This window comes from Antechinus flavipes, chromosome 4 (genome assembly GCF_016432865.1).
Source record: "Antechinus flavipes isolate AdamAnt ecotype Samford, QLD, Australia chromosome 4, AdamAnt_v2, whole genome shotgun sequence".
Taxonomy (NCBI): Eukaryota; Metazoa; Chordata; class Mammalia; order Dasyuromorphia; family Dasyuridae; genus Antechinus; species Antechinus flavipes.
Genome location: NC_067401.1, coordinates 186,828,956 through 186,900,683, shown reverse-complemented (window position 1 = coordinate 186,900,683; position 71,728 = coordinate 186,828,956). Strand labels below are relative to the sequence as shown.

The 71,728-nt window shown below is 37.9% G+C and overlaps 2 protein-coding genes across 12 annotated transcripts; one reads left to right on the top strand and one right to left on the bottom strand.

Moving 5' to 3' along the window:
• The first annotated feature begins 22,339 nt into the window (after positions 1-22,339).
• SRRT (serrate, RNA effector molecule) lies at positions 22,340-56,234 on the top strand. Of its 8 annotated transcripts, none has more exons than XM_051995967.1 (20): positions 22,340-22,644; positions 24,075-24,204; positions 36,373-36,501; positions 37,310-37,456; positions 37,719-37,907; positions 39,669-39,838; positions 51,691-51,869; positions 51,982-52,080; positions 52,207-52,324; positions 52,466-52,632; positions 52,899-52,960; positions 53,065-53,143; positions 53,342-53,530; positions 53,899-54,072; positions 54,176-54,329; positions 54,473-54,666; positions 55,248-55,404; positions 55,626-55,712; positions 55,809-55,941; positions 56,040-56,234. In XM_051995967.1, exons 2-20 carry the CDS (start codon positions 24,083-24,085, stop codon positions 56,113-56,115), a joined length of 2,625 nt encoding a protein of 874 aa, XP_051851927.1. In that variant the 5' UTR covers positions 22,340-22,644; positions 24,075-24,082; the 3' UTR covers positions 56,116-56,234. The 8 variants fall into 8 exon arrangements, with proteins under 8 accessions (XP_051851927.1, XP_051851925.1, XP_051851921.1 ...); XM_051995965.1 differs by having other exon boundaries at positions 55,590-55,712; XM_051995961.1 differs by having other exon boundaries at positions 37,635-37,907; positions 55,590-55,712.
• A 1,063-nt stretch (positions 56,235-57,297) lies between these two features.
• Positions 57,298-63,027, bottom strand: ACHE (acetylcholinesterase (Cartwright blood group)). 4 transcript variants are annotated; one of them, XM_051995968.1, is made up of 5 exons: positions 62,877-63,022; positions 59,928-60,991; positions 59,118-59,602; positions 58,375-58,544; positions 57,298-57,645 (listed from the first exon to the last, which is right to left on the bottom strand). In XM_051995968.1, exons 1-5 carry the CDS (start codon positions 62,971-62,973, stop codon positions 57,389-57,391), a joined length of 2,073 nt encoding a protein of 690 aa, XP_051851928.1. In that variant the 5' UTR covers positions 62,974-63,022; the 3' UTR covers positions 57,298-57,388. The 4 variants fall into 4 exon arrangements, with proteins under 4 accessions (XP_051851928.1, XP_051851930.1, XP_051851929.1 ...); XM_051995970.1 differs by lacking the exon at positions 62,877-63,022 and adding an exon at positions 62,594-62,814; XM_051995969.1 differs by lacking the exon at positions 62,877-63,022 and adding an exon at positions 62,660-62,814.
• Positions 63,028-71,728: the final 8,701 nt, after the last annotated feature.

Sequence of the window (71,728 nt, the reverse complement as noted above, 5' to 3'; positions counted from 1 at the left end):
GTCTGACTTTATTTGTGTGGAGACTTTTTTATAATTTTGCTCATATAATTCCTGACTTTCCTTTGGTAGATAGCTTCCCAAATATTTTATGGTATCAACAGTTATTCTGAATGGAATTTCTCTTTGTATCTCTTGCTGTTGGGTTTTGTTGGTGATGTATAAAAATACTGAGGATTTATGGGGATTTATTTTGTAGCCAGCTACTTTGCTAAAATTATGAATTATTTCTAATAGCTTTTTAGTAGAATCTCTGGGGTTCTCTAGGTATACCATCATATCATCTGCAAAGAGTGATAGTTTGGTTTCTTCATTGCCTATTCTAATTCCTTTAATATCTTTCTCAACTCTTATTGCCGAGGCTAGTGTTTCTAATATGATATTAAATAATAATGGTGATAGAGGGCAACCTTGCTTCACTCCAGATCTTACTGGGAAAGTTCCAGTTTTTCCCCATTGCATATGATGCTTACTGATGGTTTTAAATATATGCTCCTGACTATTTTAAGGAAAAGTCCATTTATTCCTATGCTCTCAAGTGTTTTTATTAGGAATGGATGGCCCAACTCTAATTTTTAAAGAATTATTTTCTTCAGTTAGTTTTTCTATTTCCTTTTCCATCTGACCAATTCTACTTTTTAATGAGTTGTTTCTTTCTGTGTATTTTGTACCTTCTTTTTTTTCCATTTGACTAGTTGTACTTTTTAAGGAATTGTTTTCTTTTGTGGCTTTTTGTACTTCTTCCCTTTGGGCAATTCTACTTTTTAAATAGTTGTTTTCTTTTCTTTAAGCTGATTATCTTGCATTGTTCTAGGCCAGAACTCTGAATTTGAAACAAAGGATTCTTAAAGGTACAAAATAAGTGGAATTGATGAGACAATGGTTATCTAGTTTAGCATGGTTGAGTATGATTGATTTAATCTTACAATAAATAATGGTTTACTAGTGATATAATGATTGGTTTATACTCATTATAGAGCATATAAGCTGGGACTCAGCTAGATTCATTCAGATTCAGGGAGAAGCAGAGAAGACAAGAGAACCGGAGGCAGGAGCTTAAGCTCTCAGAGAGATTCAGAGAGAGTTAGAGAAGACAAATGGACTGGAGGCTGAAGCACAAGCCCTTGGACTCAAGACAGATTCATCCCATCTCACACCACCATGGTGGCAGGACTCTCCTCCTTAGTTTCTCCACTGAAACCAAGACTCCAGAAAGCCTCTAAGAAAGCTGTCCTCCCTAGGCAAGGAGATAATAAAGGGCTTGGACTTTAACCCCTGGCTACTCTTGTGGTGATTACTGAACTGAAATGAAGGCTGCTCCCAGAGACCCCAAGAAAACCGAGCCAGAGAACCTTTTCCCAGTTTTTCATCTACTTCTCTTGTTTGACTTAAAAATTTTTTTCGCTTTTTCAGGAGGAATTTTGAGGCTTGAAACCAATTCATAGTACTCTTTGAGGCTTATTTGCATATAAGCATTTAGACAATATTGTCCTCATCTGAATTTGTTTTCATCTTCCCTGTTACCATAAGTAGCTTTCTAGTATCAGGACTATTTTTTGTTTTGTTTTGTTTTTCTAATTTTCCAGCCTATTTCATATTTTTCTAAGTTGAGCTCTGCTCCTGAGGTCCAGATTTCTTGTGTTGAGGGCCAGGAGCTTGGTCACTAGCTTTCTGGGGTGAGGCCTATGGGGCTTGCAGCTTTCCCACTGTGCTGGGGTGGCCCAGCCTGGTGGGGCCCATTGTGCTGGGGTTTCCTAGGCTGGAGTTTGCTTGCTGACTTGGATCTGGAGGATTTAAGGCTGGCCCATTGAGCAAGGATCATGGGGTCTAGATCGCTGCTCTGTACTGTGCCTAGGAACTTCCTATGGGTTTTCCCTTATGCTGCCTATGCTGGGGTACACTCCTTTTTAACCCAAGTGAGACAGCTTTTCTGAAGTTCTTCTAAGTTATCTTAGCTTAGAAAATTCTTTTTGTGGGTTCTGTTGCCCCAGAATTTGTTTACAGTTTGAATTAACATTGTTTCAAGGGAAATGGGGAAGAGCAATTATCTGTTTTTTTCCCCTTCATCTTGACAGCCCCCAGATGATATATTTTCAGATTCTTACAAAACTGTTTAAGAATTTCATGATCAAAAGATACTTCTCAGGAAAATTGCAGTTGGGAATCATGTCTAGTATACAAATTCTATTTGGTCATAATCTAATAGACACTATCATATAATTATTGTACAGAAAAATTTATCTAAGTTCCTTTCAGAAAAGACAGACAGGAGGTCTTGGAAGTAATTCTTCCTATAACTACATAATTATCTCAGAAAGTGAAGACACCAAGTAGGTAGTGCTACTGAGTTGCTTCCAAAAAATCCAAGCGTATGTAACCAACAAAAGCAGAAAAAACAGGTTTTGTGACTGAGGCCACAGGAAAGAACCAAGGGGAATTTAGTAGAATTTTGATTCCACAAATGTAATTACCAATATTTCATTATTTCTTGGAGTCCTTGGCAAAGTACTATCATCTCACTTCTGACACCAAAATTTCAAGGAGATGATCCACAGGATTCTATTGATGACTGAGGAACTGCCATAGCAGAGAATCATATTGGAAAAAAGTTCTTTAGAAAACTCCCATAAAGGAGTAAAGTTTACAAGATAACAGTTATTGATATGCAGAATAGAAAACTACTGTTAACAAAAACATGTACCTCAATAATTGTCAGTTAGATAAGAATACAGATGTGTGATGGCCTCCTACTACATTTATGGTATGCTTCAGGTCCTTGGTTTAATTTGGTTGTATTTGTTCAGTCAATGATGGAACATTTAGCTTTATTGTTACTGGCTTGTAATGGTCATATTCAAAATATAACTGGAATTAATGTTACCTCCTGTCATTTTCCAATCTCTATTAGCTTCAAGTTCAGCTACTGAAATCTGTTCTCATTTCCCTAGCACAACATTATCCCTGCCTCTGATGCTTCTATGTTTAACTGAGCTGGCATTAGCTGTCCTTGGTTTGACTCCTTTACTAGACTTTCCCCCTTCTGGCCAACTTTTTGCATAGCTCTGGATTGAATGGAGAAGCTTACCTTTGCTTCTTTTTTGGGTTTCTTTATAAATGGTCTTTTCTGAGACTATTTTCACTTAAATGTGAAAGTTTATGTGAGAAAACTAGATTTTTCTAGGGCCTTTCATGTTTCTATATCAACAAAAAGCCTTTAATGTTTTTTGATTGATTGAAAAGGCTTAGCTTGTTGAAGAAGAACAGAAGAAGAAAAAGGAGAAGAAGGAGAAGAAAGAAGAGGAAAAGAGATAGAAAGAAAGAGAGGAAGGAAGAAAGGAAGGAAGAATTGAACTTGTAGATTAATAGTATCCAGAAGATATGGCCATTAAACTTTTAGGTAGCCACACTGCAGTGGTCAATTTTTAGAATCTTTTGTGTTTAAGAGTTTTGCAAGAAACAGGGAGGAAACAGTACTAATTGTATAGAATTACTCACTGATCATGAGAAATTAAAAAAAAAGAATACCATAATATATGATACACCAACTAGCAAATGAAAATTACTTCTACCACAGAATAACATATGTTTCTAAGATGAACATACTCCTTTATGGAAAAAATATGAACCTTGACCAGAAAGATAGACTTTCAAGCATATTTTAAAGAAAACTAGAAATAAACAGTCTTTGAACTTCATACTCAGCAAATAAGGTCTAAATAGAACAAAAAAGCAACATAAAGTATCATGTTTACAAGCTACAAGAAGGAGACAAAATTATTGTTCCTTAGAAGTCCTATTTTGTCTGAACAAGGAAGGAACAAGGAAAAACACTTAAAGGTCAGTCTCTTGGAGAAAGATTAGATAGAAGTTTTTCAGAAAAGGAGAGGAGGAATGATTCATTAATCTTAAAATTATGATGATACATTAAAAAATGCTATTTTCTGGGTTGCACTAGGAAGGGGCATTATATTATGTCCATATTTGATGTCAGAAATTAGTACGGGATTGTTTTAAGCAAAATTAATCAATATGATTTCATTGAGGAAAAAAAAAAAACATAAGCACAATAACCTTACATATTAATGGGCTAAATACACTTGTAAAAATTGAGTTGCAAAATGGAACAGTACCCAACAACATGCACCATATAAGGAACACACTTCAATAATAAATACACATAAAAAAATAAAATGAGGGACCAGAATAAAATATATTGTGTTTCAGATAAATCCATAAAAGCAAGAATTGCAAACAAAAGATCATTTGTTTTTGGATAAGGCAACCATAAAAATAAATTCTGACAAGAAAGACAAATGATAAAAAAAAAAACATATTATGCTTAAAGGCCTTAAAAATAATGAACATTAGATATATATCTACCTAATGACATAATATTTAAGTACTTTAAAGAAAAGCTAATTGAAATGTTTGAAAGGATTGTAGGCAACTTTAATGTAATTTTTTTTCTATTGTAACAAATTCAACAGAAAGTTAAGATTATGTATTGGAATTGAAAGTAGGAAAAACTTGATTTGATATATTTGTGGTAACTATACAATGGTAATATTAAAGAACAAACTTTTTTTTTTAGCATCAAGGGATCATAGATTTAAAACTAAAACGATTATGTAGTTCATCCCTAAAATGTTATAGACTGGAAAACTGAGTTCTGGAAAGGTTTGAGTTATATGCCCATAAGATTCAAATTCAGATCTCTTCTCCCCCATCAAATGCTGCATCACAGGATTTTTTTTTTTTTTTTTTTTTTTGCCCTTAATACATTCTGGCATTCTATCAATTTCTACAAAATATGAAAAAGCAAATATTAAAATACAATCTTATAATTTTTAATACTTTGAAGAGCTATCATTTCATTTATGTGGTTATGTTCTTTACTGGCTCATAATGTAGATTTTCTGTGATCTCAAGATGTTTTAAAGATAGGCTACACAATAAATTGATAAATCATTTTACATTTAAAGATTCTGATAAAGGCCTCATTTCTAAAATATATAAAGAACTGACTCAAATTTATAAGAATTCAAGCCATTCTCCAATTGATAAATGGTCAAAAGATATGGACAGACAATTTTCAGATGAAGAAATTAAAATCATTTCTATTCATATGAGAAGATGCTCTATTGATCAGAGAAATGCAAATTAAGACAACTCTGTCTGTCAGAGTTGACAACTCTGAGATACCACTATATACCTCTCAGATTGGCTAAGATGACAGGAAAAGATAATGCCCAATGTTGGAGGGGATGTGGGAAAACTGGGACACTAGTTCATTGTTGGTGGAACTGTGAACAGATCCAACCATTCTGGAGAGCAATTTGGAACTATGCTCAAAGAGTTATCAAACTGTGCATACCTATTGATCCATAAGTGTTTCTATTGGGCTTATGTCCCAAAGAGAATTTAAAGAAAGGAAAAGGACCCACATGTGCAAAAATGTTCTGGCAGCCCTTTTCGTAGGGGCAAGAACCTGGAAAGTTGAGTGGATGCCCATCAATTGGAGAATGGCTGAATAAGTTATGATATATGAATGTTATGGAATGTTATTGTTCGATAAGAAATGATCAGGAGGATGATTTTAGAGAGACTTACATGAACTGATGCCAAGTGAAATGAGCAGAATCAAGAGATCATTGTTCACAGCAACATCAATATTATACGACGATCAGTTCTGATGAAGGTGACTCTTTCCAGCAATGAGATGACTGATGCCAGTTCCAATGGTCTTGTGATAAAGAGAGCTATCTACACCCAGAGAGAGGACTGTGGGAACTGAATGTGGATCACAACATAACATTCTCATTCTTTTTGTTGTTGTTCTCTTGCATTTTGTTTTCTTACTCATTTTCTTTCTTTTTTTGATCTGATTTTTCTTGTGCAGCAAGAGAATTGTATAAATGTCTACACATATTGGATCTAACATATTTTAACATGTTTAACACATATTGGATTTCTTGCCATCTAGGGGTGGGGATAGGGTGAAGGAAGAGAAAATATGAAACACAAGATTATGCAAGGGTCAATGTTGTTAAATTATACATGTATATGTTTTGAAAATAAAGAGTTTAATAAATTTAAAAAAAAAAAGGCTACATGAGTTGCTATGACTGAACAAATCCATTATCCTATGGCACACCTGGTGAAGAACATCCCTTAGGTATATTAACTGCATTGTTATCTATGTATGTAACTTTTATTTGTTGGGAGGGTAGGACTACATTTAATGTCAGTCAATAAACTGGAGGCTATAAGTTAAGTATCTATTATGTGTCTGGCACTTTATCAAGGAAATGAGAAATAATTGACACTGGAACTTGAAGGAAGCTAGGGGAGTCAAGAGGCAGTTTTGAGGAAGGCACAGGGACAGCCAATGAAAATGCAAAGATGGCAGAGTAGTAGCAAGTAGCAAGGGGTGGTCTCCCCTTGACAAACTTCCTCCAAAGAGATCTAAAAAAATATGCCAGAACAAATTCTAATGGGGAAATGAAGAAAAAGGCAGTAAGTGATTTGTCCACACAAATTCAGCTACGGAGACGGACAGTAGGTCTGTAAATATGAGGGAATGGAGTTGGACCAGGATCATGTAATGTATAAACACTCCAGTGCCCAGGGAGAAGCTGTACATGAGGCCAAAAAAGGTATCCTGAGAAAACAACAGGCCCTAAAAGGGCATAGCAATAGGGATAGATGCAAACTGGCAGCTTTGTTGCTCCCTATTTAGTTCTGGATCACAAATTTAGGGGAGGCTGAGAAGCAGATCTATGAATAAGGGTGATGTTCTCTGATACAAAGGTTTTGGGCAGTATACTTTTTTAAAAAGCCATTTCAGAAATAAGTAGAAACAGTGTAGTTTGGACCCCCGGATCTGAACAGGGTCTAATTTCCAGTATCTATTCTAGCTTGCAAGAATCCCAGTCCAAAGGAAGTATACTCTGTCATTCTGAAATAACAAAACTTTCCACCTGACTGATAGGGACTGAATCCTGTGGCAATTTGAACTTGCTCAGATGTAGACTAAGGTCAGGAACTTGCAGAGACCAGACCAGAAGACAGCAATTATACTTTTCCCTAGATTAGATCACTTTAGGAGCACTGAAAGTTTACAATCCCCAATCTGTCCTTGAGATCCTAGAATAATGCAACACAATACCATAAGAAAGAAGTAACAGGACCAGTCTAGACTCTCCTTCCAGAAGTGTCACAAGAGTCCAGTTCTAATATCAAGACTGAAGTTAGGAAACAGGCTAAAAGAATAAGCAAGCAGATAAAAAGAAGCCCACTATAAAAACCTGTTGATAAAAAGACCAGAATCATGTTGAAACTATGAATTTAAACACAAGAGTGAAAAGAAATATAAGAAGATAGACATGGATGAAAAAATGACAAAGAACTAAATAAGAATAAACTGTTTACATGTTCCCTGGATTCGTAATATCATCAGGGTTCATAGAGGAAATACAATTAGACAAAGTCTGTAAGTGGTTCTGTTTTGTCTTAATTTAAAGAAAAGAATGAAATTATTTTTATTAAGATAATATTAAGAAAATAATGGAAAAAGAAGGATGGAGGAATACTAGGGGCATACTGGGGGCAGGGAAATGGGAAAGGGAAGAAAGGTTAAGCAAAATTATCTTATATATTCAGGGTATACAGGTGAATAGGTATACAGGAAAAAGTAGCTAGAGGGAACTGCTGATACTTGAACTTCACTTTCATCTAAACTGGTCAAAAGAAGGAAAAGTACACAGTGTTGGGTTTAGAAAATTTTTTTGCTTAACAAAAATAAAGGGGAAAATAATGGAGGAAGAATTAAAGAAAAGATAGATTAAGTTCTAAGGATCCACAAAACTATTTATAGCTCAAAAAAGCTCAAATTTATATGCCTCAAAAAAGGCAGCAAAGAATGAGAATTTGAGGAGGTGCCAATAATTAGGGAATGAGTGAACACATTATGGTATATAAATGTGATGAAGTAATATTATGCTGAACTCTTATCAACATAATGACCAGCTATAATTTTAGAGGATTAATGATGAAATATGTTTTCTACCTCCTAAAAGAGAGGTAAAAACTCAGAATTCAGAATGCCAGGGAAAATTTTCAAAATTTTCAAAAAAATTTTGAACATGGCTAATGTTGACATTTGTTTTGATTGAATGTATATTTATAATAGGTTTGAGGGTTGTTGTTTTTTTTTTTTTTTTTTGTATTCTTAATTTGAGGGAAGAGGGGTCAGATTGAGAGTGTAAGAAAGCAGTTTTTTTTTTTTTTTAAAGAAGATACTAAGCAGTGGGAATACAAAAAAGAAGCAAAAGACAGTCCCTGAACTCAAGGAGTTTATAATCCCATGATGGAGACACCATGCAAACAATTATATACAAAGCAAGCCATATAAAAGATATGTAGGAAATAATTAACAGAGGGAAGGCACTGTAAGAGGGATTAGGGAAGGTATCCTTTACAATCTGGGATTTTAGTTGAATCTTAAAGGAATTCAGTGAGGTAAGTAGCATGATCAAAAAAGGGAGAACATTCCAGGAATGGTTCTCCAAAGAGAAAGCCTGGAGCTAACAGATGGAATGTATTGTTCATGGAAGAGCCAGGAGAGCAATGTCACTGTATTGAAGAGTACATGTTGGGGAATAAGGTTTAATAATGGCTAGAAAGGTAGAAGAGGTTTTGAAGAGCTTTGAACGCCAAAAAGAGAATTTTGTATTTGTTCCTAGAGGCAACAGGAAGCCACTAGAATTTATTCAGTAGGGGGGTGATATGATCAAATCAACACTTTAAAAAAATGACTTTAGTGGCAGAATGGAGGTAGATTTAGTGGAGAGAGAGTTGAGGTAGACAGACCTATTAGCAGGCCATTTCAATAATTGAGGTGACAGAGGAGAGAAGGGGATGAGAGGCGTTGCAAGGGTGAAATTGATAAGCTTTGGCGATAACTTTGATATGGGGCTGGAGTGGGGTGGAAGTGGAAGTGTTGAGAAATTGTAAGGAATTCAGCATGGCTCTTAAATTGTGAACTTGAGGGATTGTGATTATAGTAATGTCCTCTACAATAATGTTAGGTTAGCAGAGTGGCAATGAAGGGGAAAGATAATGAGTTCTTTTTTGGATTTAAGATTGTAAAATCAGTTTGAAGTATCTGGGAGGCAGCTGAAGATGCAAGATTGGAGAGGAACAGAAAATAAATGCCTGGAATCAAGAGATGGAGAGTCTCCTTCAAGAAACAGCAGTAACATCTTTAACTCCTTTTCAATTCATAGTTATAGTGGAAGAGAAATGCTTTTTTCCAGTGAGATTAATGGAAGGAGAGACAGAAATTCTGGAGGAACTAGAAGTTAGTTGATGATGCAGAGAGATCCCACCATAGATAATGCAAGAGCACTAGGAATAGTGATATGCCCCAGTGGAATCAAGTACAGCAAACCTCTTGGAGGTTAGAAAGCCCAGTACATTTAGATGAGGGATATTCCATAGATTCAATAGTGTTTGTGGTATTATGCCACAGTCTCTTTGAATTGTTCCACCTCAGTTTCCCTGCATTAGTTTCCCTGAATTATAATATCTCAATTTCCCTGAGTTAGTATGCTATGTCCTTCCCCCCCATCCCCGCCCCTCTCCGCGTGCTTTCTGTTCATTAGGGCTGAAATAATTAGGGCTATAGAGATCTAGCCACCCTGGCATTCCAAAAGATAAGACTCCAGATGTCCTATCTCAGACACCTAATTGACATCTTCTACCTCTATCTCTCCAGACTTCCTAACTCTAGTTTGACTACCTCCTTAATTCCCAATTTGTAAGAATTTATAGTTCTCACCTCCAATCTGTCAGCATTGAATTTATGGTCCATCTCTGAAAATTCCCACTCTCTGCCTTCTGCCTTTGTTTCTCTTCTCACTGAAATCCTATAAAAATCCTTAGTCTCACATTCAATACAGGATGCTTTGAGATGAGAGTCCAATCCAATCAATCAATTAAACTCTCCAATAAATAAAATATTAAAAACTCTCTAATCTCTATCTTGCCTCAGTTTCTCTGGCAATACAGTTGTGAGGCTAGGATGAGAGAATACATTGTTCTAGAGCGTTAAGAGAAGGTTCCTAGTTCTTGAATCCTATATAAATTCTCAACCAGATCTTATTAGATCCTAGTTTTCCTCAGAAATCTCAGTTTGTGTTTATAAGAGAACACCTCCTCTGTTTTCTCATTTTCCTAATATAAGTTTTTTTTTTAAATTACTATAGCTTTTTATTTACAAGATATATGCAGGGAAAATTTTTCAGCATTGACCCTTGCAAAACCTTTTGTTCCAACTTTTCCTCTCCTTTCCCCCACCCCCTCCCCTAGATGGCAGGTAGAGCTATACATGTTAAATATGTTAAAGTATATTTTAAATACAATATATGTTTACATATCCATACAGTTATTTTGCTGCACAAGAAAAATCGGACTTAGAAATAAGGTAAAAATAACCTGAGAAGGAAATCAAAAATGCAAGCGGACAAAAACAGAGGGAGTGGAAATGCTATGTTGTGGTTCATATTTATTTCCCATAGTTCTTTTGCTGGGTGTAGCTGGTTCTCTTCATTATTGAACAAATGGAATTGATTTGGTTCATCTCATTGTTGAAGAGAAACACCTAACATAAGTTTTTTTTTACCAGTTTAAGCAACTTAACTCTTTGATTTCTGCATGTAATTGAGATTACCATTATCATACCTGCCCTCTAACACGCTCTTCAACATCTTTATCAATTCAGATGAACAACATAAAGAATTGGCCTATCCTGCTGAATTTCTATTTTTTTGGACAGAGGACAGTTATGACCAGGTGATTATTTCTTTGCTCTTTTATCTTCAAAACGGGGTATTGGGCTAAAATTTTGTCTGTTTAATATTAAACATCAAATATTTGAAGGCTAATGGCATAGTTCTGTCCAACTATGGTGCTAGAGAAGTTTTTGAGAATCCCTTGGATACTAAGGAAATCAAATCAGTCAATATTAAAAGAAATTATTTCAGACTATTCACTGGAAGGTCATATATTGAAACTGAAGCTTAAATATTTTGGCTACATAATGAAAACACAGGACTCATTGGAAACAACTCTGATTTTGAGAAAAATTGAAGGAAAAGGGGATAGCAAAGGGTGAGATGGATAGATGATGTCATGGAAACAAACGTGAACTTGCACAGACTTCAAGAATTAGTGGAGGATAGATGAGCCTAGTGTGCTATAGTTCATGGGGTCATGACTCAATGACTCAATGACAATAATAACAACAGCAGCAGTAGTAACAAAAGCACAGTTTGGGGGTTCATGATAAAAGTACTTTCTGTGGGAAAAAATAGTTATCTTTCTCATCTGAAGCAAGAGTTAACTTGATTTTGATTTATTTAGCTTTTCCTTCCACCAGTGCTCATTACCCACCCAGGGTTTGGGAGAATCATCTCAGTGCTGTTATTTTGTGTACATGGACTCATTATTTGTCATTTGTAAGCTAATCCTTTAAGTACCTAACATTTGGTGAGGAAGAACTAAGCTGGCGAGTATGGTACCCTTAAGAGTGATCAGGGAATTATTTTTCTTTCTGAATCAAATTCATATCCTTGGAATAGTTATATAATTCTATTCCAGTACCCATCTTGGAAATAGGACATTCATAATAGTCCTGGATCCTGTTTGCTCTGTCCCCAAAAGAGAATTTGCATGACCCGTGACCCTTTTCTTATTCCTTGTAAAAGTATGTTAGACCTCAGATCATATCTATCTGATGAGGTCAGGGAACCAAATGATGAGGTGCAAATGTTGAGGTATGAGAATTGAGGTGGGAGATCCCCCCTGGTTATGTTGTGATCATTTCACATTCAGTTCCCACAGTCCTCCCTCTGGGTGTAGATGGCTCTCTTCATCTCAAGATCATTGGAACTGGCATCAGTCATCTCATTGTTGGAAAGAGTCATGTTCATCAGAATTGACCGTCTTATAATATTGCTGTTGCTGTGTATAATGATCTTCTGGTTCTGCTCATTTTACTTAGCATCAGTTCATGTAAATCTCTTTAGAGCTCTCTGAAATCATCCTGTTAGTCATTTCTTATAGAATAATAATATTCCATAAAGTTCATATACCATAACTTATTCAGCCATTCTCCAACTGATAGGCATCCACTCAATTTCGAGTTTCTTGCCACTATGAAAAGAGCTGCCACAAACAGTTTTGCACATGTGGACCCCTTTCTTTCCTTTAAGATCTCTTTGGGATATAGGTCTAATAAGAAACACTGCTGGGTCAAAGGGTATGCATAGTTTGAATGGTTAGATCCATTCACAGTTCTACCAAAAAATGTATCAGTGTCCCAGTTTTCCCACATCTCCTCCAACATTCATTATTATCTTTTCCAATCTGAGAGGTGTGTAGTGGTACCTAAAAATTGTCTTAATTTGCATTTCTCTGAACAATAATGATTTAGAGCATCTTTTCATATGACTAGAAATGGTTTTAATTTCTTCATCTGAAAATTGCCTGTTCATATCCTTTGATCATTTATTAATTGGAGAATGGCTTGAATTCTTATAATTCAGGTCAGTTCTCTATATAGTTTAGAAATGAGGCCTTTATCAGAACCCTTCAATGTAAAAATTTTCCCCAGTTTATTGCTTCTCTTCTAATTTTGTTTGCATTGGGTTTGTTTGTATGAAACTTCTTTAACTTAATATACTCAAAATTACCCATTTTGCATTCCATAATGTACTGTAGTTCTTCTTTGGCCACAAATTCCTTCCTTTTCCATAAATCTGAGAGATAGACTATATCTTTTGTTCTTATCATTTGCTTATAGTATTACTCTTTTTGTCTAAATCATGAACCCATTTCAATCTTATCTTGGTATATATAAAGTGTTAGATATGGGTCAATGCCTAGTTTCTGCCATACTTTTTGCCAAATAGCGAGTTCTTATGCTGAAAGCTGAGGTCTTTGGGTTTGTCAAACACTAGATTATACTATATTCATGGACTATTTTGTCCTGTGAACCTAACCTATTCCACTAATCAACTACTCTGTTTCTTAGCCAGTACCAAATGATTTTGATGACTGATCTTTATAATATAGTTTAAGAACTCATATAGCTAGGCCACCTTCATTTGCATTTTGTTTTTTAATTCACTTGAAATTCTTGACTTTTTATTCTTCCAGATGAATTGTGTTATTATTTTTTCTAGCTCTGTGAAGTAATTTATTGGGAGTTTTGGTTTGATTGCTCTGGTTTGATTGGCACTGAATAAACAGATTAATTTAGGTAGTGTTGTCATTTTTATTATATTAGCTTAGCTTATTCATGAGCATTTGCTATTTTTCCAAGAGATTGGATCTGACTTTTTTGGTGTAATATCCTAGGGCTAACTTGCTGAAATCTCTTTGTTAATATTTTATTTAAGATTTTTGCATCAATATTCATTAGGGAAATTGGTCATAATTTTCTTTCTCTGTTTTGACCCTACCTGGTTTAGGTATCAGCACCATGTCTGTGTCACAAAAAGAATTTAGTAGGATTCTTTCTTTCCCTATTTTTCTTTCTTTTTTTTTTTTTTAATAACTTTTTATTGATAGAACTCATGCCAGGGTAATTTTTTACAACATTATCCCTTGCATTCACTTCTGTTCCGATTTTCCCCCTTCCTCCCTCCACCCCCTCCCCAAGATGGCAAGCAATCCTTTACATGGTGAATAGGTTACAGTATATCCTGGATACAATATACGTGTGCAGAACCGAACAACTTTCTTGTTGCACAGGGAGAATTGAATTCAGAAGGTATAAATAATCCGTCTTTCCCTATTTTTCCAAAGAGTTTGCATAATATTAGAATTAATTGCTCTTTAAACATTTGGTAGAATTCACATGTAAATCCATCTGGTTTTGGAGATTTTTTTCTTAGGGAGTTGATTAATAGCTTATTCAATTTCCTTTTCTAAAATGGGAATATTTAATTTGTTTCCTCCACTGTTAATCTGGGCAATCTATATTTTTGTAACTATTCATCTATTTCACTTAGATAATCATATTTATTGGCATACAGTTGGGCAAAATAGTTCCTAATTATTGTTCTAATTTTCTCTTCATTAATGGAAAGTTCATCTTTTTCATTTTTGATATTAGCAATTTGACTTTCTTCTTTCCTTTTTCTGATCAAATTAACTAAATGTTTATTTAGTTTTTTTTCCCATAAAACCAGATCTTGGTTTTGTTTATTAGATCAATAGGTTTTTTTTTTTTACTTGTTTTATTAACCTCCCCTTTTATTTTCAGAATTTCAAATTTGGCATTTACTTTTTTTTTTAATTTGTTCTTTTTCCAGCTTTTTTAGTTGCATGCCCAATTCATTGATCTTCTTTTTCTCTATTTTATGCAAGTAAGCATCTAGAGATATAAATTTTGGTATGTTGTCTCATTCTTGTCATTCTCTTGGATAAAATTATCAATTGTGACTATGATTTGTTGTTTCACTCACTCATTCTTTAGGATCAGTTTGTTTAATTTCCAATTAATTTTTGGTCTATTTTTCCCTGGCTCTTTATTACATGTGATTCTTATTGCATAATACTCTGAAAAGGGTGCATTTACTATTTTTGCCTTTCTGCATTTGATTGTGAGGTTTTTATGCCCTAATATATGCTCAATTTTTGAATGGTTCCATGAAACATTGAGAAAAAAGTATACTCCTTTCTAATTCCATTCAATTTTCTCCAAAGAGCTATCATACTTAACTAATCTAAAATTCTATTTACCTTCTTAATTTATTTCTTATTTATTTTGTGGTTTAATTTATCTAGGTTTGAGAGAGCAAAATTGAGATCTAGTATAATTTTGCTGTCTATTTCTTCTTGTAGCTCTCTTAACTTCTCCTCTAGGAATTTGGATGCTATACATCCAGGTATATATGTTTAGTAGTGATATTACTTTATTATCTATGGTACCCTTTAGCAAGATACAGTTTCCTTCCTTATCTCTTTTAATTGGATCTATTTTTGCTTTTGCTGGATGTGAGATCAGGATCGCTACCCCTGCTTTTTTTTTTTTTTTTAAACTTTACCTGAAGCATAATAGATTCTGCTCCAGCCTTTTACCTTTACTCCATATGTATCACTCTCCTTTAAATATATTTCTTATAAACAACATATTGTAGGATTCTGGCTTTTAATCCAGGGCACTATCCACTTTTATTTTATGGGTGAATTTATCCCATTCAAATTCACAGTTAAAATGACTAATTCTGTATTTCCCGCCATCTTATTTACCTTGTTATGCTTTTCTCTTTCCTTTTCCCTCCTCCCCGTATTTTGCTTCTGACTACCATTTCCCTCAAACAGCCCTCTTCCTTTACAGCCCTTCCCCCTTTCTTATACTTTTCCCCTAATACTTCTGTTTTCTCTTCTATTAACCTCTCCCTTTCCTTTCCCCTTTCCCTCCCACTTCCCTTTAGGGTGAGATAAATTTCTCTGTGAAGCCAAATATGTCCGATATTCTCTCTTTGATATTCTCTCTCACGCAATATTCATCCCCCTCTTTTCTTTCCCTCAATTATTATAGATTCTTTTCTTTGCCTCTTCATGAGATGTATTTTCCCTAATTTTATGTCCATTTTCCTCTTCCACTACAATCCCCTTTCTACCTCTAGTTTTATATTTTTATATATATTTTTTTATTATTTTAAAAATATTTGTTATATTATTCCAATAAAATCAAATTATACTTGCACTCTCTAAGTACACCCATAACAGAGATGTAGTTCTCAAGAATTCTTTCCTTTTTATCTTTTTATGCTTCTCTTGAATTCTGTATTTGGAAAACAAATTTTTTTATGCAGCTCTGATTTATTCATCAGAAATAAATGAAATTCACCTGTATCATTGAATGTCCATCTTCTTCCCTGAAAGATGATGCTCATTTTTGCTGGATAGTTGATTCTTGGCTACAATCCAAGTTCCTTTGTTTTTCAGAATATCATATTCTTGGCCCTTTGATCCTTTAAGGTGGAAACTGCTAAGTCCTGGGTAATGCTGAATGTGGCTCCTAGATATTTGAATTGTTTCTTTCTAGCTGCTTGCAATATTTTCTCCTTGATCCAGTAATTCTGAAATTTAGCTATGATATTCCTTGGAGTTTTCATTTTGGGGTTTCTTTGAGGAGGAGATTGCTGAATTCTTTCAATGGCTATTTTACTCTCTGGTTCTAGGACCTCAGGGCAGTTTTCTTTGATGATTTCCTGAAAGATGATGGATAAACTCTTTTTTTATCATGATTTTCAGGAAATTCAATTAGAGTGTTCCTCCTAGAGCTATTTTCCAGATCTATTGTTCTCCCAATGAGATATTTTACATTTTCTTCTACTTTTTCCATTTTTAAAAATTTTGTTTGACTGATTTATGTCTCATTGAGTCATTCATTTCTATTTCTTCAGTTCTAATTTTTAGTGAATTATTTTCTTTAGTTACCTTATTTAGCACCTTTTGTATTTGGTCAATTGAATTTTTAAAAGAGTTATTTTGTTCAATGGATTTTTTCCCTCCATTTCACAAATTCTGTTTTTCAAGGAGTTGTTTTCTTTTCCCATTTTGTCAAATCTATTTTGTAAAGAGTTTTTTGCTTTTTTTCATTTCATTAAGTCTATTTTTTAAAGGAGTTTTCTTTAGATAATTTCTGTGTTTCCTTTTCTAAACTTCTTGCAAAAGTTCTCATTTCCTTTCCCCATTTTTCTTCTAATTCTCTTTTAAGATCCTTTTTGAATTCTTCCAAAAGAGCTCCATGAGATGGGGACCAATTCATATCATTCTTTGAGGCTTCATCTGGAAACAATCTGCTTTTAATGTCCTCACGATTTGAAATCTGTTTTTCTCTTTCTCCATAAAAACGGTTTCTGGTCAGAGTTCTTTTTGCTTTTTTGCTCATTAAAAAAACAAAACAAAAAAGATTAAGGTCTGCTTTTAGGACAAAGGAGAGATTGTCTAAGCTTCCTTTACAGGCAACAATGGCTGTGCTGGGTTGGTGCTGATTAACTTCTGGTGCTGGGGGGCATGGTCAGATCCCTTATTCTGGAGTTTGAAGGCTCACTATTTGCTTTTTGTATTTGTGTTGGATGTCTTATAGCTAATCTGTTGATCTACTGGCTTACAACTAGAACAAGTTATCAATATTGCTGTAGATTTCTTCTGTTATATTCCCAGTGCTCCCTGGATTTCTGCACTGTGGCTGTGCTCACTACTTCCCTCTGAGCCTGATTGAAACAGATCTTTTCTGAAATTCTTCCAAAATATCTTTTGCTGGAAATTTGTTACACTCCAAATATTTGTGAGTTCTGTCACTCCAAAACCAATTCAAAGGCTTAAGTTGGTGTTGATCTGAGGGATTAATGGGGATTGGGGAGCTTCCTTATGGGAAGCTCTTAACTGTCCTAGTCTTGGCCTCATATTATCTTTCTCTTTCTTTCTCTCTCTCTCTCATTGTCTCTGATTCCCTCTTCAATAATTTAATAAGCTTATTAGAAACCATGTCTCACTGCACATAGGGTTATCCTCCATGGGATCACCAAAATTAAAGTGGCTTTAAGGAGAGTGATACTAAAGAAAATTAAAGATAACATTGGGGAAATTGGATGCTACAGTGGATAAAATACTGGGCATGGAGTCCAGAAGACTCATCTTTGTAAATTCAAATCTGGCCTCAGGATGTATGACCTTGGGCAAGTCATTTAATCTTGTTTGTCTCAGTTTACTCATCTATAAAATGAGCTGGAGAAGGAAATAGCAAACCACTCCAGTATCTTTGTCAAGAAAACCCCAAATGAATTAATAGTCACAAAATGGAGATACAAAATGAACAAGAATGAAAAATGATTGAACTATCATTAAAGAGAGTAACAGTGAGACTACAAATTACAATCTGTGCAGTTAAAATCCTACTTCTTTGATACAACCATTCTGGAGAGCAATTTGGAACTATGCCCAAAGGGCTATAAAACTGCATACCTTTTGATCCAGCAGAGTCTCTATTGAATATGTATCTCAAAAAGATCATAATAAAGGGGAAAGGATGCACATGTACAAAAATGTTTATAGTAGCCCTTTCTGCAGTGGCAAGAAACTGAAAATTGAGTGGATGCCTGTTGTGATCTAGTTCAGATGGATCTGAATTGGTCCCTGTTCGGGCGCCAAAATGTGGTGAGCTTTTTCTTCTCAAAGCGCAGCCAGGTGATAAAAGTTCAGATCTTTTATTATCTCCAATATAGCCTGGTTAGCTTAGAGGCCTATCTCTCTGCTTGGTTCCAAGAGCTCTCTCCGAATGTCGCCAAATCCTAAGGTCTGGTCCTTCAGCCTCTGCCTCTGCTTTCTTCAGCCTCCAGCCAGCTCCACTCTTCATGTCATTCCGGTGAAATCTCGACTTGTAGCTTCTTCACTCTGAAGAACTTCCTTGACTGGCCCATTGAAGCTCTATTTATGCTCCTTCAAGAGAGGGATTGTGGGTTTTCTCCCATAGTGCTCTCTGGCCCAAAGAGCTTCAAGGGAGGTGTGAACTCATTGAACTCCAATGAGTAAAGGTGTGAACACAAGCCTTGTATTAATTAGTTCTACTTAGTACCTTGTTTCAGGTTCTGCCCAAAACATCTTCTTGTAAGATTAGATCAACTCTAATTAGTTAGCAGTTAGTAAGGATTCCAACAGATGCCCATCAATTAGCGAATGGTTGAAATACATATAGTACATGAATGTAATGAATTATTGTTCTATAAGAAATGACAAGCAGACTGATTTTAGAAAAGCCTGGCAAAACTTACATAAACTGATACTAAATGAAGTAAGCAGAACCAGAACTGTACATAGTTAGAAGATAATATGATGATCAAGGCAATTCCAATAAACTTGTGATGGAAAGAGCCATCCTTATTCAGAGGGAGAACTATGGAGACTGAATGTGGATCAAAGAATAATATTTTTACCTTTTTTTTTTTTTTTTGGTGGTGGTGGTGTTAATTTGCTTGTTTGTTTTTTTTCTTGTGATTTTTTTCCCCCTTTTGATCGGATTTTTCTCAGGCAGCATGATGAATATGGAAATGTTTAGAAGAATTTTGCATGTCTAACCTATATGAATTGCTTGCTTTCTAGGGGAGGGAGAAAGGGAGAGAGGGAAGGAGAAAAATTTGGAACACAAGGTTTTGCAAAGATGAACAGTGAAAATTATCTTTGCATTTATTTGGAAAAATAAAAATATTATAAAAATATTCCCAGTTCTTGAGATCTTTATAAAAAATATTTTAATTATTATCTGAATATAACATTTCTTTTGTCATTCTATGAATTTCATCTTTTGCATTTAAAAACATTATTTTGAGAAGGACTTCATAGATTTCACTATACTTCCAACAGGGTCCATGACATACACAAAAAAAGGTTAAAAATGTCTGCCTGAGAGGAAAATTTGTATCTCTAGTCAAATATTAATAAAAAATAAAAATGATGACAAATGAATTGATAAAATGATAAAATACAATCTTTAAAAACTTGAAATAAACAAATTATAATCCCTAGACCAAAAGCAGAAATTATGAAAATTGTTTGTTGGGAGTTCAAATGTTGGAGTTCTTGTTCTTCTCAAAACTCAGACGGTTTAGCTTAGAGCCCTCCAAATGTCTCCACATCCAAAGGTTCTGTCCTTTAGCCTCTGCCTTTGCTTTCTTCAGCCTCCAACCAGCACAGAGATGGAATGAATCTCTTGTCTCCTTCACTTGGGGCTCGGCTAGCTTTCTGGTGAGTCTTTCAGACCAGCTTGGTCTCAGTGGGGGAAGTGCAGGAGCCCAGCCACCAACTACAGTGGGGTGAGATGAAGATGAATCTGGTTGTCCACTGAACTCTCCACTCGTAGCTTTATCCTCTGAAACCTCTTCTTCTGCCACCAAATGGAAAATATTCTGGAACAGATCTCTCTTGCCTCGGAGAGAGGGCTTCTGGCATAATTCCACTGAAATCTCCCAAAGTGCTCTGTGTCTGTACCAGAGTGCTCTTCTCCAATCCAGCTGAACTCTCTTCTGCGACCAGCCAGCCAAGTGGAAAATATATTCTCCTATAGCTCTCTCTTCACTGGCCTTATATCTTCTGAGAGAATGGGATTATGGGTTTTCTCCCATAGTGCTCTCTGGCCCTAAGAGCTTTAAGGGAGGTGTGAACTCACAAAGTTACAAAGTTTACTTTGTGAAGCTGGCATACTTGTGAACTCCAATGAGTAAAGGTGTGAACACAAGCATTGTACTAATTAGTTCTACTTAGTACCTTGTTTCAGGTTCTGGCCAAAACATCTTCTTGTAAGATTAGATCAACTCTAATTAGTTAGCAGTTTGTAAAGATTCCAACAATTGTTCATTAAGAACTACAAAGAGAATCTTTTTTTTTAAAATTATTTTAAAATCAAATTTATTTCCTTTGATAAAATTATTATTCAGATGATTTGTTCTTTGATCCACTTATTCTTTAGGAATATATTGAGGTCACTATGTGGAGATGAATTCTTTCCTCAAGGTCCTAGTATTGATCATAATTTTATTACATTTTTGTATAGTGAAGAGGATGTGCAATATTGCTGATTCTTCCATATTTCATTTCTTGGTAATAAGGACATAAGGTTTTCTAGAGCAGTAGTAGATGCTTGAGGACTGCATATTGATTTTTAAAAAAACACAAATTAACATTATGATAGTTGTTTTGAATTTTTATTTATTTTATTGGGCATTCAGGTTCAGGAAGAAGTATACCTCAAAACCTGGCTAGGAGTGTGACACCTACCTCTGTTCTAGAGGACTTTCTATTATTTAAATGACTCCAGTGTCCAGGTAATTCTTACTTATTTAAACTGTTTTTCCACTGCAGCATCATCTTTTCAAGGGCCTCCTCCAATTAGTTTGCTCTAAAGAATCACAACAAAGTCCAAATGCCACAACTCTGATTAGCCTTTCAAATGCCAATTAAAAATAACGGAAACAGATCAAAGTTTCTTCAACACAATTGTTAAAAAGATAATTGCCTTAGATTATATTTTCTCACGGTTAAAGTCTATCATGTTATCCTCAATTATACTGCAACACATACATACAATTATTTCAGTGACTGCTTTTTTCAATCATTTCCAAAAAGCCATTCAAAATGTGAATTCTTTATCTACTCACACACAGATATGACTCTCTTAAAGTTTCCAGAGGCCTTCTCAGTGATGATCATTAGCAATACAAGATTCATTCTCAACAAGAGGAGAGCATATCTAAGTATTATGTGTATCTCCTCTTAGTGAGTTGAAAATATATTTAAATATTGTCTTTCTAGATCAGCCCATTGATCAGATAGGGTATGATTTGCTTGAAAAATATTAATTAAAAACTCAAAATCTATTAAACATTACAGATCCTTGTAAAATCTATTGGACATTATAAGGAAACTGAAAGAATAGATTAAAAAAAAAAAAAAGGAATTTACATGTAATTCACAGTATGGTCTGGGGAAACCAATTATTAGTACTCTGAATTATCTGATCCAGTACATCCACGGTATATAATGACGATAAGGAAATTAATCAATGCATTCTCTCCTTTTCTTTAAGACAGCCCGACCTTAAAGAGTTTAGAAGTAACAAGGTTAATTCATTTTTAGGTGACTGGTCCTCTACCCATTATTCCAGCAAATGAAACATCTCTAAAACCATTGTGCCTGGCATCTGTTAATGTTCAATCGTGTCTGACTCTTTATGACCCATTTTGAGTTTTATTGGCAAATACATTTTTTTTTCCCCACAGATGAAGAGACAGAGGCAAGCAGGATTAACTGATTTGCCCAGGATCACAAAATTAGTTTCTGGGATGGTATTTGAACTAAGGAAGACCAGTCTCCCTAATTCCAGGCCTAGAACTTTATATCCCCTGAGCAGCTGCTTGGCACCCAATCCAAGCAGTTTGCTTCTCCCCTTCCCCCATTAGATCGTAAATTCTTTGAAGTCAGGAACTGTATCGTTTCTCATCTCTAATTCCCAAAAAGCTTAGCACTGAATCTTGTACACTATATGTGTCAGAAATGGTAGACGAACCCAACTAAAGAGATAATAAAATACAGAACTGCTGCTCCACGTTAGCTTGGCCCTTCCCGTCTCCCCAGAAACTTCCGCTTCCGTCCATCCGGGAACTCTTCTCCGAAGTCCCCTGAAAGGGCGAAACAGAACTCGGCCTAAGAGTGGCGCAGGCACTGACGCCGCTCCCGCGCAGAGGCCGACGCCGACGCCGACGCCGACGCCACAGTCGCTCCCAGCAGACATTGCAGAAGCAACGGCGCGCGCGGACTCGGCCGTGAGCTGTTTTCGTCACCTCTTAGTTCTGACCCTACAGCGCTCCCTATTCCCTCTCTTCTACCCCTAGTTGCCCCGTACCCTTCACCTCGGTTCACACAGATACCTCCCCCACCTTGAATTCCGCCTCCCCCATCCCGATTCCCTCAGCAGAAGGGATAAAAGAATCGACGCGCGGCTGCATTAAGCCAACACGCCTTCGGTTGCCTTTAGAGTAAAGGCAGACTGACTTGCCCAGAAGTGGGCCTGAGGTGAGGAGGGGCTGGGTTTCCGAGGCTTTTCCGTCTTATTGCTTCTCTTTTCCTTTGCCCCGATTTGGGCCTCGGTATCTATTCTGTTGTGGGAATATACTTTTTAATATCTTTTACGGGCCCCAGAAAATGAGAGGTAATTCAGAACGCAATTTCTTCCCGACCTGACCCTCCCCCACCCTTGGCCATCTACTTTCCGGGCGCTATCTGAACAAACTTAAAGGCTACTTTATAAATATCTTTTATGGCTGATGGTTCATAACTGGGGGAGTATGACTTGAAAAAGGTGAAGATTCTGAGAGCACAGCTTCGGGGGAGTAGGGTGATGGAAGCGAGGGCTCTTTATATGTGTGTTATCTTTATATCTATTTGAAGGCCAAAGAATGTAAAGCTTAGATGTGGAGAGAGTAACTGTAAGACCTCAAGTAGAGTACTTCTTAGAAGGCTAGATGTCTGAGAACTATAGGGTATCAAGAGCTAATTCGGATGGGGGAGAGGGAGATATAGATAATTAAGGAGCCTAAATTATGGTCCTCATTGTAAAGTGAAGAGAAGGCCGGACTTAACGTTGAAATACCTGAATTTTAAGTCTGCCATGATAAGGACAGATTTAGTTTTAGACCCATCTGCAAAAGAGGATTGCATAGATAATCTCCAATATCCGTTTATTACTGGGTTCCTTCCAGCTCTAAATCTATGATTAAAAAGTTATTTTATTAGGGTTGACTATAAATCTATGATAAAATTTATCAGAATTGGAGCTTGGGGGTGGGTAATGTCGAACATTGAAAACAGCACCGGTCCAAAATTCTCAAGAGTTGATTCTTTTTAGGCATTCTTTACCAAGGTAGCACTTTGCAAACTTTAAGCCTACATAAAACCATCAATTTTTGTTCTGGTTATTGAAAGACTTGGGGAATCTAAGATGGTTTGTCCTGTCAGACATGTGGGAGAATGTTATTAGGAAAGAGTAGAAACATAAAAGACTATCCTGGTGGAGGAAGGGAAAGAAAGGAGAAATCTAAAATCCTTTTAGATAAGATGACCAGGGATGGGGCAAGAAAACTTAGAGCTGTTTAGGGGAGCAGAGGTACCCTTATAAGGAAAGGGGGTAATGAGGTTGACATTGGTAGGTAAAGTAAGGAAGAGGTGATTAATTCTTCCCTTCATCATAGTAGCAAAATGAGTGTGGCTTTTTAGTGGATAGAACACCTGGCCTTTATTCAGGAAAAAGGTCAAATCTGGCCTCAGACTGGTTGTGTAACCCTAAAATTACAGTACTTACAGTATATATCTCTAAGGGTTGTTGCGAGGTCAATTGAGATAATATTTGTAAAGTACTTAGCATATTTCTGGCACATAGTAGGAACTGTATAAATGCATCTTTCCTCTCCTTTGTTTACTACCCTGTGCTTCTGGTCACTTTCCAGCCTCTACTATGGGTGACAGTGATGATGAATATGACCGTAGGCGAAGGGACAAGTTCCGAAGAGAACGAAGTGATTATGATCGTTCAAGAGAAAGAGATGAGAGACGGAGGGGGGATGACTGGAATGATCGGTAAGATAGTCCCATTTTTTTAAATAAATATTTTCTTCATTATGAATTCAATCATCAAAATCATTCAAACACAAAGAATTAAAAAAGGATTATATAAAACTTTTCTTATGTACAGTTTGATTTTTTTAAAGTATATTTAACAAATCAGTGTTTTCTGAGGGATTATTTGAAATTTTTGTTTTCTTTTGTGTATCTTTTCTGGTTCATGGGTCTTTCTTTCTCTCTCTCTCTCTCTCTCTCTTTTCTTTCGTGGCAACTGGGGTTAAGTACTTGCCCAGAGTCCTACAGCTAATAAGTTAAGTATCAGAGGAATTGGGAACGCCTGACTCCAGGGCTGGTACTTATAGTTCCTTAATTTTCTTTTTTGGGGGGTAATCCTTGTCACTTCCAATTAAAGTTTTCATACTCCTTTCTTCTCACATAAACCTAGTCAAACTACATATTAGATATCTCTGAAAATGTATGTCCAAGTCCAAAATTCTAGTTTTATGGCCCATCCTCAGAAATCATGATTAGTCATTGTAATGATCAGAATTCTAAAGACTTTTCATTTTTATTTTCCTTTACAATGTTATCATTGTTCTTCTGATTCTGTTCACTTCCCTCTAAAATTTTCATGCTCATAAAACCAAATTCTGAGACTTTGGGAATTTTCATATTTATCCTTTCTTAACTCTGTGACAATATTCCATTATGTTGATATACTACAGTTTGTTCATTCCTCCATTAATGTTTTCAATTTCCTACTCAGAAAGGCTGTTTTGTATATGTTGTTGACATTTGGTCACTTTTTTTCCCCCATATTCCGTTTGAGGGCACATACCTTGTAATAGTATGATTATGGTTAAAGGACTTAATTCTATATTATTTTACAGAGTAATTGGACAGATTCACAGATCCCTCCAGAACCCAAGAAGTAATAGAACACTTTCATAGTCCTTTTAACCTTTGCCACTTTTGTCTTGCCATCTTGGCTAATATTATGGATTTGTGGTGAAAAATCAGTTTTAATTTGTATTGCTGTTATTACTGGAACATTCTTTAAAATAGTAATTTTGTCATCCCTCCTCACCCCTCCATACTCTGCTAAAAGCAGGGTTAGCCCCATGTTTAAGAACTGAGCACACCTGGGTTAGGAGAAAGCCTTGGGGATCCTGAGCATCACATGCATATTATTACTTGAGGTAGAAAGAACACTGGACCTAAGGTCTGAACTCAGCCAAAGACTACTAGTATGAATGGAAGGCAAATTTATTATTTCTTTTGGGCCTCAGTTTCCTTATCTAAAAATGCGTATAATAACCACAGATAGTTATTATTGTACTTTACTATGTTATATCAATTTAGATTTATATTATTCCCTTCAGTGATGGTACCAAAGTTATTATTTTCATTTTATGGCTACAGAAACTGGATCTTGCTCAAGTTCTCAAATAATAAGTGGCAAAAATAAAATTTGAACCTAGATTTTCCCAAGTTTAGATTCAAGTTTCTATTATTAAGAGAAACAGGTTAAGTGATTTGCCCAGTCATATAGCTAGTGTTTGAGGCTAGATTTGAACTGAGGTCTTCCTGACTCCAAGCTCTATTTACAGATCTACTTACTACCTCCAGGGATTCTATGTGATAATATTGTTATGAAGATGAAGTATGGTTAGTAGAAGTTAAAATGCTTTGCACACATAAGAAGGATTGACTTTTTTAAAGTCTAAAAAATTGTATTTCATTAATGGAAAATACACCTACATTTGGAACAAAAACGTCATGTATATCTGCATGTTATTCAGTGTATGCAATGTATTTTTGCCTATTTAGGATTCACATGTGGAGTCAGTACCACCAACGATATAGCTTCCCCAGGATTCTACAGCTTACAAGTTGAGAACCTATAGTTGATGCTAACCTCTGAAGGGTTTTAGAATAGAATTTTCTGTTTGGACACAAGCTGATCACTAAATCAATGATTGGCTTTTTATTTTTTTCCTATCACATGTAAAGGCAATTTTAAAAATTCATTTTATTTTATTTTATTTTTTAAAATAATAGCTTTTACTTTCAAAATATATGCAGATAGTTTTCAACATTCACCTTTGCAAAACCTTGTCTTCCAAATTTCTCTTCCTCCCTTTTCTCTTCCCCCCTTCCCTAGACAGAAAGTAATCTAATATATTTAACATTCATTTTTTAAAAATAGTGAGTTTGAATTTATTTCTCTCTTCCTCCTCTTCCTCTAAAATATTAAGCAATTTGATGTGGATGAAGAAATAGACCAAAAAGAAAAAAAATGCAAAAAATAAAGTGAAAATAATATACTTTGATATATAGTCAGTCTTCATCAGTTCTTTCTTTTGATGTAGTTTGAAGCTGCCTTCAATCATTGTATAACTGAGAAGAGCTGTCATTTATAGTTGATCTTTGCACAGTGCTGCTGTTACTATACACAGTGTTCTCCTGGTTCTGCTCATTTTACACTGTGTCAGCTTATGCAAGTCTTTCTATTCCTACTAATCATTTCTTAGAAAACAATAGGATTCCATTACATTCATTTACTACAATTTGTTCAGCCATTCCCCAATTCATGGGTATCTCTTCAATTTCCAATTCTTTGCCACTACTGAATATTTTTGTGCATGTAGGTTCTTTTTAGTATACAGAACTAATAGTGATATTGCTGGATCAAAAGGAATACGTAGTTTGAATGCCCTTTCAGCGTAGTTACAAATTGCTCTCCAAAGTAGTTGAATAAGTTTACAATTTTAACAATAGTGCATTAAGATCCCAGTGTTCCCACATGTTCACCAGCATTTATCATTTTCTTTTTCTGTCATATTTGATAATATGAGATGGTACCTCAGAGTTGGTTTAGTTTGCATATCTGAACAGTGATTTTCTTCATCTCAAAATTTCTGCATCACATTTTTTGATCATTTATCAATTGGGGAATAACTTGTATTCTTATAAATTTGATTCACTTCTCTATATATTTGAGAAGTGAGGCTTTTATCAGAGACTTGTAAAATTTTTTTCTCTATTTTGTTTTCCTTCTAATCTTGGGAGAAAGGAGAGAGAATAGAATGGCGCAGGGAATACAGTAATTGTGAAAAAAATTCTCTGATAAAAGCTTCGTTTCTTAAACATATAGGGAACTGAGTCAGATTTATAAAGATTAGAGCTATTTCTCAATTAATAAATGACTTAAAAAGAAAATGACAAATATTGGAGGGAATGTGGGGAAAGTGAGACATTAATGTACTGTTAGGGGAGTTATGAACTAGTTCATCCAAACATGCTGTAAAGCAATTTGGAATTATGTCCAAAGGACTGGTTATCCCAAGAGAGACAAAAAACTAAACAAAAAGGAAAAAGACTTTTACGTACAAAATGTTTACAGCAACTCTTTTATCAGAGCAAAGAATTGGAAATTGAGGGAATGTCCATCAATTGGAAGGTGACTGAACAAATTGTGTTTTTTGATTATGATAGAATTCTGTGCTATAAGAAATGATCGCAAAATGCTCTCAGAAAAGCCTGGGAAGACTTCCATGAGATCATGCTAGATACAATGTACTAAGTACAAAGTAACTTATAATAATGTAAGATCAGTTATGAATGATTTGACTGTCCTCTGCTATAGCGTGATCCAAGACAACTGTGAAGGACTTAGGATGAAAAATGCTATTTATTCATGCCCAGAGAACTGATTTGTGTTCCTTATAATCTTGGTTTCATCGATTTTGTCCTGTGCAAAAACTTTTTCATTTAATGTAATCAAAGTTTTCTATTTTACCTTTATAATCCTCTCTCATGTTTGTTCAAAATTCTTTCATTTCTCTATAGGTGTGACAAACTATTCCATGCTCTCCTAATTTGCTTATGATATCACTCATGTACACATTTTGATCTTATTTGGTATATGGTGTAAGTTGTTATTTTCCAGTTTTCCCTGAAGTATTTGTAGTGAGTCATTATCTTAGAAGCTGAAGTCTTTGGGTTTATCAAAGAATAGATTATTATGATCATTTACTTGTGTTTTGGGTACCTAATTTATTCTACTGTTCCACCACTATTTCTTAGCCAATACCAAATAGTTTTGGTGATTGCTACTTTATAATATAGTTTGAGGTCTAATAAGACTAGGTCATCCACTTGTGTAATTTTTTTTTCATTAATTACTTTGATATTATTGACCTTTTGTTGTGTTACTATTTTTTTCTAGCTGTATAAAATAATTTTTTGGTAGTTTGGTGTGACTGAATATAAGTACATTAGTTTATATAAAATTGTCAGCTTTATTATATTAGTTTGATCTACTCATGAGCAATTGATATTTTTCAAGTGGTTTAGATTGACTTTATGTGAAAAGTATTTTGCAATTGTGTTCATATAATTCTTGGGTTTGTCTTGGCAGGTAGACTCCTGTGTATTTTCTATTGTCTTGCTGCTGGGCTTTGTTGGTAATACATAGAAATGCCAATGATTTATAAATGTGGATTTATTTTACAACTTTGCTAAGATGTTGACTATCTCAGGTAGTTTTTTAATTGATTGTCTAGAAATCTTAAATATAACATCATATCATCTGCAAAGAGTGACAGTTTTATTTACTAGTACAATCTTGAATAATAGTGATAATGGACATCCTTGCTTTTCAGCCCTGATATTACTGGGAAGACTTTTAACTTTTCCCCATTATAGATAATGATGTTAGATATTACTTGTTATTTTAAAGAAAGTTCCATTCCCCTCCTCCCCTTTCCCCCAATTCTCTATCCCCTACACCAACTAGCTGCTCCTTCTAGTGTTCTTAATAGAAATGCATATTGTATTTTGTCAAAAGTTTTCTCTAGTTTTTAGGAGGAATGGGTGCATTATTTTGTCAAAAACTTTTTCTATGTCCATTGAGGTAATTATAAGATTTCTATTGGTTTTGTTATTGATAAGGTCAATTATACTTATAATTTTCCTAATTTTGAACTAGTCCTATATCCCAAGTATAAATCCCTTGCTCATAATATATGATCCTGGCAATGATACTGCTGGATTATTCTTGTTAGCATTTTATTTAAAATATTTGCATTAATGTTTATTAGGGAAATTAGTCTGTACTTAATCTATTTTGGCTCTTAGGTATCAGTATCATGTTTGCATCATAAAAGGAATTTTGTAGCACTCCTTCACCTATTTTCTCAAATAGTTTAATTATAGTGTTGAAATTAGTTCTTTAAATGTTTGGTAGAATTCACTTGTGAATACCTCTGTCCCTGGGGATTTTTTTCTTAAGGTGTCCATTGATGGCTTGTTCATTTTCTTTTTCTGAAATGGAGTCATTAAGTATTCTTTTTCCTCTTCTACGAATCTGAGCAATTTATATTTTGTAAATAGTCATCCATTTCATTTAGATGGACAGATTTATTAGTGTCTAGGTAGGCAAAACAACTTCAAATTATTGCTGTAATTTCTCCTTCGTTGGTGTGAATTCAACCTTTTCATTTTTAATACAGATAATGTGGTTTTCTTTCTTTTTTTTTTTTAATCAAATTAACTGGTAGTTTATTTATTTTATTGCATTGACCCTCCCTCCCAATAGTTCTTTCTTAGTTTTATTTATTAGTTCAGTAGTTTTTTACTTTCATTTTTACTAATCTTTCCTTTTGATTTTTCAGGATTTCTATTTTGATTTTTTTTTAATTAAAGCTTTTCATTTTTGAAACATATGCATGGATCGTTTTTCAGCATTGACCCTTGCAAAACCTTGTGTTCCAATCCCACCTCCCCTTCCTTCCACCTCCTCTAGATGGCAAGTAATCTAATATATGTTAAACATGGTAAATATGTCTTAAATCCAATATATGTTGTACATATTTATACAGTTATCTTCCTGCAAAAGAAAAAAAAAATGAGAAAGAAAGTAAAATTCAAGAAAACAAAAAGAGTGAAAATACTATGTTGTGATCCACCTTCTTCCTACAATCCTCTCTGTGGGTGTAGATGGCTCTCCATCATAGGTTTATTGGAACTGGCCTGAATCAGCTCATTGTTGAAAAGAGCTGTGTCCATCAGAATTGATCATCGTATAATCTTGTTGTTGCTGTGTTCAATGATATCCTGGTTCTGCTCATTTCACTTAGCATCAGTTCATATAAGTCTCTCTTAGCCTCTTTGAAATCGGTCTGCTGATCATTTCTCATAGAACAATACTGTTCCATAACATTCATATACCATAACTTATTCAACCACTCTCCAACTGATGGGCATACTGTTTCCAGTTTCTTGGCATTACAAAAGGGCTGCCACAAACATGTTTGCACATATGAGTTCCTTTCCCTCCTTTAAGATCTCTTTAGGATACAAGCCCAGTAGAAACAAGCCCAGAATTATATTCACTGGATCAAAGGGTATGCATTTTTTTTTTTCTGAAGCAAGTGTGGTTAAGTAACTTGCCCAGGGTCTCACAGCTAGGAGGTGTTAAGTGAGATCAGATTTGAACTCCTGTCTTCCTGACTTCAGGGCTGGTGCTCTATCTACTGTGCCACCTAGCTGCTGTGGATATGCACAGTTTGATAGCTTTTTGATCATAGTTCAAAAGTGCTCTCCAGAATGGTTGGATCTGTTCACAGTTCCACTGACAATGTATCAATGTTGCAGTTTTCCCACATCCCCTCCAACATTTGTCATTTTCTTTTCCTGTCATCTTAGCCAATCTGAGAGGTGTGTATCTCAGCGTTATCTTAATTTGCATTTCTCTGATCAATAATAATTTGGAATATATGAATATATATATGAATAGAAATAATTTCAATTTCTTCATCTGAAAATCATCTGTTCATATCCTTTGACCATTTATCAATTGGAAAATGGCTTGATTTCTTATAAATTAGAGTCAGTTCTCTATATAATATGGAAATAAGGCCTTTATCAGAACATTTGAATGTAAAAATGTTTTCCCAGTTTATTGCTTCCCTTCTAATCCTGTCTGCATTAGTTTTGTTTGTACAAAAGCTTTTTAACTTGATACAGTCAAAATTTTCTATTTTGTGATCAATAATGATCTCGTTCTTTGGTCACAAATTCCTTCCTCCTCCACAGTTCTGAGAGGTAAACCCCAATGTTCTTCTAATTTATTTATAATCTCATTCTTTTTGCCTATATCATGAAGCCATTTTGATCTTATCTTGGTATATAGTGTTAGGTATGGCTCAGTGCTTAGTTTCTGCCACATTAGTTTGCAATTTTCCCAGCAGTTTTTGTTAGATAATGAATTTTTATCCCAAAAGTTAGGGTCTTTGGCTTTGTCCTGTGAACCTACCCTATTCCTAGTCTATTTCTTAGCCAATACCAAATGGTTTTGGTGACAGCTGCTTTATAATATAGTTTAGATCAGGTACAGCTAGGCCACCTTCATTTGATTTTTTTTTTCATTAGTTCCCTTGAAATTCTTGACCTTTTGTTCTTTCAGATGAATTTTATTTTTTCTAGGTCATTAAAATAGTTTTTAGGGAGTCTGATTGGTATAGCACTAAATAAATAGATTAGTTTAGATAATATTGTCATCTTTATTATATTCGCTTGACCTATCTTAATATTTTTCCAATTGTTTAGCTCTGACTTTATTTGTGGAAAAGTGTGTTGTAGTTTTGCTCATATAGTTCCTGACTTATCCTTGTGCCATCTTATTTATTTCTTTCTGAATTTAGTAGACTTTTTTACCCTTCTAGACCTATTCCGTGAAAGTAGAAAATACCCAACTCTACCTATCTCTCCCCATTAGTTCCTTTTTTATCACTTTATCCTTTTTTGCCTCATTTTTATCTCTTCCTATACATTATATATTTAGAATCATCCCATTATACTCAGTTTTGCCCAAGCCTTTCTTTTGAACTACCCAAACAATGACTATCATAAAAGAACTGATTTTCACATGTAAGAAGTAAACAATTTTCCCTTTAAAAAAAAAGCTAAAATCTTTAACATTTACCATAAATTTCTTTTGGTTGCTTTATGTCAAATTTTCCCTTAAATTCTGCTGTTTTTGTCACAAATACCTGTAAGTTTTTCAGCTAACCTGAAACATTTAACAACTCTTTTACTCTATGAAATGTAGTGTATACCAAAATCTGTGAACCGTCAGTTATAGAAATTGGTAGGTTTTGTGTAATTCTCAATGGAGCTCCATGATATTTAAAAAAATTTTTTTCTTGTTGCTTCTAAATATTTTCTCCTTAATCTGGGAGCTTTGAAACTTGATATTTGGCATTCCTATAAGTTTTTCTCCTGCAGTCTCTTTCAAGTGGTGACAAATGTTTTTTTTTTTTTTTCCTATTTCTGCCTTTATTTCTGAACTTTAGAGCAGTTTCCCCTGATAATTGCTTGTAATGTGTTAAGATTCTGTGTTGTTTTTTTTAAACTCATAATTTTCATGTTGTCTGGTCTCCTCAGTACTCCAGATGAGTTGGTTTTTTGATGAGGTGTTTTACATTCTCTTTTTTCTTTTTAAAATTTCATCATATTATTTCTTGGTGCATTAGAATGTCATTAGCTTCCCTTTGTCCCATTCTCATTTTCAATCAATTATTTTCTTCCATAAATTTTTGATTCTTTATTTCAAGTTGCTTGACTTTTTTTTTTTTTTTTTTTTTTGGCAAGGCAATCAGATTGAAGTGACTTTTTCAAAATCACACAGCTAGTAAATGTTGACTTTCCATGATTTTCTCTAGTTCTCTCTCTTTCTTCCCATTTTTCCCTTGATTTTTCTTATTTGATATTTTTTAAAGTCCTTTTAAAAGTTTTTCCAAGTATTCTTGGAAAATTTATGTTTGGGAACATTTGACATTTCTCATTGAAAAAGGAATGGCATTTTTAACTCCCATTATTTTCCTCTGAATATGAACCCAGATATCTATCCCCATTGTAGTTACCTGTAGTTGGATTCTTTCTCTTTGCTTACTTATTTTTATTTGTTTATTTTTGTCTTATTTTATTTTATTTTTTTTTAGCAGCTATTACTGTAACTAGTTTTAGTCTCAAGTCATGGGGAATGATGCCCCAATTCTCAGGTCTGTCTTACTGTTAATTTCTGAGGTTTGTTCTAAGCTCAATCTTGGACTTAACTCTCTATGCCTAAATCATGGCTAGAACCTTCAACCCTTTGTCCTGCCAGTGATCTTGTACTACAGTGCCTCTGGTGTCCTCTGCCCTGCCACTGAAACAAAGGACTTTGCACTCCTTTAGATGCCCACAGCCAGCCGGGTCCCTGCTTCTCTGTTATTGGGCTTACCAGGTATATGGTAGGACTTTCTAACCAGGCGCAACAACCAGGACTGGTCTGGAACATGTCTTGTCAGCACAACTGTACTTAGTGTCCCTACCAGGAATCCGTCTGGGACACATCTTGTTAACATAACTGTATTTAGGTTAGTGTTCCTTGACAGTAGACAGTCTTTTTGTCTTCACCCTCTCTTTTTCCTCCAGTACTTTATATAAGATGAAAGTTTCTGTGGCTGAGGTTGCCTCTCTTATCTTAGTTGTCCTCAGGGCTTCTTGTTTATTGGTTCAGCTGTGTTGGCCTGGAAATGTTTGTATGTCTTCACTGACAAACCAGTCCCTTGCTTTTTTCCCTGACTTTTGTTTATTTCTGCTGTTCTACATTCCCTCTGAAGTTATGTTTTGCCTTTTTTTGTGGAGGAAATTTGAAGAGCTGAAAATTTTCTGACCTACCTTTGCCATCTTCTCAGAATCTTCTCTTGATAATTTCTTGAAAAATACTGTTCTTTTTTTGATTGTGGCTTTCACGTAATCTAATAATTCTTAAATTATTTCTCCTGGATCTATTTTTTGGTTCATTTGTTTTGCCACTCAAGGTATTTTACATTTTCTTATATTTTTTCATTCTTTTGATTTTGTTGGAATCTGAACAATTCTACTTATTTTCTTCAGTTAGCTTTTGTACCTCTTTTTCCGTTTCCATTTTTTAGTTGTTCCTTTTTTTAAGGCATTTTCTTTCCTCTTTTTTGTGTTTCCTTTTCCAAGTTGTTGACTCTTCGTGATTGTGTTGCATCACTCTAATATCTTTAACCACTTTTTCTTCTGCTGCTCTTATTTAGATTTTAAAAATTATTTCTAGAATTATTGTTTAGCGTCCATTTTAAATTCTTTTTTCGAGGGCCTTTTATGGATAAAGTTTTATAGAATTGTTATTAATAAATTTAATTGTTTAGCATTTATGCATTTTTACATTTTTTGATGAGGCCATGATCAGTTTTTGTAAAGATGCAATGTACATCTAAAAAGTATGTTCTCATTTATTTAAGCACTAGTGAAATGTCAGTACTGATTTTTCTAAAATTCTATTCAGGTCATTAAGATCTTTTTTATCTTTTGATTAGACTTTTCTAGATGATAAGAAAGCTCTTGATTTTAGATGGATACTGTGGGAAAGCCTAGTTAATCCCTTTATTGAATATTTTTAATGTGAGTGCTTTATTTTAACAAGCTTTTTATATCTATTGATTATCTGGTTTTTATTGCTTTTGTTGTAGTCTTTTATCTCTATAGAGTTTTACTGTTAGAATATGAATGCTATCCCTACATTCCTGGAACAAATTCAACCTGATCACAATGAAAAATCTTTTGTATATCTTTCTATACCTCTTTGCTAATGTCTTACATATTTTTTACATCATTATTGTTTCAATGATATTGGTCTCTTATTTTCTTTTTTAACATTACCATTCCTGGTTTGGGTATCAGAAGTTAGTCTTTTTCTCTTTTCTTCACATCCCCTGCCCCCCAACTTCATTCTTTTATACCTTCCCCAGGTCAGTATTTTTTTGTGTTGTTGCTTTTTGATTGTGGTAGCATTCTCTTTCTTTAGATAACTTGTAGATTTGTATATCACCCCCAGGCCTTTCTCCTGAGCTCTTGTTCTGCAACACCAATTGCCTACTGGACATTTCAAACTAGATGATGTCCCATAAACAGCTCAAATTCTTCTCTACATGTCCAATACTTTATTTTTCTTTAAACTTTTCTGTTTCTGATTTATTTAGTGCTCTCAGGTACACCACCATGCTTTTAGTCTTCCTTAGAGTTAACTTCACTCTAAACATCTAATTACTGAATTATAAATATTTTGGTTTCTGTCTGCACAATAGCTTTTCAATCTGCCCCTTTCTCTACTCACATGACTACTACCTTAGGCAGGCCCTTATCACACCTTGGCTTTACTTTTGCATTAGTCTTCTAACTGGCTTCCCTATTGTCTCCATTCAGTCTATCTTCAGTACATCTTCCACAGTTCTGACCATATCACTCACCCTTTCTTGTTTAATTCCTGTGGTTCCCTTAGTGCCTTTAAGATTAAATCTTCTTCTAAGGCTTTTCACATCTTGGGCTCAGTCTACCTATTTTAGCCTTACTTTGCTTTTATTCTATGTTATAGACAAACAACTATACTTTTTGTTCCTTAGACTATCTCTAATCTCTATGCCTTTGAACTGGTTTTTACCCAAAACCTGAAATTCACACTCTTCCCCTAAGCATCACCTTTTTTCATGAAGCTTCCCTAATCTCTCCCACCAAATTTCTCCTTCTCAATATTACCTTGTATTTTGTATAGGGATAAGACTGAGAACTGTGATTTCATTAGCATAGGGAACTCTAAAATGAGGAAACTTCCTTTAACAAGACATTTTGGCATCTTTTCTGCAATTTATTGTTTCAAGATGCCTGCACTGAAAAGACTTGTATTTGTTAGAGTTGGTACTTACTTTTTTCCATATCTTGTATCTTGAAGTCCATCTATACTGCATTAACTAGCATGTATATAATACAGTAGATAGTATTTACTAATTCTTTAAGATAAGTAAAGTGCTTTATAATTACCTCATTTTATCCTCATAATTACCATGGAAGGTAAGTGCAATTATTTATAATTTACAGATAAGGAAACTGAGACAAACAGGGATTAAATGAGTAGCAGATTTGAATTCTGGTTTTCTTGACTCCAAGTCCACGGTGTTCTATCTGCTTATCTCCTTTGATACAAAATAAATTCATAGTAGGATGTTCTGTTTGCTTTTTTATTTATATTCCTTGCATCTACTGGTTCTGGCATATAGAAAGTATTAATAAATGGTTATTGATTGCGTAACTTTATTTTTACAACTCTAGAGAGTGGGACCGTGGACGAGATCGGAGGAGCAGGGGAGAGTATCGTGACTATGATAGAAATCGGCGTGAACGCTTTTCTCCACCGCGCCATGAACTCAGTCCTCCCCAAAAACGAATGAGACGAGACTGGTAAGAATGCCAGAGCTTAGTTCTGTTTTCCCTTGCTTTTATTTTTGCTTTTTAAAAAAAATGATCGTTTTATTAATTTATTTTTATTTTACTTCCTGAACCCTTGTAATAAATATGTGTAGTCAAGCAAAATAAATTCTTTTATTGGCCATATTCAAAAATGTGTCTCATTCTGCATATTTAATCTATCATCTTTCTCAGGAAGTGGTCTAGCATGCTCTATTGGTCTACTGAGATCTTGATTGGTCATTACTGATCAGTGTTCTTTATAGTGTCTATATAGGCTCTTCATTTTGTGTGTTTTACTTTGCACCAATTTATGCAGATTTCTGAAACCATTTCTTTTGTCATTATGGCACACTAATATTCCATTATTACAATATGTGTAGCTATTCTCAATTGGTGGAACTTCTTAACTAGTTTTTGCCACTGAAAATTGTTGCTATAAACATTTTTGTTGTACATATGAGTTTTTTTTTGTTTGTTTGTTTTTGTTTTTGTTTTTGTTTTTTTTATCATAGTTCCAGAATTACTTTTGAGACTTCCTGGAATAATTCATATCTCTGCCAACAATACTGCCAGATATTTTCCATCATATTCTTTTGAATTCCAGTTGAGAAGCTTCTTACCATCAATCCTTCCACTCCATTTGAAATTTTACTATTTTGTACTCTCCATCTTTTTCTCACCAAATCATCACTTTGTCTTAGTATTCTCTCTTAAATCTTCTAACATTGAGTAGTTCTAGCTTTCCTTTATTCTGTTCTGCAGAGTTCTTTCTTCTAACTTTGTTGTTCTTTACTTTCAGGGATGAGCACAGCTCTGACCCATACCACAGTGGCTATGAGATGCCTTATGCCGGGGGAGGTGGAGGCCCAACTTACGGCCCTCCTCAGCCCTGGGGCCATCCAGATGTCCACATTATGCAACATCATGTACTGCCCATCCAAGCCAGGTAAAGACCCAGGGGGAAATGACAGAAGTGTTGAAAGTAGAAAAGTTGAGGTTATTTTTTAAAAAGAGGGGGGAGGTATCTGGAATGGGGAAAAGGGCTGATAGAAAACTAGACTACTAGAATGGGAAATGGAAATGGGCACTAGTTGGTACATGGACTAATGTCCATGTTGGGTGAGGAATGGGGCTGCTGGCTACCTTGGCCCCCCATCCCCCCACCCTCTTCCCCCCCAACCAAGACCCCCCGACCGGGCCCCCCCCAGGCTGGGCAGCATCGCAGAAATCGACTTGGGTGTTCCACCACCTGTTATGAAGACCTTTAAGGAGTTTCTGCTGTCACTGGATGATTCTGTGGATGAAACAGAAGCTGTTAAACGATACAATGATTACAAGCTGGAGTTTCGAAGGCAGCAGATGCAAGACTTCTTCCTGGCTCATAAAGATGAGGAGTGGTGAGTGCCCCTGCTTACCCATGTTCCTTTCCCTTGGCATGTCACCCTTGGCCTAGGTGGTGGAGCCCTATGTGTCCTGGAGTTCCTGCGGGTTTGGGGAAGTGCCCAACATTGGCTGTTGTGATCTCCTGGGTATAAAGACTCTTGTCTTCCTTCAACTCCACCCCTTCTCCACTCCCAAGTACCATTGTCCTCAGTGAATGAAACACCTTCAGGGCTGGAGCCCTCCTGCACTGTCTTTCTCCTTTGGGTTGCAGAGAGGCTGTTCTCCCCTTTTGCTGGCACAGAGAGAACTGGGGCTGTGTCATCCCCAATCTTTGTACCATTTGTGCTTGGTCTCCTAAAAATGACAAGTGAATCTAAACAAGAAAAGCAGAGGTCTTGGGGTCATCTTTAAAGAAAAACAAAACCCAAAAAAACCCTTTGATTTTTTTTTTTTTTCGTTTGTGGATGTTTTGATTTTAATCAACCATCTTTTCCCCCCCTCCTCCTGCTCCTCCTCCTTGAAAAGAGCCAGAACCGGGAACTACACCCACCCATCGCCGGAGCTCGGAGCAAACCCATCTCACCCCCACCACACCCAGCCCATACACCAGCCCCCCTGGGCCGAGCCGTGCTCCCCCCGGCCAGGCAGAGAGAAAGGGCACCACTGTGCACAATGCAGTGGTTTAGATGAATGTGAATGCTTAGGCAGTTAGTCAGTCAGGGCCCCCACCGCCAAGCCATGCGGGGTGGGGCGGCGGGCCGGGAGCCCGCCCCAGCCAGGAGCCAGCCGGCCCAGGCCCACCAGCCAGCACGGGTCGGCCCGGCTAGTTAAATCTTGAGCTCTGTTTGATCAAGCAGCCAAGGTAAAGTCCCTGGAGGCGACACCTGCGGCTTTTCCTTCCCTCTCACACTGAACTTTTGTTTTTCTTTTCCCCTTTTCATATATTTCTGTTTCTTACTCCCCATCTCTGGTCCATGTTTCCTTACCTCTATTCCCTTTGTTGTTTCCTATCTCTCTGTCTTTAAATCTACCTCAATTTTTCATGCTGTTGTCCTCATTCCTACTCTCCCTACCTCAGTTTTCATTTTTTCTCTTTCCAGGACTTATAGTTTTTTCTTTTTCCCTTTATTCTCTATACCCCCAACTTCTTACTTTTCTCTTTGCTTTCTCCATTTCCCTAGGCAGTACCTTAATTATAAAACACAGTCATTTCTTCCACTTCCTTTCTCTGTTCCCATAACAATTTTATCTGTCTTCCCAAATGGAGATGGAAGTGTCAGGTCCTTCTTGGCTCCTCTCCCTATTTGGTCTGTCTCAGGCCTTTTCCCTAAGCCTAGAGGGATTGGGGGTAATAGTCCTTTTAATTCCTGAAGAGAGGAAAGGGAAATCTTTTGGGGCATAATAGTATTTCCTCTTCTATCTATTCTTCTGTCTATGGGGCTCTGGTAACATTGACCCTATTTATTGTAGAATCCCAGAAAGCTAGGGAAATGAATCAAGGGATCCTTGTTTATTTATCCCCATTTTCCCATAGTCTCTATTTTTCTGGAACCTAGAGTTCCTTGAATCTGGCTTTCCCCAAATCTCTTTGTCCTATTTGGGGTAGCATGATAATTCTTTGTGTCCCCTTCCCCACAGTCTCCTGTTCTTATCATCTTTGTGGGTATATGAGGAGGGTGGGGCTATACCATGGCTCTCTTGGATTCCCCCTCACATCCATGGCCCTGGCTACTTGTGACTATTTTGTCTTTCCCCCTTCCCATTTCCTTTCTCAGGTTTCGGTCCAAATACCACCCTGATGAGGTGGGGAAGCGTCGGCAGGAAGCCAGAGGAGCCCTACAGAACAGACTTCAAGTGTTCCTATCTCTAATGGATAGTGGCTGGTTTGATAACCTCCTCTTGGACATTGACAAGGCTGATGCCATCGTTAAGATGCTGGATGCAGGTGTGGGTTTGCAGAGTACAAGATGACTTTGTCCCTGAAAAGAGTGGAAGTCTGGAAAGAGCAAGAGGCCAATACATCCAGGTCTTAGGGATAGGGGGTAGGGAACAGAAGTTCTCTGGAGATAATAATGGCTATCTGTGATCATCTCTTCTCATTATCCATTTTATTACCCTTCAATGTCATCTCCCATTTTCTCATTGTTCCAGTCTGTGATAAAAAAGTAGTTTTTCTCACTAAGATTAATCTATGTGTGCCCTTGCCTCTTCTTCCCCTAATCTCTTCAGATTTAGTTTTTATTCTTTCCTGCAGATGTGCCCCACTCTCCATTTATTTTTAAAAACCTGCATTTAACCTTGCCATCCTCTCAAGCTAGTAAAGAATATGGCTTTCCTTCCTCTCAGTTTGCCTGGTGACGAGCCTTATCTTAGGTAAATAGAAATTTAGGTTTCCTTCTCTGGGAGTAGCTAGAGCTTCTATCACTCTGAAATAAAGTTTTAAAAAAATGCTCCAGTGCTTTTTGTTTCCATTTCCTGCTTCTCTCTCTCTCTTTTTTCTTCCAATTACATGTAAAATAATTGATTTTTTAAAATTTTGAGTTCTGAATTTACTCTCCTCCTCCTCGGGAAAGTATGAACTACCCTCCTGGGGTCCCAACCAGCCAAGCCCAGTTAGACAGTGCTGCTATTTCCTTTTCCTCCTCTTCTTTCTCTTTTCCCAGTCCATGTGGATATTCTGTCCAAAGAAATACAAATTTTGATAGCTGTCTTGGAGGTTTGGGGCTAGAATTTTTTTCTTCCCTACTTATTTATTCTATTGAGGTTTGTTTTGTTTTTTATCTTCAGAGGTTTAACTCTTGTGTCTCATGTAGTTTTTATTTGTGATTTCTTGAAATATAGCTCTGGAAAACCTTGCTTTGAGAAAGGCCATTAGAATTCAAATAGAGCTTCTTGGCTGTGCCTTTTAAACTCAAATCACTCTGATTATCCCTGATTGGCCAATAATAGTCCTAGCCTAAGCTTCACTTTGTGGGTAGGTTTTTTGTTGGGGTTTTTTTGGTTGGGTTTTTTTGGGAGTTTTTTTTGTTTTTTTAATTTGGGATATAGACCTAGTTGGGTCAAAGGGTATGCAGGGTTTTCTAGCCCTTTGGGCACATAGTTCTAAATTGTTCTCTAGAATGATTGGATCAGTTCACAACTTTGCTAGCAGCATCTTAGTGTCCTAATGTCCTGATTTTCTTACATCTCATTGGACATTTGTCATTTTCTTTTTCTGTCAGGTTAGCCAATGTGATAAGTGTAGTGGTACCTCAGAGTTGGTAATTTATGTTTCAAATCAGTAGTAATTTAGAGCATTTTTCATCTGACTGTAAGTAGCTTTGATTTCTTCATCCGAAAACTGCTTGTTCATATACTTTGTTTATCATTTGAGGAATGACTTGTATTCTTTAGAATTTGATTTAATTTTCTAAATATTTGAGAAAGGAGGCCTTTATCAGAGAACCTTATTATAAAAATTTTATTATTTCCCTCCATCCTATTTTTTTCTCTTTATCCTTCTGATTTTCTCTCCTTTCACCTTGTCCCTTGTCAAAAGTGTTTTGCTTCTGACGTCATCATTCTCTTTTCTGAAAGCTTCCTCTACCCTTTTTCCCCACCCCCTTCTCTTTTTACTCTGTTAAAATAGATTTCTGTATTGAATCATTTCCGAAGAGAGCCACTACCTCATCTTTCCTTCTGTAAAAACTCGTTTAAACCTCTTTAATATTAGACATTTTCCTTCTCCCTTCTTTTTTCTCAATGCATCTCTCTTATCTCTTAATTTTATTTATTTAGATAACCCAGCATAGTCAGCTCACATCTGTGCCTTCTATGTACATGTTAAATTCAATATATGTATATGTATTCATGCAGTTATCTTGCTACATAGGATCTTTTTTTGATCATGGCTTCTAAGTAGTCTGGTAATTCTTAAATTATCCCTTCTGGATCTATTTTTTCAGGTCAGTTGTTTTTCTGATTATGTAGTCTTTCTTGATATCTCATGAAATCATTAGCTTCCACTTACCCAATTGTAATTTTTAGGTTTTTTTACATTTTTAATTTTTTTGAACTTTTTTTTTGCATTTTTTAAATAGTATTTAATTTTTCCAAATAACATGCAAAGAGTTTTCACTATTCACCTTTGCAAAATATTATATTTCAAAATTGTCTCCTTTTCCTCCCAACCCAAGACAGCAAGCAATCCAATATAAGTTAAACATCTGTAATTTTTCTAAACATATTTCCATATTCATCATGCTGTGGAAAAATCAAATGAGAAAGAAAAAAGCCAACCAAACAAAAACAGAAAGGTAGAAATATTGTGCTTTGATTCACATTCAGTCTCCATAGTTCTTTGTCTGGATGTAAATGCTACTTTCCATCACAAGTTTGTTGGAATTACCTTGAATCACCATATTGTTGAAAAGAATTAAATCCTGCTTGTTTTGTTTTTTTTCTTCTTTTTTCTTCCTTCTTGATCTGATTTTTCTTGTGCAACAAGATAACTGTATAAATATGTATACATGTATTGGATTTAACATGTATTTCAACATATTTAACATGTATTGGACTACCTGCCAGCTAGAAGCAGGGGAAAATTTGGAGCAAAAGGTTATGCAAATGTCAATGTTGGAAAAATTACCCATGCATATACTTTATAAATAAAAAGCTTTAATAATTAAAAAACAAAACAAAACAAAAAAACCAATCCCCGCCCCCCCCCCCAAAAAAAAATAAAAAAACAAAAAACAAAAAAAAAACAGTGGTAAGCAGAACTGGACCCAGTCATCTAGATGTCATTCAATTAGAGTGAGTATAGAGGGATTGTCACCTCTTCTGAACCCTGGGCATCTATATATTATGAATTATGAGCATTTTTATGATGAATAATGAGCTTTTATGAGGAATCAGCATGATTACACTTATTTTCATTAGCATTAAAAGAAAATCAAATCCATCGCAGATGGATCATAACATAATCTTTTTTTTATGTACAATGTTCTCTTGGTTCTGTTCTTAGCATTAATACATGTAAGTCTTTCTAGCTTTTCTGAAATCAGCCTGCTCATTTCTTTTTGAACATGTATTCCATTACATTCATATACCTAAGCTATTCAGCCATTCTTGCAATTTCTAATTTTCTTGCTAATTACAAACATTTGTGCACATTTAGGTTCTTTTCCCTCTTTTATGATCCCTTTGAAATACAGACCCAGTATTGACACTGTTAGTGTCAAATGTCAATTTTGTAGCCCTTTGGGCATAATTCAGATTGCTCTCCAGAATGGTTAGATCATTTCACATTTTCACCAATGATAAATCCACTCTCCCAGTATTATCTTTTCCCATTACCTTAACTAGTCTGAAAGGTATAGTTCCTGAGAATTATCTTAATTTGCATTTCTCTTATCAATAGTGTTTTAGAGTATTTTTTTCATGTGATTAGACATGACTTCATCTGAAAATTGTTCATATCCTTGGATCATTTATTAGTTGGGGAATAGTTTGTCTTATAAATTTGAATCAATTCTCCTGTATTTTAGAAATGAGGCCTTTATCAGAAACACTGGTTGTAAAAAATTCAGTTAGCTTTTTTCCATTTGGCCAAGGAGTTTTCTTTAGTGGATTTTTGTGCTGTTGTTTCTGTTTTCTAATTGTTTTTCTAATTGTGTGGTTTTCTTCAGTTTTTTTTTTTTTTCTTTTTTGTATTTCCTTTACCAAGCTGTTGAGTCTTTTTTTTCCCTCTACCTCTCATTTGATTTTAAAAATCCTTTTTGAGCTCTTTTTGGAATTTTGGGGGAGGTCTTGAGACTAAGTTACATTGTTCTTTGAGGCTTTGCATATAGCTACTTTCATTTTGTTGTCTTCTGAGTTTGTATTTTTATTTTCCCTGTGACTGTAGTAAATTTCTGTGGTCAGGTTCTCTTTTGTTGTTTGTACATTTTTCCAAGCCCATTTCCTGACTTTTAATTTTATATTAAAATTAAATTCTGCTTCTGTTGTCCTTGTCCTAAACTTCAAGCTTTTTTGCTGCTGTTTTTAGAGCTACTTCTAAGGGACAGTAAATTTTCAGTTTTTCCAAGGTGGTTTAATCTGAGGAAAGGTGTATGTATTACTCTCCTGTCCAGTCTATAAGTCCTTTTTTTTCCCCTAGAACTGTGATCAGAGTCCTCATTCCCCTGTGCCTACATGCTCTGATGTTCTTTCTAGGGCTTCTCTCACTGAGACTATGATCTCACTGCCAAACTCACTGCCAGCATAGGGTCCCCTCTAATCTTCTGACCAGTTATTTGACCCTTTTACCTTCTGTGGGCTCAGAGCTATAAAAATTGGTTCTGCTTAATCACTTGTCCCCAAGGTCTGCTGCTGGACTGTATTCCACTCTCATCCCAGTGAGACAGACCCTTCCTTTAAGTTGTCTTGGGCTGGAAAATTGTTTTACTTCAGCCTAGTGTTGGGTTTGCCACTAAAGAATTTGTTTTGAGGTTTTATTTTAAAGTTATTTGGAGGGGAATTTGGGAAAGCCCTTGCTTTCCTTGCCTTTTCTCCACCATATTTTCCCATTCACATCTTAACCTCAAAGATTCTGGCTTTTGACCTCAAATGTGTTCTCTACAGATTTCTCAAGCTATCTCAGGTGCTAATTACAATGGTCTTCCTTATTCTCTCTCTAGAGTTTGACATTATTGACCCCTGTCATTTCCTGGAGTTTGGGGCATTCTTCTCTTCTTTATGTCTGACCACAATTTGCTTCCTTTCTGGATCATCATTGAATCCTAGCTGTAGGTGTTACCACATTCCTCGCAGGATATGTCTGGACCTTCTTCTGTTTCTATGGACTTAATTCTTATTTTCTAAAAATAAAATCTTAAGATTTATGTACCCAGCCCACTAATTTTTTTTTAAAGCTTTCTATTTACAAAACATATTGCATGGATAATTTTTCAACATTGACCCTTTCAAAATCTTTTGTTCCAAATATTCTCCTCCTTCCTCCCACCACCTCCCCAAGATGGCAGTTAGTCCAATACATGTTAAATATGTTAAACTATGTTAAATCCAATATATGTATGTATACATATTTATACAGTTCTCTTACTGCACAAGAAAAATCAGATCTAGCATGAAAAAAAAACCTGAAAAGGGAAAGAAAATTGCAAACAAACAATAATAGAAAGAGTGAAAACACTATGTTGTGGTCCACATTCAGTTCCCATAGTCCTCTCTCTGGGTGTAGGTGGCTCTCTTCATTACTGAACAATTGAAACTAGTTTGAATCATCTCATTGTTGAAAAAAGCCACATCCATCAGAATTGGTCGTTGTATTGTCTTGTTGCCCTGTATAACAATCTCCTCGTTCTTCTCATTTCACTTAGCATCAATTCATATAAGTCTCTCCAGGCCTCTCTGAAAACATCCTGTTGATCATTTCTTATAGAACAATAATATTATATAACATTCATATACCAAAATTTATTCAGCTGTTCGCCAATTGATGGGCATCAATTTCCAATTTCTAGTCACTACAAAAAGGACTGCCACAAATATTTTTGCACATGTGGGTCCCTTTCCCCCCTTTAAGCTCTCCTTGGGATATAAGTCCAATAGTCACACTACTGGGCTAACACTGCACAGTTTGATAACTTTTTGAGCATAGTTCCAAATTGCTCTCCAGAACAGTTGGATTCATTCACAGTTCCACTAACAATGTATCAATGTCCCAGTTTTCCCACATTCCCTCCAACATTTGTCATTATCTTTTCCTGTCATCTTAGCCAATCTGAGAGGTGTGTAGTGGTATCTCAGAGTTGTCTTAATTTGCATTTCTCTAATCAATAGTGATTTGGAGTACCTTTTCATATGACTAGAAATAGTTTCAGTTTCTTCATCTGAAAGTTGTTCATATCCTTTCACAATTTATCAGTTGGAGAATGGCTTGATTTCTTGTAAATTTGAGTCATTTCTCTATATTTTGGAAATGAAGCCTTTATCAGAACCTTTGAATGTAAAAATGTTTTCCCAGTTTATTGCTTCCTTTATGATTTTGTCTGCATTAGTTTTGTTTGTACAAAAGCTTTTTAACTTAATATAATCAAAATTATCTATTTTGTGATCAGTAATGATCTATAGTTTTCCTTTGGTGAGAAATTTCTTCCTCCTCCACAGGTCTGACAGGTAAATTATCCTATGTTCTTCTAATTTATTTATAATATCATTCTTTATGTCTAGATCACGAAGCCATTTTAATCTTATCTTGGTATATAGTGTTAGGTGTGGGTCAGTGCCTAGTTTCTGCCACACTAGTTTCCAATTTTCCCAGCAGTTTTTGTCAAATAATTCATTCTTATCACAAAAGTTGGGGTCTTTGAATTTGTCAAACACTAGATTGCTATAATTATTGACTATTTTTTCCTGTGAATCTAAACTATTCCACTGATCAGCTAGTCTTATTTCTTAGCCAATACCAAATGGTTTTGATGACTGCTGCTTTATTATATAGTATTAGATCTGATACAGCTTTGCCACCTTCATTTCTTTGTTTGTTTGTTTTTCTATTAATTACCTTGAAATTCTTGACTTTTTGTTCTTCCAGATAAATTTTGTTATAATTTTTTTTTTAGGTCAGTAAATTGTTTCTTGGCAGTTTGATTGGTGTAGCACTAAATAAATAGATTAGTTTAAGTAATATTGTCATCTTTATTATGTTTGTTCACTCTATCCAAGAACACTTGATAGTTTTCCAATTGTTTAGATCTGATTTTATTTGTGTGGAAAGTGTTTTGTAGTTTTGCTCATAGGTCCTGACTTTGCCTTGGCAGATAGATTCCCAAATATTTTATACTATTGATGGTTATTTTAAATGGAATTTCTCTTTGTGTCCTTGCTGTTGGATTTCGTTAGTGATATATAAAAATGCTGATGATTTATGTAGATTTATTTTGTATCCTGCAACTTTGCTAAAATTGTGGCTTATTTCTAATAGCTTTTTAGTTGATTCTCATCATATCATCTGCAAAGAGTGATAATTTGGTTTCCTCCTTACCTACTCTAATTCCTTTAATCTCTTTCATCTCTTATTGCCAAAGGTAGCATTTCTAATACAATATTGAATAGTAATAGTGATAGTAGGCAACCTTGTTTCACTCCTGATCTTATTGGGAATGGTTCCAATTTATCCCCATTACATATGGTCCTTGCTGATGGTTTTAAATAGATGCTACTGATTATTTCCTGTACTCTCTAGTGTTTTTAATAGGAATGAGTGTTGCATTTTATCAAATGTTTTTCTGCATCTATTGAGATAATCACATTATTAATTTAGTTATTGATATAGTCAATTATGCTAATAGTTTTCCTAATATTAAACCCACCCTGCATTCCTGGTATAAATCCTACTTGGTCATGGTGTGTTATCCAGGGGATGATTTTCTGTAATCTCTTTGCTAATATTTCATTTAAGATTTTTGCATATAATTTTCTTTCTCTGTTTTTGTGCTACTGGTTTATGTGTCAGTACCATGTCTGTTATAAAAGGAATTTGTAGGAGTTTTTCATTTCCTATTTTTTTCAAATAGTTTATATAGTATTGGAGTTAATTGTTCTTTAAATGTTTGGTAGAATTCACATGTAAATTCATCTGTTCCTAGGGATTTTTCCTTAGGGAGTTGATTAATAGCTTATTCTAGTTCTATATAGCTTATTTCTATATAGAAAAAGATTTTCTAAAATGGGACTATTTAAGCAATTTACTTCCTCCCCTGTTAATCTAGGCAGTCTATATTTTTGTTGGTATTCCTCTATTTCACTTAGGTTATCAAGTTTATTGGTATAAAGTTGGGCAAAGTAACTCCTAATTATTGCTCTAATTTTCTCTTCATTGGTGGAAAGATCTCCCTTTTCGTTTTTAAGACTAACAATTTGATTTTCCTCTTTCCTTTTTCTAATTAAATTTACTAAAGATTTATCAATTTTGTTGGTTTTTTCACAAAACCAACTCTTTTATTCAGTAGTTTTTTTTTACTTTCTATTTTATTAATCTCTCCTTTTATTTTTAGAATTTCAAGTTTGGTATTTGATTGGGGGGGTTTAATTTGCTCTTTTTCTAACTTTTTTAGTTGTAAGCCCGATTCATTGATCTTCTCTTTATTTTATGCAAGTAAACATCTAGAGATATAAAATTTCCCCATATTACTGCTTTGGCTGCATCCCACAAAATTTTCATATGTTGTCTCATTATTGTCATTCTCTTGGATGAAATTATTGTGTCTATGATTTGTTGTTTCATTCTTTTGTTCTTTAGGATTATTTAGTTTCCAATTACTTTTTGTTCTATTTTCCTCTAGCTTTTTATTGAGTATGATTTTTATTGCATCTTGATCTGAAAGAAATGCATTTACTATTTCTGCCTTTCTGCAGTTGATTTTGAGGTCTTTATGTCCTAATATATAGTCAGTTTTTGTATAGGTTCCATGAATTTCCGTGAAGAAAGTGAACTCCTTTCTGCCTCCATTCAATTGTCTCCAAAGATCTGTCATACCTATCCATTAAGTATTCTGTTTACCTCTTTAACTTTTTTCTTATTTATTTTGTGGTTTGGTTTATTTACTTCTGAGAGAGTAGGGTTGAGATCTCCCACTATTATAGTTTTGCTGTCTATTTCTTCTTGCAGCTCTCTTTAACTTCTCCTTTAGGAATTTAAATGCTATACCACTTGGTGCATATATTCATTATATGCATATTCATTATCTATGGTACCCTTTAGCAAGATATGGTTCCTTCTTTATTCTTTTTATTAGATGAATTTTTGCTTTTGCTTGATCTGAGATCAGGATGGCTACCCCTGCTTTTTTTCTTTACTTCATCTAAAGCATAATAGATTCTACTCCAGTCTTTTACCTTTACTGTGTATATATCACTCGGCTTTAAATGTGTTTCTTGTAAACAACATATTGTTGGATTTTGGCTTTTAATCCAGTCTGCTATCCACTTAACGTTTTATGGGAGAGTTCACCCCATTCACATTTACATGTTAAAACTACTAATTCTATATTTCTGCCATCTTATTAACCCCCAAATTATACTTTTCTCTTTCCTTTTCCCCTTTCCTTCCTCCCCAGTATTTTACTTATGAGTACCACTTGCCTGAAGCAGGTCTCTCCTTTAGAGTCCCTCCCCTTTTCTTATACCTTTCTCCTACTATTTCTGTTTTCCCTTCTATTTAGCCTATCCCTTCCCTTTTCACTTTTCCCCTCCCACTTTATAATAAGGTGAGAGAAGTTTCTCTGTAAACCAAATATGTCTAATATTTTCTCTTTGAGCCAAATCTGATGAGAGTAAGATTCACACAGTGTTCACCCTCCATTCATTCCCTCAAATATAATAGGTTTCCTTTGCCTCTTTGTGAGATGTAATTTCCCTTGTTTTACCTCCACTTTTCCCTTTTATTGGTACAATCCCCTTTCCACCTCTGGTTTCGTTTTTATATTATAACAGTAAAATTATACGAAGCTGCTAGATCCTGGGTAATCCTTATTGTGGCTGTGGCTCCTTGGTATTTGAATTGGTTTTTTCTGGCAGCTTGTAATATTTTTTCCTTGGTCCGATAGTTCTGAAATTTAGCCACAATATTCCTTGGAGTTTTAGTTTGGGGTCTCTTTCAGGAGGCATTCAGTAAAGTCTTTCAATGGCTGTTTTTACCTTCTGATTCTATGACATCAGAAGCAGTTCTCTTTGGTGATTTCCTGAAAAATAACCTCTTTTTCCATTGTAGTTTTCAGAGAGCCCAATAATTCTTAGATTGTCTCTCCTAGATCTATTTTCCAGGTCAGTTGTTTTCTGAGTAGGTATTTTATATTTTTTTCTCATTTTTCATTTTTTTGGTTTTGCTTGACTGATTCTTGATGTCTCATTGAGTCATTTCCATTTGTTCAGTTCTGATTTTTAGTGAATTTTTTCTTCATTTAATTTATTTTACTTCTTTTTGTATTTGTTCAATTGAGTTTTTAAATTAGTTGTTTTGTTCTATGGAATTTTTTCCATTTCACAAATTCTGTTTTTTAAGGAAATATTTTCTTTTTCCATTTCACAAATTGTTTTCCTGGGAGTTACTTACCTTTTCCATTTTACAACTTCTGTTTTTCAAGGAGTTGTTTTCTTTTTTGATTTTGTCAAATCTATCTTTGAGTTTTATAAGTTATAGGCTTCCATTTTGTGTTGCCTTTTCCAAAAACCCTCTTGTCAAGTTTTCATTTCCTTTCCCCATTTTTCTTCTTCTCTCTTTAAAAAAAAAAATCCTTTTTAATTTCTTCTAGGAGAGCCGTGTGATAGGAACCAGGTTATATCACCCTTTGGGGTTTCATCTGGAGACGATGTACTTTTAGTCTCCTCAGGGTTTGAAATCTGTTCTTCTCTTTCACCATAAAAACTATCTGTATTCAGAGTTCTCTGCCTTTTTACTCACTTTTTTAAAAAGTTGGGATCTGCTTTTTGGGGAAGGGAGGTTTTCCAAGCATCCTCTGCAAGCTGCAGTGGCAGAGCTGGGTTCCTGTTCATGCTGACTCACTCCTGGTGCTGGGTGGGTGTAGCCAGGGCCAGGTCTTGTGAGACTCTGGGGCTTCAGGGTTCACTATTTGCTTTTTGTGTTTGTGTTGGATGTTTTATAACTTCTCTGCTGATCTACTGGCTTGCATCCAAGGTAGAGTAGCCAACATTGCTGTAAAATCCTCCCCCCGTATTCTCTGCTGGGCAGAGTCTGCACTGCCCTATGGACTCCACATCCTGCTCCAGGTCTGCAAAACAGCTGCTGGCATGTGCTTGCTCCTGGCCTCCTTCCTCCATGCCCTACCGAAACAGACCTTTTCTGGCGATCTTTGAAATTATCTTCTGCTGCTAATTGGTTGCACTCCCAATATTCGTGGATTCTGCCAATCTGCAACTAATTCAGAGGCAAGGTTTGCTAATTAGCTGAGGATCGTGGGAAAAGATCAGAAAGAAGAGTGTGTCCTCCTTGCCATCTTGGCTTTGCCCTCCCAGCCCACTTCTAAACCATAATTTCATATCACTTATTCCCAAACCGGCATCACTTTATTGGACATCGTTAACTGCTTATGTTAGTCTTAGATTCAGCATTATTTGGATTGGACTAAGATTACTTCCAGCTCTCAAATTCTGTGATAGTGTGTTCAAAATAGAATTTGTTCTCTTTTTCCCTTTTCCCCCCAATTTGCTACTCTTTCAAACCATGGTTTAATACTCAGCTCTTCCTTTTCTGTCATCCTCTATTTGCCAAATATTGTTAGCTCTTTCTCTGACAAACATAATTCAGCTCAATAAAACTCTGTTTTCAAGTTCATCCCTCTCCAGTATATCCATAAAAGATGTTAAATGAACTCATTCCATTATTATTCTCCTTCATGTAGATAAATCTGCTTAAACCCTGTTTTCCCCAACTAGATAATCAGCTCATCATTATGCCTTTGCAGAAAAACTGTTCCCCTATATGGAATGTATTCCATTCTCAATTCTGCCTCTTAGAATAATTAGCTTCTTTCAAGGCTGAATGCATGTGCATCTCCAAGGAAAGTTTTATATAATTTGTAGTTTATATTATTTTTCTCTTTGAATTTTCACATACACAAATGGCATGTTGTATTTCTCAAGTAGTATGTGAATTCCTTGAGGGGAGTGACTTTTTTATTTTTGTGTCCCCATCACATAGCCTATAGTAGGTGTTCAGTTTGTTATTTAATTGAAAAACCAAAAGCTAAAGACTAGGAAGTTTGGATTGTAACCTCAGAACATTTTTGTCTGTAGCTGTGATTAAGATGGAAGGAGGCACAGAACATGATCTTCGCATTCTGGACCAGGAAGAAGAAGAAGAGCAATCAGGGAAACCTGGAGAATCTGGCAAGAAAGAAGATGGACGGGGAGGTTTAGTGCTCCCTGACGGGGAACGAAAAACTGATAAGGATGACAAAGAAGACAGCAAACAGGTTGGGGGTGTTGGAGTCCATAGGATGTAGGAAATAGTGGGAGTAGTACACATAGAAATTCAGAGAAACGGGCCCTGAATACAGCATCTCCACATTTTTTGTGTGCTTGTAGACTGAGAATGATAGTCTGTCTGAAGATAAAGCCAAAAAACCTGATGGTGATGGGGGAAAAGATGAGAAGAAAGAAGAGCCTGAGAAAGAAACAAAAAAGGTAGTAGGCTTGTGGTGCAGGGACTGAGCTTGATGGGGGGGAGGAGGGGGGGGAGAGGGGAGGGAAAGTGTCCTGATTTCCTGCTCATCCTTTGACTTTTCCAACCCCACCTCCCATTCCTCACAGAGCAGTAAGAAGCGAAACCGGAAACACAGTGGGGATGACAGCTTTGATGAAGGCAGTGTGTCTGAGTCTGAATCTGAGTCAGAGAGTGTTCCGGCTGAGGAGGAGAAGGATGAGGCTGGTAGGTTTAGCTTTCTGTTGTTGATCTATTTTTCTTTTTCAGTTAGGTGAATATAGAGTATTGGGAGGGAAGTTTAATTTGAGATTATTTACTCTCCCTTTGTCCTCCCTACCCCAAAAACATCCCCAACTCACACAGAAGAAACTGCCAAGGAGAAGGATAAGCCCAAAGAGGAAGATCGAGAAAAACCTAAAGAGAAGCCCAAGGAAACACTTGGACTAGAATTCAAACCCCGACCACTACACAAGACTTGCTCTCTCTTCATGCGCAACATTGCACCCAATATCCCTCGGGCTGAGATTATCTCTGTGAGTGAGATGGGGATACCTTATTTATCAAAGAGGATGTTTGTGAAGGGATTGTAGTTTGTGATTTTATGCACATAGATATCTCAAGGTTATCTTTTACTCCTCTTGTAAGTAGATCATTAAGATCATAATGACCATTAATACCATTATGGAATTCCCTTAACTGGGAAGGGAGGGAGATAAGGCACTGTAACTATGAGTTGTAGGAGCCTTGGAAGAAGAGAAATGTGAATTTTAAATATACCTATTAATTTTTCTCTTCCCAGCTGTGTAAGAAATACCCAGGCTTCATGCGTGTGGCTTTGTCAGAGCCCCAGCCTGAGAGGAGGTGAGCTATGAAGGACAGGATCTTTGGGTACTATTGGGGGAATGGGCTAAGTAGGGTTTGGATGATTAAGATTATTCTGAAGCTTTACTACTATTTTTGCCTAGATTTTTCCGTCGGGGTTGGGTGACTTTTGATCGAAGTGTTAACATCAAGGAAATTTGCTGGAACTTGCAAAATATCAGGGTGAGTGCCATACAGGGAATAAATTATATAGGGTTATACAAGACACTGAGCAAGATCCACTGAGAGGGCTGGTCATATCTGTCTTCATTTGATAAGCTTCACCAATTACTTCTCTGAAGGACTTTTCCATAGGCCATATTCGGAGTATCTTGGATCTTTCAGGGGCAAATTGAAGTGTAATTATTTATTGTTCTGTAGCTTCGGGAATGTGAACTGAGCCCTGGTGTGAATCGAGACTTAACTCGACGGGTCCGTAATGTCAATGGCATCACTCAACACAAACAAATTGTGCGCAATGACATCAAGCTGGCTGCCAAGCTGATTCATACTCTGGATGATAGAACCCAACTTTGGGGGGCTGATTCTGGGACCCCTCCCTTGCCTACGGTCAGTGGTTGCATCTAGGTTATAACTCCTTTATCTTTTTTATATTATGAGACTCTTCTACTGTCATCATTGTCCTCTTTTCCTCACCCTATCTTATCCTCTCTCCCTCCCCACTGTGGGGACTATTGTAGACTAGACAAAAGTCAAGATATTACCAATCTAAACCTACCACTCTCATTGATTCCCATGCAGTTTAATAATAAGAATCTTATCTCACCTTTCAAATTCTGCCTTCCTGAATAGGGAGATTCTGAGCTCACAGCCCTATGTGGTAAGCAGTCCAATTCAGCCAACCTGGGGTGGTGCTCTTATTCCTTTCTTATAACCCACCTCTCTCCCCTCATTCCCTCTCCCTTTACCCCATTCAGAGCCTGCCCTCTCAGAATCCAATTCTGAAGAATATTACTGATTACCTGATTGAGGAAGTGAGTGCTGAAGAGGAAGAGCTGCTGGGGAACAGTGGAGGGGGACCCCCTGAAGAACCTCCCAAGGAGGGGAATCCAGCTGAAATTAATGTGGAACGAGATGAAAAGCTACTCAAGGTTAGGGAAGGTGGCTGTGTGTGTATTAGGGAGAAGGGGTATAAATAGGGGTATGGAAAGGTAGCATGAATAAAGACTATCTTTATACCACATGTCTATGCAGGTTCTTGACAAACTCCTTCTGTACTTACGCATTGTGCACTCTCTGGACTATTACAACACTTGTGAATATCCCAATGAAGATGAAATGCCCAACAGATGTGGCATCATTCACGTTCGAGGGCCTATACCCCCAAATCGCATCAGCCATGGTGAAGGCAAGACTTGTTATCTGCCCTTGTTTACTCCTTTCTCTACTAACCCCTTTTGTCTTAAGTAGTATTCTTACTACTCTGACCTGTGATATTTTTTTTCTTATCCTTTCCTCTATTTCACCCTAAATATTCTCTTCTTACCACAGTAGTAGAATGGCAGAAGACATTTGAGGAAAAGCTGACACCCTTGTTGAGTGTTCGGGAGTCTTTGTCAGAGGATGAAGCCCAGAAGATGGGACGAAAAGACCCTGAGCAAGAGGTGGAAAAATTTGTCACTTCCAATACCCAGGAACTGGGCAAAGACAAGTGGCTATGCCCCCTCAGTGGCAAAAAATTCAAGGTTAGGAATGATGGGAGCTATGGTGAAGGGTTTCTGGGTGTCTTAAGGAATCTTGAAAGGGGGAAATGTCAGCATAACAGACCTGGAACACAGAAGAGTTAATTTATATTGTACTGCCTGAAAGCCATGATCAAAAGAGTCTGCACTGCATCTTTCAAGAAATTATCAAGGAATGTCCTAGATGATGTCCTAGAATCAGAAGATAAAATAGTACCTGGAATCCATGTATCACCTCTTGAAAGATTCCAAAATGAAAACTCCAAAGAACAAAGAAGTAGGGAGAAATAGGTCTCTTTTCTTCCCTCCTAGAAGCAGTTAGTAATCCAGACTCTGGTTCTGGATTCAGGGAAACCTGAGTTCTAATTTGACCTCAGGCACTTTTTAGTTGTGTGACCCTTGGCAAGTCACTTAACCTGTTTGCCAAGGCAAAAGTGGCCTGGTATCTTTGTCAATAAAACCCCAGGGAAGATATGATCCTGAGGGTCATGAGGAAACTAAACAATGTGTCTTTCCTAATGATTTTGGTCAGATAGTTAGGAAGATATGGATAAAGTCATGTTTTAACCTCTTTTCTGGCCCAGGGCCCTGAATTTGTACGGAAGCACATCTTCAACAAGCATGCTGAAAAAATTGAGGAAGTAAAGAAGGAGGTGGCCTTTTTCAACAACTTCCTTACTGATGCCAAGCGGCCAGCACTGCCTGAGGTCAAGCCAGCTCAACCACCTGGTCCCGCTCAAAGTAAGAAGTGCTTCATGGAGATTCTAATTTATCTCACTCTGGGCAATATATATATATCAGTCATATAGTCATTTGTTAGCATTTTCCCAGGCCTTCCGAGAATCTTAAGACCTAGGTATCCTGTTTCCTAGGGCACTCATTCCCATGAATCTATCTTCCCCTTACCCCCTCCCTCCCTAACGCAGTAATTCATGTTCCGGTCCGTGCTGTACTCCCCCCAGGCCTGACAGGACTTCCCTACCCACATCAGACGCCCCAGGGCCTGATGCCTTATGGTCAACCTCGGCCACCTATCCTTGGCTATGGAGGTGAGTGTAAAGGAAGGATGAGTGAAATCATTTGAAAGAGATTGGAGAAAATTGGAGTACCAATAGGTGTCCTGACTTTAAAATTTCATCCCCCAGCTGCAGCTGTCCGTCCCACAGTCCCTACAGGAGGACCCCCATATGGTGGCCCCCATGCTCCATATGGTGCTGGCCGTGGCAACTATGACTCATTCCGGGGCCAGGGTGGTTATCCTGGGAAACCTCGAAACCGGTAAGATCTGAGATTTCTAGACTTCAGATGTTCTCTTCTTTCCACCCTAACTTATTAAAATCTGGCTTTACCTCTTGGCTGATTACTTTCTCTCACAGGATGGTTCGTGGTGACCCAAGGGCAATTGTGGAATACCGGGATCTGGATGCCCCTGAAGATGTTGATTTCTTCTGAACAGTATCCCTTCTCCCAAGTGCTGTATCTATAATTCCCTCCCCCTTTCAAATCCAAAATAATTTTTTTGTATGTTCAGCCCTACTGCCAATAAACAGCTTTCCATATGATTGAGGCAACTGGGTGTGCAGAATGGAATCCCAAAGTAGCTTAATTGCCTGTGGCAGATAAGAGTTACAAAAGAATCACACTCCTTGACTTTTATCCTTCTGACTTTGGGAAGAAGAATCATATGTAACAGTAAGATTCCTTTTAATTTCTGATATCTTTGCCATTATTTTTCACAGATCCCAACAGGTGTGTTGGGCATAGAGCCATCCTTAACACTGGATAGAGATGGAATCTTGATTTATATTAGCTTTTAATCCCCATTTTGCTGAAGACCAAAATTCTCAGGTTGTAGAAAATCTGTTCCTAGTTTTTGCCTGCTCATCCAACCAACCTTTTCACAGTTCCAGTCTCCTGACCGTAGAAAAACTATCCCCGTTTTCTTAAAACCCCCCCAAAACAAAAAAAAAAACAAAACTGTGCCAACAAGGCAGGAGCCTTGGCTCCTGCATTCACAATTCTCTGGGTTAGTTTTCTTGCCTTCTTCCCATACAAAGTGAAAGGGATAGTTTTAGAACTTTGAAAGCCACAAAGCTTATCTCTCATCTCTATCACAGCCTATACTGTGATATTGATTAGATCCTATTGGTATGGGACCTGTTTTATCAGGCCAGGAAGTTGCCACAACTGGAACACAGTCTGTACCTACCACCACCCCTTCGCAGAAGTGTTGAGACAGGTTGAGGCCCAGGCTTAGGTGGGCATTCGAAAGCCAGTACTAATCTTATGTGTAAAGCAAGAAATTTGAGTTGGCATACTCCAGGTTTGGGTGAAGGAGGGGTGGGAAGAGCAAAACATTTTGACATTCTGAATCTGATAAAACTCTTTTGGGCTGGATGGTCCTTATTTTCCTACTGCAGTTTGCAGCTCTTGCATAGGTTGTAAGGAGAAAAGGCCCTTGGTCTTTACAAGACCCTTTCCCTGCTGACCCTTTCCCTGCTGCTCCTTCCGTGTTGACTCGGAAGAGGGCCCTCTAAGCATTCTCCTTATACAACAGCCACACCTTTCATTAAGCCTTTAGGTGCTGCCCCAGAGTTGCCTACCACCCTCCTCCCCCACCAGGCTCACAACAGCTCTAGTGACTAAATTTATTGGCGGCCCAAAGGGGCGAAGGCACCGCGGGGGGGAGGGGACTCGGCCCCGGACATGCAGGGGGCGGAGAGCCCTAGTGGGTGGGGCCAGCCCCGCGGCTTTGCCCGTGATTGCCCCAGCCCAGAAATAAATAGTATATACAACTGGGGGGAGAGTGAGTGGAGGCCGGCTTCCTGAAGTGGCGAGGGAGGATCCAAGGGTCCCGTTCTCCTTCATAGGTCAGAGCAACGCTCCTGTTTGCTGTAATGGTCGAACTGGTTCTTCCAGTGCACCATGTAGGAGCTCCAGCGGTGGAACTCCGCCTTCCACTGGCGTTCTGCTTCATCCAGGCTATCTGCGAGGGCGGCCAGTGGCCGTGAGGGAGGAGTTCCGAGGCACACGGGGTGGTGGGGGGAGCATTGGTGGGAGGTGGGGAGTGGGGAGTGGGGCGGGGGAAAAAGAAACCGGAGAGTCAGGATGGAAGCAAAAATGCAATATAAGAAGCAAATGTGAGGACATTGATGAAGAGGACAAGGGCGGCATAAGACGATGGAAAAGACATTTGGGAAAGAATAGTCCAGTAAGGGCGGGGTAGTGAGACCCTAAGCCTCTCTCTATTCACGCTCAGGATGCTCAGAATTAGTCTATTTAAAAATTTTGGCTTTTTTCTACATAAACTGGGAAAGGATGTCTAATATGAGGTTCTCCCTCCGCCGAGAGAGGCTTATCGAGACGGGGTGGGAGGGGCGCTGAATCTGGAGCTCCCTGACAACAGGACCCCTCCCTGTGGCCGTAACCCGGACTGGGAGAGTGGGTAACGGTTGATTTATCGGAGCAACTAGAGGAGGAGCAGGAGAATTAATAGCGGCCAATAGTAGCCCCACCTTCGACCGGGGACGCCGGGCATCCCTTTCTGGGGGGAGGGGAAGAAGGATGGATTACACCCTGATGGGGTGAGATAAGGGGCAACAAGACCGCTTTCCCGAGGCACCGCACCCTTCCTAGTTAGTACCCACCGTGCCTCTGTTCCCCCCTAAGCTGCTCTCATGCATCCTCTTCCAACACTAACTATCGGCATACCGGTAGCGCTGAGCAACTTCGGCAGGAATCGATTCCAGAAGGCGCAGGCCTGCGCTCGGAGCCCTCGCTGTATTTCCAGCGGCCGCAGGTTGAGGCTTACGTACTGCTGAGCCCCAGCTGTGTAGGGAGGCCAGCGCGGGGCTTCACGCTCCCGGGGCTCGTTGGGATCGCTAGGGGGAAGGGCGAGGGTAGGATGAGAGCCAGGTAGGCCAGGAGCTGCGCCTCCTCCCTCCTCCTCTGTATTTGACTCTACCTTCTTTCCATAGCAAACTCATTTCCCCCCTGTATGTGGAGCCTGGCATATATTAAGCTCCTAATGCTGTTTTCTCCTCTCATCAAAGAGATGCTTTGGATCTGCAGCCAGAAGAGCTGTGTTCAAATTCCCCATCTGCCACTTATCTGGAGGAGCTTGAACAGTTTCCCTGGACTTAAATTATTTCACCTCTACAATGAGGTGGTTGGACCTTTCAGTTCCAGATCCTTTGGTCTCCCCATCTCTTCTCTCTCCCCATCTTTGTCATTGTCTCCCTTATCTCAAATATCTCCATCTTTAAAAAAAATTTTTTTCCTTATCCACAGGTTCAACTTTTTTTTGCCCCTTTCTACCTCTCATCCTTCTTTACCTTAATTACCCCTTTTATGATTTATAATCCCTTTCCCTCAGACTTTTCATTTTTCTCTCTTCTTGCCTTTTTCTCATTTGAATGTAATAATTATCCCATCACTCTCCCAACCCAACTGACCCTGTACGGGCAAAGTTGGCCCAGTATCTCATCAGTCTCCGAGCAAGGATTCTTTCAGGGCCAGTGTAGTTGAGTGTTGGTTCAAGGGGAAGGCCAAAGACAAATTCAATCTCATAGCCATGGGGGACACCCATCCAGAGGGGCCAAGACAACGTAGAGGCTCGATGGTCAAAGACATAGGCATAAACACGGGCACCTTGTGCAGCAAGTCCTCCTGCTAGCTGGGCCACAGGACATACCACATTGTGGTCACCCACAACATCACCCAAAGCCTCACGAAGTCGTGCAGGGTCATCAGGGTGTAGCCAGTCTGTGTAGTGCAGAACAACAGCCTCTGCTGCCAATTCACTTGCTTGAGGGACCCCAACCTGCACTCCAGCCAGGAACTGGGCCCTATTGATCAGAGACTCATTATCCTTGCTGAAGCCAGGGGCCCCATAGACCAGGAAATAGGAGCCCTCATCCTGTACTACACCTACCAGCACCTGAGGGGAAAAAACAGGACAAAGAGAGTAGAGACACAAAAAAAAGTCAGTCACAGTAAGATACATACACAGAAAAACAGAGGGGGAGAGGTAAAAAAAGATCAGGGCAAATACAGAGAGTCCAAGAGAGGCAGAGAGGTCAAATGAAGAGAACAAAAGAACATTTGTAAGACTGGGAAGAAAAAAAAGAAATTTACTTCATCTTTTCCTTCTCCACTAAGTTTTTTTTTTTAGGCCTAAGTATGTTTAAAGGGTAGACCAAATGAAATGAGAGGTGAAAGATTTGTGAATTTGGGGGACTAATGAAGCTAAAAACCACAATTACCTGAAGGCCATGAAAATCCCCAGCATTGATGAGGGCCTCAGGAGTATCACTGAGGAAGTCTCCATCCACAACAGGAACAAAGGAGAATCGGAAGACACTCTGTTGGGGCAACACCTGCCATTCTTGGTCTACAAGATCCTGGGCTGGACGTTTCCTCAGGCAGACCACCAGCTCAGTGTCATTAGTGCCAGTAGGACAACCCACTAACCTGGCCAGCTGGGTAGCTCGTCTACGAGCCTCATCTGCTTCCACAGTGGCCCAAGGTCCATTGGGAGCCCCACTTTGCAACACTGCCCTATGGAATAGCCCACGGCTTGGAGGTGATAGAAGATGCATGCCTACAGAAGCAGCTCCAGCACTTTCCCCAAATAGTGTCACTGATTTTGGGTCCCCTCCGAAGGCTGCCACATTGTCTTGTACCCACTGCATTGCCAGTCGCTGATCCAGCAGCCCCACATTGCCTGGTGCCTCCCGACTCCCTGGTAGTGCCAGGAAGCCAAAGGCACCAACTCGGTAGTTCATAGAAACAAGCACAGTGCCCTCAACCCTAGCCAGGAATCGTCCATCATAAACATCAAGGGAGGAGGCCCCACTGTAAAAGCCACCCCCATAGATCCAGACCAGGACTGGTGCAGGAACCACCGGACGGGGGGAGGGTGTCCACACATTAAGATATAGGCAATCCTCACTTAGTGCCCGGTTAGGGTTCCACATCTCAGACCCTTGGAAACCTGGATACAGGTTGTCCACATACTGGAAGCAGACACGCTGGTAGGATGTGGCATCCAAGACCCCATTCCACGGCCGTTTGGGTTCTGGAGGCAAAAAGCGCCTAGATTCCACTGGGGGCTCAGCAAAAGGGATGCCCAAAAAGGCAGAAACAGGGCCCCCTGGGGCATTGAGGTGAATCCCACGAAGCTTGCCTTCCTTTACTGTCACCAGCAGCTCAGGATCCTCAGTGGTTTCAGCCTCTACCCCCCGGCCTAGGAGGAAGAGGAGGAGGAGAAGGGATGGGGAAGGACTATGGAGAAGCAGAAGAGAGAATCGAATGGCCATCCTCATGCCTGCAAGGGTAAAGAGGAAGAGGAGGTAAGATGGCCAAAGAGGGAGGAAGGGATGGAGAAAGTCGGAAAGCAGAAAGATTAAGATTTGATATAGTTATCATGAGATAGGAGGGGCCAAGTTGATAGAAAGTCCCAGAGACAACCCTTTGTTTCATTCTCAGGTCTAGATCCCATCCTTTTGGGGTTGTATGAGTTTGAGATAAGGCTAGGGAGAGGTGATGTGGCCCCCAAAACCACAGTTTACAGAACATAGGGTCAAGGAGTTTGGGGAGGATGGAGACCAAGAGAAGAGAGAAAGGATTCTCATGGAATTGTCCTTGGGTCAGGAGTTCTGAGATCGGGCCAGGAAACTGCCTCAAATTTCTGCCCACTCCCTATCCTTATCCTGACCTGTTCTGGCCTCATCCTCTGGCACAGAGGCCTAGGGCTGCGCCTGTTCCTGTCAGCTGCTGTGCTCTTCCCCAGAACCAGCTGCCCTAGATGACCCCTTCTTCGTCCTCCCCACCTTCCATTCAATACTGTGCTCTGGGATTGCAGTTCCAGTATCCAGCCAGCAAGGGTCAGCAGCTATTGACAAAAGTGTATCCTCCCACTTGTCTCTTATTCCCATTGCCCCCACCCCCAATCTCTATTCACCCCCTTTAACGTCTCCCATCTCCAACCCAGGAACGGACGAGCGAGGTGGAGGAATCCTTGACTTTTGACAAGAGCGCAAGGGTTAGGAGTCTGAAGAGGACAAGGGACACCCGGGTTATTAAGGGGTCCCCATATCCGGAGGGGGGGAGGCGTTGGGGAATAGAGGAACGGACGGTCAGTCCGTCTCTATTTTGGGGACAGCAGCTGCTGCTGCTGTTCCGGTATTTCCATCCAGGGATCAAAATTCCCCAGATCAGGACGGAAATCTCTTTTGCCTCCCCCATTCCCCTCCCTCTCCGCCCCCGCCCCCGCCCCAGTCGCTGTCCTCTGAAGCCTTCAGGATCCCCCGTGAGGTTCTAAAACTCAGCAACAAGGCGGGGTGGCAGGAGAGGAGGATTAACTAGGAAACACGAGGAAAGGGGCTAATTATAACCCGGGGCTTCCGCTGATACTCCCCCCACACACCTCCCCTCCCCCTGCAGTAAAATACAGATGGATTTCCCTTGGGGGCGGGGACGCAGGGAACCCTGGAAGGATCAGGAGATTGGGGAAAAGGAAGCTGGGGATATTGGGTTGGGGGGTCCCGGGAGCCCTCTTTGCAGCCCCGGCCCCACCCCAAGGATCCAATAGACACTAAATAAAATGCTCTGGCCCTAAAAGGTGGCGGCCTCCCAAGGGTTGCAATGGAGAAACTAGAGCGTCCGCCCGTGAGCGAAGGTGAAGTGTGTGTGCAGGTCTTTGGGAGACAGGGAGGGGCGCTGGGTTTACTCTCCCTCTGCCCAAGGTGAGGACTGGTGTGTTTGGGATTCTCTGTGATAGGAGAAGAAGGGCTATAGTCCAGGGATGAGTTGGATTGGGTTGTCTGAATTGGGGGGAGGGAGTGTGTTGAGGTAAGGGCTGGCGGGGTATGTGTGAAGGATCTATGGAAGCCTAAGGATGCACGCATGCACCCGAGTTGCGCCTTACCGGATGATTCAGAGTAGCTGGATGGGAGATGAGGGGGAAGACCAGACTCGGGGGCTGGGGTCTTACCTGGGCCGGGCAGGCCAGGAGCAGGAGGCGGAGGAGCTTCTCCAACGCAGGCTAAGCCGGCTCTGACCTCCGCCGCCGCCGCCGCCGCCTCCTCCTCCCCGCCCCCAGCTTCTGGCACACACACCCCCTCCGGGGCTGCTAGGGCTTCAGCTCCCCCGCCCATCTCTCCCCCCTCCCCTCTGTGAGACGCGGAGAGACATACTTAGACAATACTTACAGTGACAGAGACACTGACACAGAGGGAGGGGGGTAGATCCAGTTATAGAGATAGACGTGAGGGACACCAATACAAACGAAAGAACATAACCATCCATATTCAGTGATACAGCTGATGCATGGTGATAGACTCACATGGGCGCACACAGTGTGTCAGCCATGCACACACTGACCCACAGTGTGGTAGAGATGCAGACACACCGAAACACAGTGTCAGAGAGTTCCACCCCCACCGGTACTTGACGGTGGGGCAGAGCAACCCTAGTCCGGTCTAGACAGTAGAAGACCTCAGAATTGGGAGATGTCTGCCTATCTGTTCTGTCTTCTCATACAACCTATATTTTCTTAGGTGAGTCAGCAGGAGTGTAGGCCTTTCTGTCCCAACCCCGTAATTTTCAGCTTCCCTAAGTTAACATATATGTGGAGGAAAGATACCTTGAGATCGGAGAAGGCTCTTGAAAGACCGAATTGAGGAAACCTATAGAGCAGGGGTGAGGGTGGTTATTGGGGAAAGATAAGAACAAGAGGAATGAGGACTGCTTAGTAGGATGGGGAATAGGAGGTCTCAACCCCACCCAGCATTGGAAACCTCAGGAAGCTCCGGAGGCCGCTGGCTTGGGTGCCCCAAGAACTTGTGTTGGGGGAGGGGAGGGAAGGTTCTCGGACCCTGGTCACCAATCAGAAACCGACTGGTCCATGACATCACCAGGATGAATAGTCATTGGCCAATGCCACCGGCAGTCCTTAGTGATCGTGACCACTTCTCTCTCAGGCTCCGATTCATCTCTCACCCCCAGACTCTCCAGCCAATCTCCCCTCAATATTCAACCAATAGAAGCCATATAATAGAATAGAAGTATGAGGTGAGATGGAAACGCCTCATGCTCCCAGGAGTTTCACCAGAGATGAGGTGACACCTCTTCATCTGTCATGTCATTACCCCCTCCCCACCTCCCACATAGCTTGGCATGGGGCACTCGTATCGGAGGGAGGAATACATCGGCGAGTTAGTTCCTGTGGGTTCAACCTGTTCCCGAACCCTGTATGTGAGCGGCTCTGGGATAAACAAGGCAGTTGTGGGATCGATCATTCACCCACACATGCTGCAGGTGTCCCTGCATGTATCGGGCTCTAGGCTGTCAATCCCCAGGCCACCCCATTCTTTCCCTTTAGCAATCTCAGTGCACTAAAAGGGACTGCGATGGAGGCAAAGGGAGACCGGGAAATAGGCGAAGGGACAAGATTCTCTGGAGCAGGGCAGAAGGGCCTGAGGGAAGCCTTGTTCTCTGCCTTCCTGCTCCTCCCAGCCCAAGAACCCTCTAAACTGGTCCCTTCTGCTTATGAAGACAAGTGGGGATCTCCTCCCTAGCCTCCTTTTCTGTTTTCCCTTCCTGGCCATTTTAATTGCAGGCTGAGTTCCCTGCCAGCCCCGCCCTCGCCTAATCTATTTAGAAACTCCGGTTAATGTGTCCAGGCAACTTTCCAAAAGTCTAACCCAGGCCTATGACTGTTTTTCGTCTTAGATCTTATTCCTTCTTTATGCTTTCCAAGTGCCCAATTCTGGGATCCCCCTCCTCCCTGCTCAGTTGCAAGGTCCTTGTCCTAGCATATCCCTTCCCGCTCAGCTTCCACTCCATCTTGAGCATCTTTGATATCAACCCTGAATTTCTCCTATTCTTGTAAGGTTATGGAAACCTCCAGGTGGCGCTAGGGATAGTTGTGCCTGGATCTGTTGCGGGTCCGGGTCTTGTGGGGAAAAAATTCCAAGACTTGAAGGTCGGATCTCCTTTTCCCCTACTGTCGCTTGTCCCTCCTGAGGGAAAGTGGCTGATGTTGGACGGAGGGGAAATAGATCACAAGATATTAAAAATTTTGAGGCTCAGAAAAGTCCCTCAAGTACTAAGTGGCAGTCAGGATTGGAATCCAGGATCTAAGCTAACTTAAACATGGCTTTACACCTAAGAAAAATGATAGTTGTAATTCTGAGCAGTCGTTGATATTATTACTGGGTAATAAAAACTAAATTTTGAATGAGAAAATATGAAAAAAAATTGTATGGGAAATGTGTAGAAGAGGCCGGTTTATTGTCACAGATTGTTATTAATTGTGTGACCTTACTCAAGTTCCCTAGCCTCAGTTTTTGTTTCTATAAAATAAGGAGGTTGGACTAGATAGCTCCAAGTTTAAGGGAGGGGGTGCAGGAGAAGGCAAATGGGATTGTCCTCTATCCAGTCTGGGCAATTTCCCTCAAGTTCTTATAGATTTCTGAGTGCTCCAGGAATGTGGTGTAGAATGGTTTTTGTTTGTTTTTAAAAAAAACATTTTATTGCCTCTTTTGGTTATCTTTGTTGACTTCACTTAATGATGTTGATTTCATCAAATTTTATCAGTCATAATGATGACTTTGGACATAATTTTAGTGTTATTTCTTTGATTCTTTTCTTTCTAATAATCAATATTACTAAGGCAGAATTTAGCATAATGTCAGGCATTCAGGAGGGACTTGATAAATGCTTATCAAATTGACCTATTATCAAATCTTTCTTTGAAACATCCTTCATCTGTTCCTCTTTTCTTCCCATTACCACTCCCACCTCCACTCTCTTCCCTTGCTAATCCATATCACTATCAAAGTCATCTCTTTTTATTCTATATTATTATTTTATTTGTATGTTTACTCATAAAATCCTAATCATCAAAATTCTTTAATGCCTCCTTATTGCCTACTGAATAAAAGTCAAAGTCTATTTGACATTCAAGGCTCTTCAGAATTTGGTATCCTTCAACCTCTCCAGCTTTATCTCATACTGCTGCTTTCCATGTACACAGAACATATACTGGATTACTATCTGTTCTTGCAATACGGTCTACTGATTTGACCATGGCCATACTATTCCCTATACCTAAAAAAATTCTTTCTCCCCTCAGCTACTAGTGACAACTCAATGACCCCATAATCAGCAATAACTTTTTTACTCTTGGACCATATGTAATACTCTCCTCATTTTTAATAAAGATATTATAAACATTTTCTAATACAACTCTCTGCACTTATTTCTTATTCCACGCAATTTGTTTTTCAGTAGTTTCAACTCTTCATGACCCCATTTGAGGTTTTCTTGGCAAAGATACTAAAGTAGTTTGCCATTTCCTTCTTGCAGCTAATTTTACAGATGAAGATCTAAGGCAAACAAGGTTAAATGACTTGCTCAGGGTCATACAACCAGTTAATATCCAAAGCCAGATTTGAATTCAAGTCTTCCTGACTCCAGACAGAGTGCTCTATCTCTTGTATTACCTAGCTTCATATACTAGCTTATACATTCTAAAAGGGCAAAGACCATGTTTTATCTTAAATTTTGTTAATTTTTTTCTGATATTTTTCCTAATATAAAAGCCTTGGGTACATTTTTTCTCTTATTCATTATTCCCACCCAGATAATGATGATAATGATGTTGGATGATGATCAGTGATGTTTGAGAGTATCAGACATTCCCTCTAGTGTGCAATCAGATCTGATTTATTATCTCTCTTGGGTGGTACCTGGGACAACTTGCCCAATGGTGGCCCCTTAGAGATATACCATTCTAAGTAATAACATCATGCAAATTAAATATCAAGACATATTCAGGATGTATACCTATGCAATAAATACGCATATGAAATACAATCTTAAAATGCTCTTTAGAGAAATCATGCTATTTTACTGATACAGGAACTCCAAGAAGAGAGAATTCTTTCTGGTATGCAGGTTAGCACCTTTTCTGGAGAGTTGGAGATCACTTGGAGAGTTGCTCAGATCACTGAAAGATTATGACTTGCTCAGAGTCACAAAGTTACTATGTGTTAGAGGCAGAACTTGAACCCAGATCTTTCTGGCTAGCTTCCTAGCATGATGCTTTTCTTAAAGAGATAAAGGAAGACAAATAATTGGATACATTTTTCTTCTTCAAGGTAGGACCATACCACTACAATAAAACTGACAATTGTTCCTAAATTAATTTTTAGATTGAGTGCTATGCCAATAAGATGGCCAAATAGTTATTTTATAGAATAGACAAAATAATAACAAATTTTTTTGGAGGGGGAAAAAATCAAGAATCTGTACTGAGGACAACTATGTAGTCCTTCACTTCCAGTAGCTTGCCATTTTAGTGACAGACTTGAAACGGTCAATTGATCCTTTGTAAGTGTAGAACTTGTGTCCTAACTTCTATCTCCTTCTGAACTTCTTTCTGTTTTCTCCTGGGCATTTAAATACATTTTAATAAATTCTCTAATGACCTTTATTTCCATTTTTCTTCTTTTTATAGCATCACATCATTTATTCTTCCTCAAATTCTATTCACCCCATCAAAAGGTAGGGGAAAGCCCTCCCTTTATGCCAAATAAGCATAGTAAAGGAAAACAAATTCACACATTGGCCATATGTGAAAATATATATCTCATTCTGCAACTAAAGTCTATCACCTTTCTGTCCGGAAGTTCATTATCAGTGTTCTGAATCTCTGGTTGATCACTGTGTTAATCAAAGCTCTTAAACCTTCCTCAGCTTTTTTTTTTTTTTTTTTTTTCATTACCATGTTACTATGGTACATTGTTGAGGGAGCTATATTTTAGAATTATATTTTAAAAATAGCTAAATGACCTGGGGAATAGCACTATTAGGCACATACACTAAGGAGGTCAAAGATGGAGGGAAAATCTCAACTACACCAAAACATTTTTTTGTGTGATGTAATGTAGGGAACTAGAAACAAAAAGGGGTATCTATTTACTGAGAACAACTTAAGAAACTACAATGTATGAATGGAATGAAACAATATTATACTATATTGTATCTGTGTCTTTCACATACTAGCTGTGTGAGCCTGGACAGATCATTTAATCTATGTACTGTTAGATTCCTTAAACTGCAGAGAAAATGTCAGTTTGCATATCACTGGGAATTGCTACTCTGATGAAATAACAAATTTTGAAAAAAAGATAAATATGAAGAATTTAGAGAACCTTGAGAAAATTGGCATGAACTAATGAAGAGTGAAGTTAGCAGAACTAGGAGAATAATCTACATGAAAACTTGCAAATTAGTTTAGTGAGGGTAGGCTATAGGCTAGGCAAAGTCACTCTCCCCTCCAGAGCCATCTGCATCCAGTGGCAAGATATAGACCAAGATGGTTGGAGATGGCCCTGATTGAAATGGGTATCTTCAACTGGTCTCAGTTTGACTGAGGTCTCACACATTCAGTAATTAAGGGTAGGTAGCAATTGAGGTAAAGAAGTATCTCTTTGACCTAGATTAAAAAATAAATAATAAATGAATGAATGAATCTGAGAGGGGAAGACCCTCGGGGTTTCTGGTCAAAACAGAAATGACTGCTATTTACATTCAATCTGAGTCAGTCAGGACCCAGACTATGACCAAATGGGGCATGGCTTAGGACCTATTGGTTCAATTAGAATCAGATTAGTTTTAAAGTCTGTTTACTTAAGAAAGAAATCTAGAAAGTAAATCCCAAGATATCTTGGGAGGATTCAGAAGGGCAAAAGAGAGAAAAAAAATGCTTTTAACAGCATCTATAGATAAGGGTATGATACCCTATGTGGACAGAGGTGGGGAAAGGAGGGAAGGAAGAAGGGAGAGAGAAAGGAAAGGGAAAAAAAAGGAAGGAAGGAATGGAGGAAGAGAGAGAATGAGAAAGGAAAGAAGGAAGGGAGGAAGGTAAAAAGGAAAGGAGTCAGACAACATAGTGAAAAAGAGGACAAAAGGATGAAATAGTTCAAAAGATATATAGAGGCCAGCACTAGGTGTTTCTGAAAACAAGCAAAAAATAAGTTTTCTGCTTAAATTCTTTCTCCCTGGAGAGAAGGATTGTTGAGGAATTACTCAGAAGGGCAACATCTTTCCCCTTCTTAAAAGTAGGAGAGAAGGGCAATCTCTCTGAAAGGTATCCTGGTTATCTCACTAATCATTGTCTTTATTAAGGAAGCAAATAGTAATTGCTGTTTATCTTCTCTCCTAAGAGTTTGAGAGGGAAAGAAAACACTTGGCATCCATCATTTCTTCTCATGACAGCCAGATGGCAGATATGAACTGTTTCCTTTACTTTTTCTGGTGTTTTTCTTCAAAAATTTCCATGAAAATGTTTATGAGTAGTCTAAGCTCCAACACAATGATGTCTCCAATTACAATAATACAAAGGAAGGAAAAACATTGAAAGGCATCTGAGCTCTAATCAATGCAGTGACCAATCATGACATCTGAAGTTGGCAATCAATCTTGTTTTTCTTCACTGGCAGAAAAGGAACAGTATATAGGTGCCAAATGGAGAGCTCTACTGCATTAATTATTAATTAGCCTTTATATAGTACCTACTATATTCCAGGCCCTGTGCTAAGCACTTTACAAATATTATCTCATTTGATCCTCACAAATAACCTTGGGAAGTAATATTATTATTCCTCTTTTATAGAGATTAAGTTACTACTTGTCCATAGCTAGTGCAGCTAGGTGGCTCAGTGGATAGGTGCTGGACCTAGAGTCAGGAAGACTCTTCTTGAGTTCAAGGCTGGCTTCAGACACTTACTAGATATGTGACCCTGAATAAATCACTTAACTCTATTTGCTTCAGTTTCCTTAACTTTGAGATTCCTCAAAGGCCTTTGGTAAGCCTAGGCATCTGACAGTTGCCATAACTAAAAGTAATAATGACTTTAAGTAATTGATGTAAATTGTGTCCCCTTTAACCTTTGAGGGGCCCTGAAACTTTGTCCCCCTTTTCAGGGAGAATTCCTGAGTCTCAAATTCTCCCAGCCTCTTGGGAGGGGCCACACCCTTCTATCTTTAAAGGAAACTCCCAAGATAAGTGGTCTCATTCAATTGGAGATCTAGGCCTGATAGTCCTCTATTGAGTAGCTCAAACTGCTCCCCAGCCCCCAGGCCAAGATTTACCAGATATAATCAAGGGTTTGCCAACCTATCTTTGAAGACGTCTTAAACAGTATCATGGCCACTGTTGAAGATATCACCTTTGCTTATTCCCTGCCTACTAAGAAGGCTGACTTTCTAGCAAACTGTCTTCTTAGAGAAAATAAAATTCTTTTTGCCACAGATTTCAGGTTTGTGAATTCTTTTGCATAGGAACTGTGGCTCCAACCAGAGGAGATCTCACACCTCATCATAATGACTTAACTTAATAAGGAATGACTTAATATGTTGGAATAGAGTCTCCCAACAAGAAGTAAGAGTCTTTGTCATTGGGATGCAGTCAATTCATCTTCTGCTGAACTCTCTCTTTTCCCAGCTGCTGCTCCTGCTTTTTGCTCCTGCTCCCTGAGGCTTTGTTTCTCCTCCCCAGAAGATAGTGCCATTTCTGCATACGTTGACCATCTTGTTTCTCTTTCATACTGATGGCATCCACAGCTTCACCTTTCACACAAGGGGTCTCTTCAGTAGCACAGCTGAAGAGACCCCACACAAAGGTATCATCACAGATTAGTATTGGAAGATATCTCAAAAGAATTTCTAAGACCAGAAGACTTTAGAATCATTGACACATTGTTAGAACTCTAAGGTCTGCAGACCTTAGAATTACTGCTCTATTTCCCTTAGAAATTGTACCCCTTTCAATGTTACTCCTCAGATTAGTCTGAACCTCACTTTTGGTGAGTCCCTTTCATTTTTCTCAGCCTGTTGGTACCTGGGCAGTCTGCCTTCCACTCAGTCAACACCTCCCAGTGAATCTTCTGGGATTTTGGAAATGTGCTCCCATTCTCCATTTGCCTCCCACCTTCCTAGACAAGGTTATGCAGATCATTCCAGATTGCTTTATACAACCTTTTTAAAAGGGAGTAAGAAGTGTTACATATTCACTGAATTTGAGAAGGGACTGCAATCAGGGAAAGGAAGATTCTTACCATTTCAGTACATTTTAAATCTTCCCAATGCCATGAATAGTGCTTTGTAATTATATATTAAATAAATATTTGTTTAATTGAATTGAGCCCAATTAGAAGAATTAAATAGAGCTGGACTATATCTGAGTGATACTTATCTGCTTTTAGCTCAGAATATCTGCCCAGAATTATGGAAATATGGAACAATTCCAGACCACTGCTGTCCTTGACAGCAGCCTTTTATCAGGCATCAGAGATTCTTTTCTTAAGCAGACAAAACAATGAGAATGGGGGTAGGGACTGACTCTGATTTCATTATTAGAAGGAATGACCAAATAGGGAAACTCCTCCTACCAATACAGATTAGCACCTTCTTTGTCACTTACAATTTTAAGAGTTGCCTAGAGTATGGAGAGATGAATGTGTTAACTCAGGATTATACCACCAGTATAGATCAAAGACAGCATTTATATCAAGGTCTTTCTGACTTCTAAACTGTCTATTCCTTTTTTCTTTATATTTCCTTTACTCTCTATTCCTTTTAATATGCATTTCTGTATCATAAGGGAGATTTAATAGGACTCATTTTCCTACTTTATCTGTTTACATAATGTTGAAATTAATTGTTCTATGAGGATTTGATAGAATTCATTTATAAATCCCTATGGTCTTGGGACATTTTTTTTTTGAGAACTCATTTATGGGTTATTCAATTTCCTTTTTGAAACTGGATTATGTAAATTCTTCTATTTCTTGTTCAGTTAATCTGGGCATATTATATTTTTATTAATATTCTTCCATTTGCTTTAGGTGTCAGTTTTACTGATATATCATAAGACAAAAGAAAATTTCCAATGATTTCCATGATTTTTTCTTCATTTGTTGTTAATTTGCTTTTTTGATTTTTATTACTGTTAATTTGGCTTTCCTCTTTTAGTAAATCAATTTAGCTATTG

Coding starts and splice junctions, on each gene's coding strand:
- SRRT (XM_051995960.1), top strand. CDS start 24,083: ATGGGTGACAGTGATGATGAATATGACCGTAGGCGAAGGGACAAGTTC. Junction 52,961..53,064: donor GAGCCCCAGCCTGAGAGGAG/GTGAGCTATGAA, acceptor ATTTTTGCCTAG/ATTTTTCCGTCGGGGTTGGG. Junction 54,330..54,472: donor TCGCATCAGCCATGGTGAAG/GCAAGACTTGTT, acceptor TTCTTACCACAG/TAGTAGAATGGCAGAAGACA.
- ACHE (XM_051995968.1), bottom strand. CDS start 62,973: ATGGATGGTTATGTTCTTTCGTTTGTATTGGTGTCCCTCACGTCTATC. Junction 60,992..62,876: donor GTGTCAGTGTCTCTGTCACT/GTAAGTATTGTC, acceptor TTACCCTTGCAG/GCATGAGGATGGCCATTCGA. Junction 58,545..59,117: donor GCCAACTTTGCCCGTACAGG/GTCAGTTGGGTT, acceptor CCTTCCCCCTAG/CGATCCCAACGAGCCCCGGG.